Source organism: Abrus precatorius, unplaced genomic scaffold, assembly GCF_003935025.1.
Source record: "Abrus precatorius isolate BTA unplaced genomic scaffold, Abrus_2018 Scaffold4, whole genome shotgun sequence".
NCBI lineage: Eukaryota > Viridiplantae > Streptophyta > Magnoliopsida > Fabales > Fabaceae > Abrus > Abrus precatorius.
In genome coordinates this window covers 11,963,121-12,024,068 of record NW_020874384.1, presented here as the reverse complement: position 1 = coordinate 12,024,068, position 60,948 = coordinate 11,963,121, and the positions used below count along the sequence as shown (strand labels likewise).

Sequence of the window (60,948 nt, the reverse complement as noted above, 5' to 3'; positions counted from 1 at the left end):
ATTATTGTGCTAATAAAAATTAGTATACATAATATTAATAAATTGATTGTTGAAAAAAATCAATTAATAGATTAAATATTAGCTTCAACTAATTTTTACATATGATGTAATCAATGTTATCTTGCCTTATTTTTTTATTATTATTATATATAGGTTTTAATTTTAATTTATTATCTTTGTAACCTTTTTATACTAACATTTATACTAATTTTTTACACTAAATGAGACATTTGAAGTATTTAAAAATAAAAATATAAAATAATATTATATTAATTTAAAGTAAAAACTCAGACAATTGAAAATATTAAAAATATAGTATTATGTAGATTTTTAGAGATTTTTATTAATATTAAAAATTATTTAAACTAAAAATAAAAATTCAGCTTATAAATAATGTGGATAAATATTTTACAAATATTTACTTTTTACGAGGTATCAAAACTTTATAACAAAAAGTCACCACGTCAATCACCCAAAAATTATTCCTCAGCATCTTTCATTATGTTACGAGTCGTAAAAATATAAAAACAATTTTGTTACCTAAATGTTAAAAAAGGGGTCCCAGGATTTTAGCAAAAAGCGTAAACCTAATCCCAAACGGGGGGCACGGAAGAAAGCATGCACCAATGGCATTGGAAAATGTTTTATGTTACAATGCACCAACCAAATTAACATAATATATAGATAGCACTCTTCTCTGTGTCTCTCTGCTCCTGCAAGTAAAATGGCAAGAGCAGCTTACAATCACCTTCACTTGGTTCCCAGTTTAGTTCATCCTTTGAAGTCACCCCTCTTCAGAAATCACACTCTTTTCACCTCACACACTCGCCTCTATGGTATTCAACGAAGGTTCTCTTCTTCTTCATCCAAGATAAGCATGAGTCTCAAGGCTGGCATCGTTGGCCTCCCCAACGTTGGCAAGTCCACTCTCTTTAATGCCGTTGTAAGCCTCTCTCTCTCTCTCTCTCGATATATTTGGTCCAAAACGAGAAGAAACTAAAAAGCTCTTATTTTTTTTGCATCCGGGTATTCCTCGAAATGAAGGGTCTTTGTTCATTCCGTTCCCATTCATGCAGTTCATGGGTAACTCATTTGGGTATTTAATAAAATGATGGGTAGGTATTTGAGAATGCTTATAAGTGAAGTTACTTCGGGGAACAACTTTGTGAATTGAATGGCTCTTTTTGAGACACAACATTTTGCTTTTGATGGTTTCCCTAATGATACGAGCTTAGCTGTCCACACTTTATGTGAATTATAGATGGAATGCTTGTTGTTGATTCATGGTTTTTTAAATTCTTAGAATTGACCCTGATTTAGATTTAGTATTGATTTTGCACTTATTTGTTGTTTGGAGTGGTGATCTTCGTGTGTTCCTCTATGTAACACTTATATGAAAAAAATGGTGATGCCCTTCGTGTTTTGCTTAATGCTAATGCTAATGCTAGAGCTACCAAGGAGATATACATGTGTACTGTTGGTGTTTGTTGTATTCAGATGACGAAGGGTCACGCAACGTTGTTAACTTCGCTGCTTTATTTTGTACATGCAATATAAATGGGAGTGCACTTGCTGAGAAGATTGTTTAGATTGCTTGGAAAAAAGCTAAAGTAAGATATAAGTAATTGTTGTGAGATATTCTTGGGATTTGGGTTGATATATTTTTGTAATAATTCAGTATCAGAAATCAGATTATTATAAATTCTGATTTTGATTAGATCATAGGAGATTTTATATTTGTATTTATTTCTTACTTGATTTTATAGCAGATTGATTTCCTTTTTAAGGAACGAATTCTTCTAATAAATCATTGAGTTGTATCTCGAATAAAACATAAGAGAAATAATTATATCTTTTCCTTTTTGATATAAAAAATTATTCTTTTTCCTTTCTGGTATGGTAACAGAGCTTTGACTCTAAATCCTGCCTTCTCCAAATGGCGATGACTGGTGCCACCTCTATTGGTAAAACTACCCCTGATGTGAAACAACACCACCTTCACCACCGGCGGGTGAGAGTTGGAGACGGAGTGGAGTGATGTTAATACAAGCCCTCCTTCATAATTTAAATTTCCTACTCATCTGGGAAGATCTAATCAGAAGAGTTAGTTATAGTTTCTAGAATAATGTCACCTCATGGTCATGGAAATCAAAATCGAGCTTTAAGCAAGAAATGTGCAAAGATTTGTTGGAAATGTGTTTTACAATCTGCCACTTTAAGCAAGAAAGGTGTTCGTACTTCATATTTTGCTCATGAATGTTTGATTGCAAAGATTTTCTTTACTGTAGTTATTAAAGCGAATAGTAAATGTGCATAGCTTGTTTGAATTCCTTTCCAATCGTCCAAAGATTTGTAGAGTACCAAAGTATTCTATGTCAAGGAGTCCTGTTGACAATAAAAACAAAATAATATATGGTTTACTGTTCGTAGTGTGCTACAACATTTTGTATAAGTGCTTAGTAAATGCTCCTAAGCTTGTAAAGAGGACATTGAAATTAAATCTAAGTGCGAACTTTCCAATGGGTTCTTTTTATACTTCCAAATAGGCTTTCTTACTTGTGATGGGGTGACTTGTATTTGAATGGCTACTATTTAAAAATATATATGTCATTATCATATTAGCTTTAAGTTTGCAATATCTGCATATGCCTCTGTGTAATCAACTGACTAGCAAAATATTGTGAGGGATTTTTGGTTTAATTTCTTTTCTATGTTTTGTCTGATTGTTCTATTGATGTTTTGTGTGCGTGTAGCTCCAGTTCCCAAAGCTATAAATAATAATGTATCCTTTTAATATATAGTGATCTTGTATGTCTAGGTGGAAAATGGAAAGGCTCAAGCTGCTAATTTTCCATTTTGTACAATAGAGCCAAATGTAGGGATTGTTGCTGTTCCAGATTCCCGTCTCAATGTGCTCTCCGATCTTAGCAAATCTCAACGAGTAGTTCCAGCATCAATAGAATTTGTAGATATTGCTGGGCTTGTCAAGGGTGCAAGTCAAGGCGAGGTTTTTTATAAGTTCTCTTCTCCTTGTTTTTGGTCTCAACAATCACCTAATTTTTTATCTGTTTCAATGACTTGTAATATTTTTTTGTGTAGAAAGTTAACATGTGCATTGCTTTGATCTCTATTCTTATCTCGACTGTTGCAGGGACTGGGTAATAAGTTTTTATCACATATTCGTGAAGTGGATTCTATACTTCAGGTGTTCATCTATCATCATTTCCATGTCATCATTATCTTACATAGTTACTTCTATTTTTTTAATTCTATGTCTTCCCTTTTCTATGTACTAGTTTAGTAGCTATGTATATTCAATCAGAACTTGGGAGTTTAGAAAAATCTGCATGTGCTAAAACATATGGGGTAGTTTTCATTCCCTTTTCTGATTTATAATGGTTATGGATCTATTGACTATGACATTAGGTTGTAAGATGTTTTGAAGACAATGACATTGTTCATGTGAATGGGAAAGTTGACCCCAAGTCTGATATTGATGTCATCAACTTGGAGCTTGTTTTCTCAGACCTGGACCAGGTCAGTTTCCTAGCCATCTTTCAATGCAATTTTACTGCCTTTGTTTCCTTTTGTTGAGCGAGATGAGAGAAACGAGGCACAAGTGGAATCTGTGTATCTCAATACACAATAGAGCTAGTTATTTATACTGAGAACACAAAAAATACTTGATCAACTGTTATATAAAATCATGCTAATTATGTGATTAATATAATTACACAATTTCCCTATTTGTCAAATTTATGCTATTTATATTATTTACTACACTCTCCCTCAAATTAGAGCATATAAATTGTATGTGTAGAATTAAGAGGTAGAGAGCATAGAGAGAGACAGATTAGTGTGCTGGAATTGGATGTTCTACAATGTGTAGAGACCCTTATATTTATAAGGATACATATGTAATCCTACTGGGCCAAGCCTGTTATTATTAATCATGCTCAACTTGTTACAAATATAATTGCTACATGTTTCATTTAAAGCCTGTGTAAACAAACTGCTAGTTGGACGCTTGTCCTAACATGAGAGATGGATATAAGCTTCTGCTGAACTTTTTCTCGAACAAAGTGACAGTCTATCTTAATATGTTTTGTCCGTTCATGAAAAACTGGATTTGAGACGATGTGTATCATTGCCTAGTTATCATACCAAAGTTGCATACGCTTAGTGCTACCAAATCCCATCTCTTACAGCATATATTTCAACCACATTAACTCACAAGTAGTCTAAGCCATCGTCCTGTATTCTGAATCTGCACTTGATCTCAATACAACGTTCTGCTTCTTACTTTTCCACAAAATTAAATTACCTCCCAAGAACACACAGTATCCGGTAGTAGATTTTTTGTCTATAGGTCCTGCCCAATTAACATAAAAAAACGCCTCTATTTGTGCATGTCCATGATCTTTGCACACAATTCCTTTTTTTTGTGAGATGACATAAACTGGCTAACAACACTCACTGGAAAAGCAATATTTGGCCTTGTGACAGTCAAGTAATTTAGCTTACCTACTAATCTTTTGTATTTCTATGGATCTGCAAAAGGAACTCCATTTGCTGTTAGTTTCACTCTTAGCTCCATAAGTGTCTCAAATGATTTAGCTCTTTTTAGTCCAATCTCAGTCAGTAAGTTTAAGACATATTTTTTCTGTAAAAGAAAAATTCCTTACTTAGAGTACATGACTTCAATACCCAAGAAGTATTTCAGAATTCTTAAGTCTTTTGTCTAAAATTTGGTTTGAAGAAATTTTCTTAGATTGCTGATTCCTTCTTTGTCGCTACCTGTAATAACAATATCATCAACATAAACAACCAAGTAAAATACAACCACAGTTAGTCTATTTGTAAAACACTGAATGATCACTCTCACTCCTCACTAATCCAAATTCGAGAATCACATTACTGAATCTCCCAAACCATTCTCTAGGTGATTGTTTCAAGCCATATAATGATTTCTTTAAATGACACACTCTTCCACACTACTCTTGAGCAACAAAGCTAGGTGGTTGCTCGATGTACACCTCCTCCTGCAAGTCTTCATGTGAGAATGCATTCTTGACATCTAACTAGAATAATGGCCAATGATGCATAGCCGCAAGAGAGATGAAGATGCGAACAGATGAGAGTTTAGCAATTGGAGAAAATGTATTAGTGTAGTCAATGCCATAAGTTTGGGCATACCCTTTTGCAACAAGTCATGCCTTCAAACGAGCCACAAAACCATCTATATTAACTTTCATAGTGTAAACCCACTTGCAACCAATAGCTTGTTTTCCCTTGGGAAGAGAAACTAAATCCAAAGTATCATTAGTCTTGAGCCAACATTTCTTCCTCCATAGCATGTCTCTAACCATCATGACTGAAGGCATATGCAAGGGTCGTAGGAATAGAAAGAGAGTTTACACCAACCATGAAGGATTCAGATGTAGAGGATAAATGAGCAGACGTCATATAAGATGAAATAGGATAAGTGCAAAATCTCTTACCTTTACGGATAGCAATAGGAAGGTCAAGATCAAACATAAGATTTGTTGACATTTGAGGAGATAATGGTAGAGATTGAGTATCCTCTTGAATATCATTAGCCATGGGAGGCGCATCATTTGAAGGCTGTTTTGGCCAGCGAGAGTATGTCCGCTCAAAGAACTTGAAACCTGTATCAATAGGAGCCAGAGGTGCAACAGGATGTGTGGATTGAACAAGAGTATAAGTTAAGAAAGGTTCATCTACCTCATACATGGACTTAGAAGATGAGGACTTGAAGAATGAAAGACTTTCAAAGAAAGACACATAAGAGAAAATAAGATAATGACCAAGATCAGAAGAAAAACAACGATAACCTTTCTGTGACTAAGAATAACCCAAAAACACACATTTTAGGGACATTGGATCAAGTTTAGTTACTTGAGGATGAACATCAAACACAAAATAAGTGCAGCCAAAAACTTTAGGAGATAAAGATAAAAGAGATTATGATGGAAAAAGTATAAAGTGGGGAATCTCACTATGTAACACAGATGATGGCATGCAATTAATTAAATGTGCAATAGTAAGAACAAGATCAGCCCAAAAAAGTTTAGAAACTTTCATTTCAAACATTAAAGCACGGGTTACCTCCATAAGATAACGATTTTTACATTCAGCTACTCTATTTTGTTGTGGGGTAACAATACAAGAATACCAATGAAATATGCCATGTTTATTCATAAAATTAGTGAAGGATGCAGAAAAATATTCTTTAGCATTATCACTTCTAAGAAATATACAAATATTAAATTGAGTTTTAATTTCAGCACAGATATTACAAAATATAGAAAAGACTTCAAATCTGTATTTCATAAAAAACAGCCATGTTACATGAGAATAATCATCCACAAAGGTAATAAAATATTTAAAACCAGATTTAGAAGTAATTGGACAAGGGCCCCAAACATCAGAATAAATAATTTTAAAGGGGGCACAAGTCCTTTTATTTAAATGAGGTAAATAAACATTACGATGATATTTAGCAAATTGACATGACTCAATAAAAATTAGACTTTATAATAGAACATAATTTCCTAAGAACTCTTAAAGATGAATGACTCAGACAACAATGAAGTTGGAAAGAAGACACTTTTTTATTCCTAGAAGCAATAGAAGCTTGCGGAAGTCTTTATTCTTCCAATAGATACAGCCCATTAGATGCCTTACTTCTACCAATAATCCTCTGTGTTAGAAGATCTTGAAAAACACAAGAATAAAAAAAGAATGTTATTAAGCAATTTAATGATGAGGTGAGTGAAAAAACAATTGATTTTGTGGAGGATGAGTGCACTAATTCTGATAATGGTCAAATTTGCTACAGTTGTAGCACTGTACAATATCACGATCTCCACTACGCCCACGGCCACGACTACCTCTTCCACCACAGTGACTATCACGGTGACTGTATTGGGGTGCAAAGGCAAAGTGGTCAGGAGACTCATTTTCAGTAGTGCTCTTGAGTTCCTCAAAGGAAGACTGCATAACTTTGGAGAAGACATCGGTAAGTTATCAACCTGCTTACTTGACATAATCTGAGACTGAACTACCTCATATTCTTGATCAAGTCCGGAGAGTCAACTCAAAGCCATGAGTTTCTTTTGATGCCCCATCATCTCGTCAATGATTTTGCAGGTTAAAAGAGATTGTATCTCTTCAGTATGCTTCTTAAACTCCAAAAAATAGTCCATTAGCTTTCGTTTATTTTGTTTGGGTAGATAAATTTCCTGCAAGAAAGCATACAACTGATTTAAATTATCAGATTTTCCAAAAATAAATTGCAAATACCACAGAGTATACTAGTAATGCAAGGATCTTTTTGTCTCGTATTGTCCATGTGTCAACATCTTTAGGATTGACAATTGCCATTTCAGTCAAATGATTGTCCTTTCCCATTCCACCAGGCTAATCTCAACCAAATACTTCCACTCCATATAGTTCGTACCATCTCCATCCAGCTTAACATCAGTAAGTTTGGATAGAGATACAATCTCCGTAACAGCCCCTTGTGTTGCGCATTCTGCACATCCTGGCTATAACGTTCAGACATTGTATATCCACAAACAGTGATGGAATTGCCTGGGTTTCGTCTCAATGGCTAGAAAGAAACTTTCATCCCCATAGCAGCCATGGTTGACCTTTTTCGAAGTTGCTATTTTTTTTTTGTTTTTGGCGGCAGTGGTGACGATGGCGTTGGTGGCGGCGGCAGCTGCAGTGGCAACGAAGGAGGAATCCTAGAAGGCTCTTGATACCATGTAGAATTAAGAGAGAGAGCATAAAGAAAGAGAGAGACAAATTAGTGTATTGGAATTGAATGCTCTACAATGTATAGAGACCCTTATATTTATAAGGATACATATGTAACCCTATTAGGCCAAGGCCATTATTATAATACTAACAAAAACCTTAATCCTAACACGTCTATTATTGCTATTCATAACAGTATGCACCCAGTTTGACACATATAATTGATGCGAGGATACCTTTGTGACTTAATGAAGATATCTGCTAGTTGATCATTAGAATGGAGAAAGTTAGTGAAAGTATCTCCAAATAAGACCTTCTTTCAGATGAAATGACAATTTATCTCAATGTGTTTGGTTCTAACATAAAACACTAGGTTTGAGGTTATATATCTATATATTGGGTAGCTTAATTATCACAGATGATTTGATTAGCCTCTCCCAGTTCAGTATCTTAAGTAGCTATTTGTGCCAAATAACTTATTGGTAGAATGGTAGCTGAAGCCTTGGCTCACTCCTCAACTCCTACACTTGATCTTGCAACAACATTCTACTTCTTATTCTTCTACGGGATTATCACCAAAAAATACACAATACTCAGGTGAATCTCCTATTTGCAGGAGAGCTTGTCTAATCTACATTAGAATATCCCACAACTTGAATACGTCTTCATACAAAAGACCTATTCCTAGAACTCCCTTGACATATTTTATTAAGCAAACAATTGTATACCAATGTTCTTTAAAAGGACAATTGAGAAATTGACTTATGACACTTACAATAAAGGAGATTAGAGTGAACCAAAACAAAAGGGGATGAAGCTCGACTAGTTGCAACTATGAAAACAAGTGCGAACAAATTTATCTAGTTGACACGACTCACAAGATATAGATAAAAATTTAGAAAGACATAGTACTAATTGTTGTAACTTTGCAAGATTTGGATGTCTCAATTGAACATGAAACGTGGGTAGAGTCTACCACAAGAGCAACATGAAAGAAATTCTTGAGCAGTTGAGCTTGTTCAACATGGAACCATCGAGAATGGGCTGATTTGGACCTGGTGTGTCTGCTTGAGGGTTTGATGGCTGTGGGAAACGGAGTAGTCTTAGGAAAGAATAATTTTCGAACAGTATTTTTAGAAAGTAATAATTAGGAGATTTGTTCATATGTACAGATATGTAAAAATAAAGATCCCATAATTAAAGGGATCCTAGAATAGCATAGGAATTAATGGTGTTTCCTAAAATAGCATATGATTGCTGTATATATTCTGTACATTGTTTCAATGAAAGATATACCAATTCTTAACCTACTTTTGAGATGGTATCAGAGCTCCCGACTTAGGGGGCTCTGTCTATGCACTCTTAACCCTAAGACAGTAGCCTGCATTGCTGCCGCATTCTGCACTCTTAACCCTAAGACGGTAGCCTGCATTGCTGCCGCATTCCGCACCATTAACCCTAAGATGGCAGCCTACATTGCTGCTAAATTCCCTGTGCCTTGATCGCACAAATACCCTGTTTTCTACTCTCTCAACCTCTATTGATTTTGTGACTCTACCTGCATAATGTCAAGTGAAGAAGTCGTGAATCCTACCCCAGAAAAACGGGATATCCAAGCCCAACAGACTGGAGAGCTACAAGTGGGCCCAGCTTGTTTGCACCATACTCAAGGGAAAAGGGAAGTCAGGTCACCTGACTGAAACTGCACCTAACAAGGAAGAGCCCAAGTTTACTAAATGGGATGAGGAGGATTCAATGATTATAGCGTGGCTCTGGAATTCAATGATTTCAGAAATAAGTGATACTTGTATGTTTCTTAACTCTGCAAGAGAGGTTTGGGACGCTTTAGAGCAAACCTACTCTAAAGCCAAAGATGCTGCCCAAGTATATGACATAAAAGTAAAAACCTTGGCAGCAAAACACAAGGGAATAGGACTGTTACTGAGCTGAAGTCTCTGTGGATGGAATTGGACCATTATAGGGTCATAAAAACTAAATGTTTTGAGGATACAACAATTTTGAAGGAATATATTGAACAGGACAGGGTGTATGACTTCCTTGTTGGTTTGAATTCTGAATTTGATCAAGTAAGGATTCGAATCTTGGGGAAGCAGAAGGTACCATGCTTCAATGAAACAGTAGCAATTGTCAGAAGTGAAGAAAGTTGGAGGAGTCTCATGTTGGATATTCCTGCAGTAGAAAACTCTGCTGTGGTGGCTGAACAAATGAAAGGAGTATTCACACTCACGAGGAAGAAAAATGATCTTTGATGCACCTACTGTAATAAGCCACACCATATCTGAGAGAAATGTTTGAAACTGCATGGAAAACCTCCAAACAGAGACCGAGAAGGAGGACACAAAGGCAACCCTTCAAAGAAGGGAGGACAAGCTCATATTGTTGATGAAACAAGTTAGGAAAGGAAACTGGAAGTTACGGCCCAAACTGTTGCTAACCTCAATCAAGATGAGATAGAACGGGTGAGAATCTTTTTCAGCAAATTAGAAAAACCTACAGGTGCGTGTTCCTTGACATACTTAGGTGAGTTTCCTTTTTCTTTTGGACTAAATGTCTCATATACAAACTTTAACCAATACTGGATCCTAGACTCTAGAGCCACGGACCACATGACACCATTAGCCAAACTCTTCTCCATAGACTCTCCATGCCCTAGTAATAGGAAAGTTGCCACAGCCGATGGAACTCTTATAACTGCAGCTGGTTGTGGAAGTGTTCAAATCAACCCCTCAATTACTCTGAAAAATGTTCTCCATGTCTCAAAATTATCTACCAATTTAGTTTCCATTCAAAAACTCACCAAAGACTTGTCATGTAAGGTTGTATTTCACACCAATCATTGTGTTTTTCAGGACAAGGATTCGAGAAGGACGATTGAACATGCTAGAGAATGGAATGGCCTCTACTTCCTTGAAGATCCAAATCTGTCCAGCCAAGGCAGAATCTGTCACTCCTTCAACTCAGAATCTATGTTAACCAATAGAGAAAAAGTCATACTTTATCATCGTCGATTGGGACATCCCTCCTTTAGAATCCTCAGAGTTATGTTTCACTCTTTATTTCACAAAATAAATGTTGAGAGTTCTCATTGTGATGTGTGTGAATTTGCTAAACACAAGTGTGTACCTTTTCCAATTAGTAATAAAATTAGCACATTTTCCTTCTATCTTGTTCACACTGATGTTTGGGGGCCCTCCACTGTTCCAAACATGTCCAGTGCTCGGTGGTTTCTCACCTTTATAGATGACTGTACTCGGGTCATGTGGGTTTTCTTACTTAAACAAAAATCTGAGGTCAGCTCAGTCTTTCAAAAAATTTTCCTCATGGTAAAAAACCAGTTTGGTGTTTACATTAAGAAGCTTCGATCCGACAATGCTAAAGATTATTTCAATCATGTCCTTATTTCCTTTTGCCAAAAGAAAAGAATAATTCGTGAGTCTTCGTGTGTCAAAACACCACAGCAAAATGGGATTGCGGAAAGGAAAAATGGGCATATCCTTAATCAAACTAGGGCATTACTGTTTCAGAATAATGTTCCAAAAAAACTATGGGGAGAAGCTGTCCTTATTGTGACCCATCTCATCAATAGATTACCCTCAAAAGTCTTAGGATCAAAAAGTCCTATGGAAGTTTTGTCATCTTTCTATCCAAATCTGTCCACTACCAACAATCTCAAATTGCGAATTTTTGGTTGTCTCCTTTGTTCATATTTGTAGTACCGATAGGGGGAAACTTGATCCTAGATCCTTGAAGTGTGTCTTTGTGTGTTACTCTTCTACCCAAAAAGGTTATAAATGCTATTGTCCACCGTCCAAAATTTTTTTTGTGTCTCGGGATATCACTTTCAATGAACAAGAAGGCTATTTTAGTATACCTTATCTTCAGGGGGAGAATCTTGGTGAAGATAAGGAAACACAGGCTGGCCCAAATTCTGTCCTCCCTAACTTAACTTTTGAATCCTTACGTGATCATATTGAAGGTGAAGGTGATCATGAATCAGAACAAGGAGGTGTTGAAGCTGTACTTGAATCAGACCAAGGAAGTGTTGAAGTTGTACCCGATACAAGGTATGGAAAAAACTTGGTGTATTCGAGAAAGAAAAAGGCCATTCCAAGCTCGACCCATGTCCAAGACTCCAATCTGGCTCTGCAAACAGAGGTAATACCCTTTGATTCTTCAACTATGCAGGTTGAAACCGAAACACAGAATGATGACCTTGACCTTCCGATTGCTATTTGAAAAGGAACGAGGGAATGCACCAAACACCCACTGTATCCTCTCTCCAACTACTTGTCCTTTAAAAATTTCTCCCCTACCCATAAAACCTTCCTTGTAAACCTAAACACCTCAAACACACCTACTACCCTATCTGAGGCTTTGTCTGACAGAAAATGGAAGCAAGCCATGGATGCTGAGATGGATGCATTGTAAAAAAACAGCACCTGGGAGTTAGTTACTCTGCCAGATGGTAAGAGACCAGTTGGTTGTAAGTGGGTCTACACAATAAAATACAGGGCTGATGGAGCAATTGAGAGATATAAGGCAAGACTAGTTGCCAAAGGTTTCACTCAAACCTATGGGGTAGATTATTTGGAGACTTTTGCTCCCGTTGCTAAGATGAATACGGTTAGAGTAATATTGTCTCTTGCTGCCCATTGTAATTGGAATTTGCAACAATTCGACGTAAATAATCTTGGAAGAATTTAGGGCCATGGCACAAGGTGTATGTGAGTTACTATGGCTTAAAATAATCTTGGAAGACCTAGGGATAACATGGGAAGAACCTATGAGACTATATTGTGACAATAAATCAGCAATTAGTATAGCCCATAACCCAATCCAACATGACAGAACTAAGCACATTGAAGTAGACAGACATTTCATCAAGGAAAAACTCGATAGTGGCTTGATATGTACTATGTGTCCTCTCAACAAAAACTTGCTGACATCCTCGCTAAGGGACTGAGCAGCCATAGTTTTGAAAGGATTATATCCAAGCTGGGAATTGAAAATGACTATTCACCAGCTTGAGGGGGAGTGTGGGAAACAGAGTAGTTTTAGGAAAGAATAATTTCCGAACAGTATTTTTAGAAAGTAATAATTAGGAGATTTGTTTATATGTACAGATATGCAAAAATAAAGATCCCATAATTCAAGGGATCCAAGAATAGCATAGGAATTAATGGTGTTTCCTAAAATAGCATACGATTGCTGTATATATTCTGTACATTGTTTCAATGAAAGATATACCAATTCTTAGCCTACTTTTGAGAATGGCCAAAAAAAGATACAGGTAGTGGCAGTGGTGTCGAAATAGTTGCAATGAAAGAGAAAAATGAAGTAAACTAATAGTTTGGAAACTAGAGATGGAGCATGGTTTCCAAAAGAAAAGAAACTTGGCACTGGTGGTAAGTGGGTCCACTAGGTAGACACAATTGCCCCCCGTCAGGCTTTAGATACTATGTTGAGAGAGATGAGAGAAACAAGAGGAATAGGATGGATCCATGTCTCTTAATATACAGCAAAGCTAATTATTAATATTGAGAACACAATAAATACATGATTTTTAGTTACATAGAATCATGCGAATTAATGTTTACTATAATTACATAATTTTCCTTTTTACAAAATTACTGGATTTATATTTTTTACAACACCTTGGAATGCTATTATCATTTTAAACTGTGTTTGTGGCACAATTGGACACAATCATATTTTTTATGAACGTATTAAAATTTTTGGATGAAATTATTGTATTATTTTTCTTCCTCTTTGTTGTGATTAGTGCTTCTGGGTTCTTGGAGTCTATCTATGCATGCCCAAACACTTGCTATGGATTTATATGACAAAATTGACAGACTGAACTGAATATTCCTTTTTTCCAAGAAATGCAGATTGATAAAAGAATGGATAAACTAAAGAAAGGCAAGGCGAAGGATTCACAATCAAAACTCAAGGTTGTTTGTCTTCAAATGCTAGCATGAGTCATTGACGCTTGTGTTTATTAGTTGAAATACATCATTCAACTTGATTTTGAAATTCTTGATTTTAGGAAGAGGCAGAAAAGTCTGGATTGGAAAAGATTTGTCAGGCTCTGATGGATGGAAAACCTGCACGGTCGGTGACCTTAACAGATTTTGAAAGGGATGCTATAAAGCATCTCTGCTTGCTCACCATGAAACCTATTATATATGTAGCAAATGTTGCAGAATCTGATCTAGCTGATCCTACAAACAATAATTATCTAAAGGATGTCACAAATGTTGCATCTGCGTTGCAGTCAGGAATTGTAACAATTTCAGCACAGGTATGCATTTAGGAAAGGCTTTTGATTTCATTAAACTATTAGATAGATAGAGATGTTACCGTAGTTGTTACTCTTAGTTAATATAGTTATTCCAGTCTTTTTGTTTTTTAAATGGCTGTACAGTTGTTTAAGCTTGTTGTGCTGGCTTTCTTTCTCTGATAAAAATATACGTAGTATTGTTCACACTTTCACCGTTCAATGGTTTCTCCTTCCTCTTCTAGTCTTGCATGGTATCTAGAGTCAGGGAAGAAAACAATGGCATCTATCCACTTGCCCACTGCCATGCGAAGATCATTAAACTCATAGATTCCATTCTCATGAAGTGGTGGTGACCTGTTCATGCATGCGACCTTTCTAGTCCTTAAGTTCATCATTCCAGTGGGTTCAACATCAAGGAGTCTGTTAGAAAAATGATTTTAATAATGTGTTTATATTTGTGTAATGGTTACTGTAAATAGGGGATTTGATTGATTCTTTGAACTCATTTTTGTGATTATAAATACATGTGTGTAGTCATCTCTAAAGACTTTCTCTCTATAGTGTCTTTGAAGTTTAAGACTGGTTTGGATGCAGAAGTTTGCCACCAGATGCACTTCTACTTCCTGGGAAAAATCTACTGTTGGAAGCTATTGAATTTACATTGTTGAAATTGGTCCAGATGGTTAGGTTGATTGCATAGGAAGGGGAATGTTTGGTTGCTAAAGGATATAATCAGATTTTTGGCCTTGACCATAGTGATATATTCTCTCTTTTAGCCAAAATGTTCTCTGTTACTCCCTTTATCTGTCTGCTATTTGTTATTGGTCTCTTTACCAATTGGATATTAAAAATGCTTTTCTTCATGATGAATTGCAAGAAGTGTACATGGAGCAACAAGCCCTCCACTAATGATCATACTAATAATGACCATCTTCTTCGCTATAGGTGTTGTTAGTCAATTCTTAACTTTAATAAGTGAGGATGACTGAAATGTGATGGTCCATATACTAGAATATATTAAAGGAGCTCCAAAAGAAAGAAATTATCTCTGAAGATAAGGGTCATTGTTTGGACCACCAATAATATTAATAGGAAAGAGAAGAAGGATTTTATTGAATTAAATGGAAAGAACCTTTGAAAATTGTATTAGATGATTTGAAAGTGTTAGAATCTATTAGAATCTTGTAAATATAATAACTGTATATTTTGTAATTATATACTCTTCTCTATAAATTGGAATAACTCTGTTGTGCCCTAAACACACGGATTTAATATTTTCTCTCTCAACATGGTATCAGAGCTTAGATAGGCAACCCTAATCCGTTTTACTTCCCAGTGGACTCACTGTTCATTGGTGCCCTTTTTTTTTCCGGTGCCGCTGCCACTGTTCCGGCACTGCCGCCGCCGCTGTCTGACCTCCAATCACTACGAAAACCCCGCTGTTGTGGTCGCCCTTGTCAGATCGGCCGAACCCCGCTGATTGCGCCTTCATCGGAGCCCTCATGCGCTCCACGCATCGCCCTCTCCTCAGTCTGTTTTCTCACTCACCATTTTCTCTCTCCGCGCGTCGAGCATCCTTTCCTGACGCTGTCGATTGGGGTTTTCTCGCCCCTCTTGCCTCTACCTGTATCCGGTGTCAGTTAGCTGTTTGGACATTTATACACCTTTGTTTTGCCCTTTTTCGCTGCTGTTTGGGCATTTTCTCTCTCTTCTCGCTGACCAATGGCTGCCTCTAGCACTCCAAAAGCAAGCACTCCAAAAGCAAGCACTCAGATTTTTACCAACCATGTCATTGCACCTCTTTCTTCTAAGCAGTTGGATGGTAAGCACTACTCCTCCTGGGCTTCTCACATTGAACTTTGACTTGTTGGACAGGGTTATGAGACACATCTCAACCAAACAGCATATGATGTCCCGGAGGCCGACTTTCCTCTGTGGAAAAAGGTTGACGCTCAGCTGTGCTGTATCATCCGAGCCATCATTCACCCATCTCTTCGTGATGTCTTTCGCACTCACAAAACCTGCAAAGCTGTTTGGACACAAGCCCAACAACTCTTTACAAACAGTTGCTTCAAGAACTAAAGTTCGGAGAGGTCACACATATATAACTTATATGTGATAATCAAGCCGCTATGCATATTAGCTCAAATCCAGTATTCCATGAAAGGACAAAACACATTGAAATTGATTTTCACTTTATCAGAGAGAAAGTCATGTCCGGAGAAATATCTACTAGTTTTGTCAATTCCCATGACTAACTAGCAGACATATTTACTAAGTCACTAAGGGGTCATCGAATTAACTACATATATAACAAGCTTGGCGCATATGACCTATATGCTTTAGCTTGAGGGGGAGTGTTAAAATTTATTAGAATTTTGTAAATATAGTAACTGTATATTTTGTAATTATGTACTCTTCTCTATAAATTGGAATAACTCCGCTGTGCCCTAAACACATGGATTCAATATTTTCTCTCTCAACAGAAAGAAATGTATGAAGGTCCTATGAAGTTATTGTGTTAGCAGATGTAATTGACTAAGGGGGTGCCTACCAAATGATTTCAAGAGCTTATTTGCAAGCTGTGTTTGATTTCCACTCAGTACCTTGAAAGGGGTAGGGGGTTGTAAATACTATAAATATATGTTGTAATTGTAAATGCAGTAACTATTCCATTTTAGGAAGAGTAATCAACTGATTTTATTCTATATTTAATGTTATGAATCATATCAATTATTAGGATTGATTTTATTAGTTAATGAGACAGATTTTGTTCAGAATTAGACTTGGTGTATATATTAGTGATTGTAATCACTAATCAGTCTTTCTCAACTGAAATAATAATATTCAGAATTGCCTTTCCTTCAAGTTATGTCATTAATATTGGAATGGGTACAATTTAAGTATAAGAATATGCAGTTACCAGATAAATATAATTACATTACAATAATAAGAACTCTCCTATACTATATTTACATGTTTCCATCAGGGATGTTACCATAGTGTTTTCGAGTTACTCTAATTTGAAAAGATAGCCTAGTCATTCTTTTACTTTTAAAATGATTTTACTACTTTTAAGCTTGCTGAGAGCAAACTCTTTCTCTGACAAAATATCAATAGGGCTGCGTGGCCCTTTTCCTTTTCAATGGGGTTTCCTTTCTATTCTAGTTTCACATATAGCATTTGATTTTTTATTATTTGAACTTTACATGTGTTTTCACAGGGCATGTTGCCTCGTAGCAACATTTTCTAGAACTGTTGTGCTTGTCTTATCATCATCTCTGAAGATTAAGAAAACAATTATTGACATTTTTGTTATTGTCACCACATAGAATCAAGATGAGGTTATTTGTCCTTGCAGGTTGAGGCAGAGCTTACTGAACTACCAATTGAAGAAAGAGAAGAATATTTGAAATCTCTTGGTGTAAGTGAAAGTGGTCTTGGGAACCTAATTAGGGCAACCTATGACCTTTTGGGGCTGCGTACTTATTTTACTTCTGGTGAGAAGGTAATAGGAAGCTCAAAAAGTTTTAGAGAGAAATATAGTTTTAATATCCTGTTAAATGTATATATATATTGATAATAACATTCAAAGATTTGAATTGCTTGATTAATCCAGTAATTGATAAGTAATTTGTCCTAAGCTGTGAAAATGTTCATCAAGACATAAATTGTAACTCCAGAAGTTTTGATTGCATATCATATATTTAATGCTCAAAACTGATCATGTTTTCTAATGTGTACACAGGAGACAAAAGCATGGACAATACTTGCAGGTTAGTATTTTCTTGCTGGATGAGACTCTAAATTGCACAATACTACTTGGTACATTACTTTTGAATGGATTTTATCCTTTTCTGAACACCCTGTTCAAATAATTGCCCACATAGTAGTAATTTAAATAGGGTATTAAAATGGAATTTATTTTTATCTTTGGATGGGCAATTAAGTGACTATTTTTCCTTTTGTTGAAATATGCCTCTGTTTACATGATCTTGTGCACCTTTCTTTTGTAAGATTGATTGCATATCTTAGTATGGAATATCAAATCTGATTGATTAACCAAACATAATTAATAATGATATAAGGATTCTAGTTAGATTGGATTACTCTTCTAAAGTGTAAACCTTTGTTGCACTAGGAATGACTGCACCTCAAGCTGCTGGAGTTATTCACTCTGACTTTGAGAAGGGTTTCATTCGAGCAGAAACTGTAAGTAACAAGGATATAGTTTTGAACTCCTATTTATAATCAATTATAGCATATGACTTGGCACAACAAGTATTTTACAAATTAAAGACAAAAAGAAAAAGGTGGAGGTGAATTTTGATGTTTAATACTCTAGAAAATGTGGGGGAATAGGCTATACTTGACAAACTTCAATGGTAAGAATAGTTAGTTTTGCTCAAAGTTTATGCTAGAAAATATGAAAAATCTTAAATTTGGGCTTGCGCCTTAGTGTCATAAGGTGACTCTTGCATTTGTCTTTTTAAGTTTTGCTATGATTGTATCTACGTTTGATGCGGGATCTGAACACGCCCCCTCATGCTTAGAATCAGACATCTGAAATTTGGAAATTGTAGGACTAATTTTTTGATTGCACTAGAAAAGTCGTGGGACTAGGTAAATTGCCATGGGATATCCATGGATCCAGTTTAATTACACTAGGAAAATTCTTGTGGCTAGGTTGATTTTTTTTAATCAAAGAGGGCTTGATATTGGATTACAATAGGCTCTAATACTATCTTAAGTTTGGGCTTGAGCCTAACTCAACTCCAGAAGGTAGCTTGTATGGTGATGATTGATAAGATCAAATAAAAAGAAAGTAGAAAAAAGCAAAAGAATTAAAAACGCAATTACTTTAGATTAATGAATTCAAATTCTAATAAACTCCTAGGAATTAGTTTCCATACAGTGGCAATTACACACGCGAACTTGGGTTGCTAAAGCAATTCATTTCTGAGTTGCAGTTTTGTAAGGTAGGATCTATAAGGCTTATTTGTGATAACCAGACAACCTTGCACATTACCTCTAATTCTGTTTTTCATGAGCCAACCCAACATATAGAGATTGATTGCCACTTCATTAATGAGAAGGTTCTTTCCTGTGAGATTATCACATCATTTGTGAATTCCAATGACCAACTAGCTGAAAAACTTATTGAGTCACTTTAAGGTCCAAGGATAAATTATATTTGTGATTAGCTTGATGCATGTTATATATTCCGTTATTAATGTAGTTACCATTCTTTCCTTATATATATATATAGAGAGAGAGAGAGAGAGAAATCTGATTTGATATGTAATTAAGTTAACTAGGAACAGCTGTAATTACTCATTCAATCCCTATATCAGGGGATTCAGATTTGTACAGAATTACATTACAAATACCATGGCTGCTGAATGTAATTAAGCATTCAGTTTTAAACCTAATTAGTCTGTTTCTGTCTCAAGTAGAACCTATAAACTTATGCATGAATTGCACACATAAAAGGAGAGAAGATTGCTCAAATCTTAAAAGGAGTTTCTTTTTAGTCATATTCCTATCTAATGTGAGATATCTTAACACATTCCTCTTGCTTGAGACAAGACATCTATAGTGAATTTTTCATGAACTGGACATTTTATAGCTTTGATACCATGTTAAAAATTGAACGGGCCCAATTCAACCTTAGAAGCTAGCTCTCGAGGGGGAGGATTATCCAAGTCTCATAAGGAGTATTTTTTACATTCTTAATTGATGTTGGAACATCTTAAAAAAGAACAAGTTTTGATAAGTTAAAACTTTGTTTTAAATATCCAAGAATTAGCTTTCTGTATTTATTTTTGACTTATACTGCACTAGTATAGGCAAAAATTAAAGGTGGTTCTCACTGTATTTGGCAACTGAATCAAGTGAGACCCTACAAAAATATTATTTTTATTACTTACACTATTGTGCTTATTTGAAGCATGTCAAAGTTTGCATACTGCATTTATTAACCTTCATTAAAAATGTTATTTTAAATTAGGTGTCATATGATGATTTTGTTGCTGCTGGTTCACTAGCTGCAGCGCGAGAGAAAGGACTTGTAAGTTGCTTATATCATTTTCCTCCCTGTAAACTTAGTTTATATATATATATATATATATATATATATATTATTTTACTTTTAGTAGTGTTTGCTTATCATGTTTTTGACATTTGTTGAAACATGTGATTTAATTGGTCATTTGGATTTTTGTTCAACATGACCTGAATTCATTGGTTTAATCAAGGAAATTATGCTTTCATTTTTTCAACCATTCTTGTGTCTTTCAATTGATAATCTGAACTGTTACATTGCTGGCATATTAATTAGGCTGTTCAATACTCTTCATGCCATCCTAGTATCAAATGGATACCACTTTACTTGTCCATAACAAAATGATAGTAAACTTGGCAAGGAAGACAATGATTCCTTAGATAATATGTATATGTTGAAAGGGACTGTCTATTGCCACTCTGATGGACATCCTCCAATAACTAGAGTCTTTAGTAGGAGGATAATATTTTGGGTAATAGAGGTCTTAATATGTTGTAACAGAATAACATAATCTGTTATATAGTTAGTATGAATTGGCAGAGGGAAACAGTGACAAAAGAATAGAATCTGTTATATTAGTACTAATGGGGGAGGGAAACCATAGGGACTTGGGAGAGGTGTGGATCTGTCGAATATTTAGGAATCAACATTCTTTTTGTACATCCTTCCAATTCTTGGTGTTGCACCACATTGGGGCAAGATCAGGTTAGGGTTTTTCATTAATAATACACTCTTTTCATTCATATTTTGATCCATTTTCAATCAACTGGTATCAAAGCTCCAATCGTAGAGCTGGGGGTGCATCTTGAAGACAATCCAAGAGGTGTTTCTGGTTAGCAAGAATGAACAAACAGATTTTTGAAAAATTCAAGAAAGAATGCGTGAGATACCAACATTTGAAGGGGAAGCCTATTGGTGACTGATTAATGTGAAGCAGTGCTTTGAGGCCACGGGAATACTCAATGAAGAAAGGATATAAAATGTGGAAGGCTAGTTCAAGTGCGTAATGGTGGGATTAAACGAAGGCTTTAGCTTAATAGGTTCCAACTTTAATACAATAAATTGGACGAATATGTGTTTTAATTATACAATGGAGCATATATTTATTTGATAGTCATAAATAAAATGTAATTACATAATATACAATTACTTAATTACCATAATTACAAAGATAAATTTTCTTATTATTATAATTGCATAATTTAACACTCATCAAGTAGGTGGAAATTTTTTCAGTCCTCCTAGAATACCTACTCATTTCCTTTATATAGAAACACACACCCATGCATGACTAGTTTTCCCCTAATTTAAAATTTTAAAATTAAAAATAAAGAAGTTACCAAATAAGGAAATATCCGCAAAGGAGTAGATACCACAAGAGTATTGAAATAGACCATATGCACCAAGTTTGTCACATATAACCAATAAGAGAACCTCTCAAAGACTTGATGAAGACATCTGCCAATCGATTATTTGAATTAACAAAGCTAGTGGTGATATCTTAGGATAAAATTTCCCTAATGAAGTAGCAAACTATCTCAATATGTATCTTCCTCTTGTGAAACACATGATTTGAGGCAATATGGGGGGCACATTATCACGAATGAGTTTCATTTGCATAATCTCTTGAAATTGTAGTTTGTTGAGCAATTGTTTAAGCCATATAAGTTCGTGTGGCTAAAACCATGACTCAATATTTTACTTCTACCCTTGAACAAGCTTTCTTTCTTTTTCAAGAATTCAAATTATCTCCAATAAGAATGCAATCAATAGCTAGAAGTGGATTTCCTATCAACAAGAGAGCATGCCCAATCTATATCAAAGTAACCCACAAATTGAGTGTGACCTTGGTCTTCATACAAGAGTCTTTTTCTTGGAGGACTTTTGATATATTTTAAGATGTGAATTACTTATTTGTATCCCATTGATCTTCACATGGGGTTAAGGGGTATTAGCATAAGAAGTTTGATGAAGAGTTTCATGTGAAGACCAAAAAATGACATATTCTTTACCTTCGGTTCACTTGATTGAAGTTGTGGACTAGGTCAAGTTTTCTTCTCCTCTAGTAAACCAAGGTAGTTGTGCTTGGTTTTGTTGGCACTAAGTCACTTTTCTCTTTTTTTGAGTCAAAGGAAGGAGAAGCCAATTCCTGTAGATAACAAGGATTAAGAAGAAGGAATGACAATGACTCATGAGGTCATCAACAGACTCAACTTTTTGCAGATTCTCCCCTTGAAGTTGAGGATGGGAATAAAATCACTTTGTTTCATTAAAAGTGTCATCCATAAAGAGGTAAACACGATAACTTGAAGAGTGACGTTTATGGACCTTTTTATTTGGAGAATACTCTGAAAATACATTTAACAACTTGAGGATCCAATTTGCCACAATGTTCTTGTGAGCATGAACAAAGATAGTACAATTACAGACACAAACTTGAGGGCTATTCATAATAGGAACAGAAGAATGAAAGATAAACATTGACTGAACAGGACTAGAGCCATTCAAAATGTGACTAGGCCACCTATTGATTAAATAATCAGCCATTAAAACTACTTCTCCCCAATATGATTTCAGTACTGTCATCTAAAATAATAGAGCTTTAGTAACCTCCAAGAGATGTCGATTATTCCTTTCTGCAACTGCATTTTGTTAAGGGGCATCTAAGCATGTCAACTCATGAACAACTTATTTCTCTTCTAGAAATTAAGACTACTTTTGGTTCACATATTCTCATCTCCTCCATGATATGTCATTTTTCCGTTTTGCAATTCCATTTTGTTGAGGGGCATCCAATCACATCAATTCATTTCTCTTTTAGAAATTAAGACTATTTTTGGTTAAAAAATTCTTGTCTCCTCGAAGAGATGTCAATTTTCCCTTTCTACTACTCTATTTGGTTGAAGGGTATCTACACACGTCAACTTTTGAACAACTTATTTCTCTTGTTGAAACTACGACTATTTTTGGTTCACATATTCTGGTCCATTATCTGTCTTTAAGTGTTTAATTGCTTGTTCAAATTTTGTTTGAACTAGGTGATAAAAAATCACAAACAATTAAGTCATTTTAGTTTTATCTTTCTTCAAATAAATCTAAGTAACGTGTGTAGTTATCAATAAATGATACAAACCATTTAATACCAGAAATATTAACAATAGAAACCGGTATTAGAGTGGATAAGATCAAAAGGTGCATTACTTTTACAAAAAGTAGTGGGAAAAGTAACACAATGGTGTTAGTAAACTGACAGACATCATGTTGAAAAGACTTAACTAATTCTTTCAAAAACAAAGAAGGAAACATATTCCTAAATAAACTAAAAGATGGATGACCTACATGCCTATGTTCAAGCCAAATTTGAGAGGAGATATATAGTTAGAAGAAGACTGATTACAGGAATTACCCTCCCTTCTTCAAACATCGTTTGAACTTCATTTTGAACTAATTGAAAGTAATATATCCTTCCTCGTTCCTTAGCAACTCCAATCGTCTCCTCCAAGACAAAATCCTAAAATATACAATGAGATGAAAAGAAAGTTCCTACACAATTTAGATCACGTGTGAGTTCATGATGGAGGGAGATAAGGTTATTGGAGAGTTCAGGAACATGAATGTTTTTTAATGTAAGAGAGTTGGTGAGTTTGAATGTTGCCACACCCAAGAATGGGAATTTGTGAATCATTTGAAAATATAATGTGATTTGTACCAAATAAAATAGATGGAAAGTAAAAGAGAAAGATTGGAAGAGGAGGGATCATGTGATCTGAAGCACTAGAATCAATTATCCAAATATCCCCTGGTATAGAGTATGAAATATTAAAAGAAGAAAAGCTAGAATTCTTACCAATCATGACAAGAGAGCAAGTGTCCGAGGACTTACTCAAGGAAGTGCTGATAAGAGCTCTTAGGCTTTCTAATTTATTTTTAGCAAGAGAAATAAAGTCCTTTTGTTCAACTATGGTGAAAAAGAAAAAAAAAATGTTTTTATAGAGAACATGTAGGATTTGAAGGATCCCAATCAACAGAGGAGGTCTTGACGAACAAAATGACGTTTGCAACATGACTTCTACACACCGCGAGGTGTATGGTAGTGTGGCAGTGTGTGATGCCCCTGCTGGAGACAAAACTCTGCAGGGTTTGGCCAGTCTTAGCCTTGCACTCAAGATGGCGTTGTTGTTAGAGTTGATTGTTGACCGAGGTGGTGGTAGGGGTTTTCAGCAGTTGAGATAGATTGAAAAAATGAGGGCCTAAGAACAATGAAGGTGCAAATGTATGCCGCAATGAGACGAGTACTATGGTTTTAGTGTTGTTTTGAAGGCAGCTAGGGTTTGGCGTGCAGAAGCAGAGACCCCAAGATTTGAGTTGCTGATACCAACTTGTACATTCTGAAATTCTATCTTGTGTGAATACATAACAGTTTTCATGTATATACAAGAGTCTAATCCTGATATTTACACAAGATAATATTCTAGAGTATCTCTGAATAATCATAAAGATAATGGAAAATAATTACGGAGATAATGACAATAAGTATTTACAATAAATAGTAGTAATTATAATATATTCTCAACAAATGCCATTAATTTCTCATGATTTGTGTCCGACTTGGTTTGCATTTGAGCCATGACAATTTTGATGCTAGCCATTTCTTTTCCTAGAGCTGCTACTTTCACCTCCATCAAACCTCTGTTTTCTCTCTTTCTGGGTGGCATGTATGTCTACCTGCGGGTCTCATGCAAAACTGGTATCAATTATGTACAAACAAGTGGATGCAGCTGAACAATAACAAAATAGAAACTGATATGTATATTGAAAATAAAATAAAAGGAATTATAGCGGAAAAAAGCCACAGAGCAAAGCTCCTACAGAGAGCTATGACTCTCCATCCTCCCACATTCTCCTATTTGACACCCAAAAATGTGCAAGCATGTAACAACACATCAACCTCCACCTTCTCGCTGTGCCCAACTCACTCTAACATTCCTTTTTAACCCCTTTCTGTTCTATTCTTCCTAGTATAGACCTTCAACACTTTTGGCCCATGTGACATTTGGTGAATCAGCTATCCCTTTGGGCCTGCATCCTCATTCTGGGCTCTATCACAGGCCATGGTCGCTTTTGGATTCTTGTTCTTGCTGTATATGAACCATGGTTGTGGTTGGGGCCAAGTAGAGGCAATTATTGCTTCTGGACCATCATTTACTTAACCAAATTACTAGCTTTAAGGCCTAATTGGGTTTGAAGACTCTTCTAGTCCTTGCTTTTTTCCTTGTTTGGTCTTTGTTAAAAGGTTTTTCTTATATCTTGGAATTTCACTACCTTCAAGATAACACACAAAAAGCATTAAATGTTCGTAACAAACAAAATGCATGCTAAAATGAGTACTAAATGCATGAATATAGGAAATATTAAGTGCTCATACATGTATGAATAATATGCAAATTATGCATGCATCAATTCATAGGTAGGAGTGACGACTCATGTTGGTATTTTGGGTGATATGATTATTAGTATTTTGGGCCACTCTAACGAGAGTCTATAGTAGGAGGAATAGGATTATGGTAACAGAGTTATCTTAATATGCTATAATAGAATAACAGAATCTGTTGTATAGTTAGTGTGAATTGGGAGAGGGAAGCCAGTAACTGAATAATAAAATCTGTTATTAGTTAGTATAAATAGGGGAGGGAAAGCCAGTGGAAGGGTGAGATTTCATAAGTGTTATAGGGACTTGGGAGAAGCCTAGATCTCTAGAATATTCAAGGTATCAACATTTTTTTGTACATCCTTTCTATTCCTGGCATTGCACCATATTGGTGCTAAGATCAGGTTAGGTTTCTTCATACAGTCTTTTCATTCCATATTCTGATCCAGTTTGTATCACACACTAATGTAATTCAGCATCTATCATTTACCTGTCCCCTGTTCAAATCTGTGCAAATCTATAAACAGGAAATTAGTTTCTTTTCTCCTGGCATGTTATTTTATGTTCACCTAAATGTGTTCTTTGTAGTTGAGATCTGAAGGTAAAGACTACATTGTACAAGAAGGAGATGTCATGCTGTTCCGATTCAATGTGTAGCAGAATTTACTGCTCCCAGCTGCAAGTCAGTGGAGAAGTTGAGATATGTTTATGAGACTAAGGTCAGAAAATTTTTTCAGCCAATTGCTGATTATAGTTTGGATAATCAATGTTTGTTTCTAGTGATAAATACTCTCAGCTAGGTGTCAGTGGTGAAGTTGAGACAATTTTTTATTTTAGACAAGTTAGAAATTTTTGACATAATTAATGACTACAGTTCAGAATTTTTTCAGCCAATTGCTGGTTATAATCTAAAGAGACATTGTTTTGTAATTCTGTTTTAGTGAAAGCAAATTTCATAGTGCAATACAATGAATATGCTTCAATACTTTTTAGTATAATAATAAGGATGAAAAGTCTCCCCCCGGTATATAGCGAACAATTAAAAATATAAATTATGTGCAAGTATACATTTCATGTTATACTCCAAATGTAAACACCAGCAGCTCCCTTTATATGCAGCTTTTTTTTATTTATTTTAATCATTTGGCTACATCAAGTAATGCTTAAATTATACTAGAGTTGGCTTTAGTGAATTATGCAGAAGTAAAACTTCAGATTGGTCCCGAAAAAATATGAAGGCCTTCAACAAATAAGTCTGCGATTGAGAAAATGTGCATGCCACACGTGGTCCCTGAACCTAACATCTTTCCGTGAAATAAGTCATTCGATAAGCCTTTGTTAAATAAGTCATTTGGTAATATTGATAGCACTATTCTTCTTTTTGAAGGAAACTTGCATATTGTAGCATTATCTTCATTATCACGGACTCTTACTGATGAGTAGATAGGACCCGTCCACCTGCTAATCCTGCTTAAGCATGTAATATATAATTAAACTTCATTTCAGCTTAGCTTCCAAGTCACTAGTGATTTTTAGTTCAGCAAAGAAGGAAAAATAAAAGAAATAAAATATAAGTGTGAAGCATGATGAAAAGTGGAGAAGCACAGCAAAGATTTTTATTTGCTTAGAAGCAAAATCGCTGTGCATGACAAACCACTGGCCAACTTGCAAACTACAATCACAGCTCCCTACTTGTAATACAAAAAATGATATCCTCTACTGCCATTTGATTCAAAATAGAAACAAAAATTTCTATATGGTATAATGAAGAAAAAAAAAATCATTCTCAATCATTAATCGGTAGTCTTAGTCTAATACACATGTATAAGTTGAATACTATATTTGAGGAATGAAAGCAACATACTCTAAAGTACTTTTTTTCAACCCACGTTTAATTACATACTAAAATTTATTAAAAATTATAAAAGTATGAGAGAAAAACATTAATTTAGGAGTTAAAAAAAGTGAGACCAATATAAAATTGTAATTCTTAACAAATTTTACCCTTGATTAAGATTGTGTAAAAAAAAAGTGTGTTAGAAAATTTTTTAGCATTTTTTTACAATATTTATTTGAACTATAATTGAATGGACTGTAATTTACTTGACATGTGATAACTTCTATTATGTTGAGCAAAAGCAATATGTGACACACCAAAAGTTTAAATGTAATACCTAATGTGTAACGTCTCCTATTTTTATTGCACAACTTTTAAATATTATAGAAATTATCCTATTTTAGTAACTACTTTTTGAATAAAACTATTTTGATAATTAGTTTCTAAAATTGCATTATTTTGGTTTAAAAGTCAAAATTTCAAAGATAAAAAAAAAATCTCTTGCATACATGCAAGTAATTTCTTGTTCAATAAATACTTTAAAGAGTTGCATGAGATAAGACTTTTCAAGAGTAAGAGAGGAGAGAGTAGTGTTTTAAATTTTTTAAATGGATAAAATTATGTATTTCTTATGATAAAAAAATATATTCAATATATATTAATTTATTATTTATATCTTTGCTTTTTTAAAAATAAATTAAACTATGTTCATTTAACATAAAAAGCTGTCATTTTTCAAAATCCTTTTCAAGCAACCCTAAAAAAGTCATCCATTATTTCAAGCTTATCTCTCTAAAATTTGCTGCCTGCAATGGAACAACTAAAATGCCTCGAGCAGTGTGTTTTGTCAACTCTAAATACAAGCATGTGAGACTTACCCATTTTATGCCTAGGCTATAGCTGTAGGAACATACTGCCACAGTTATCCCAGAACAACTCAACAGTGTGAGATCAACTACAACAACACTTGCAAATATAAGAATATATATTTTCATACACGAGTTTAATTTTGATGCATTGTTAATATAAAAAAATTTACACTGCCAATTATTTAGTATATATAGTGGGATAACTCTTAATTTAATTATTACTTAAATTAATAATTCTTGCTCATGTTTACATCATCAATGCATTCTAATTAAATTCAATATATGCAGTGATACATAATGCAAAACAATCAATTCATGTAAATTTCTCCCTCGAAATTTATTCTCAAGTAAAGGAAATCATTATACTGAAGAACTCAACATATCTCTTAGTAAGTTCAAAGTGATCAAGTAAAAGAGAAATACAACCCAAGTTGTAACTTATAATCAATTCTCAACATCGATCGTTTATATATATGACAGTAGCATGCCATCAATTGGTTTGGTGCGTAAACAAAGGGCAAGGTATACGTAAAATATTGAATGGTATTATTCTCTGTCTTCATGCTTAAACTTGAGATTATGCTTCCATATTTAATGCAACATGCATTGATAAGGATGATTACTTACGATTATTATGCCCCCTTACATATATATAGTGTGGTAAACAAAATTTTCCCAATAATAATGGCTTGCTAATAAGGTTAGCAACCCTTTTTAAGGGTAACATAATTTAGGTGTCTGGTTTTCATGGTGTCTAGCATGGTTTTACTATAACTCTTGAGAGTATTGGTTTGCATAATTACCTTTGTACAATTTCTACCTACTTAATTTCTAAGCTTGCTGTAGAAAATTAAACTTGTTCAGTTATTCGCCATTTTTAAATGACATATTTGATTTCACTATCAAAACCATAGTTGTCTCTATAATTTATAGAAAAAAAATCAATGTTAAAAGAAGAAACATATCAACACATAATTAATTTTGAGATAATACAGTGAGTGTGATCAAGTTACTTCAACTTAATTATTTTTTAATATATTGACTATGTTAACAGAATTTAAATAAATTAGACATTTGTAAATATATATTTTTAATAAATGTTACTTATACTTTAAAATATTAACTTGTAAAATAAAGTATTAATTAATTTTAAATTTATATATTTTTTTGTAAAATTAATATGTTTAGTAAGAACTTGTGATTTAATAGTTAAATTAAGTATTTAATGTTTATACAAAATTATTAAGTATAATAATTTTAACAAAATTTATTTATAGAATAACTTGATTCTACTTTAAAATACTAATAATTATTAAATTTTATTGAGCTACTAGACAAGTCAATAATCCTCCTATAATATATATATATATATATATATATATATATATATATATTTATATTTAACTATGACACGTACATTTTATTGGGTTCTTATATGTTTGCATCAAGCAATTAATAATTGTAAACAAATCTAGATAAATAGATAATATTTGTTGATATACTTCCACCTATTTTTTAGAAGTATTTTAATTTTAAAAAAATTAAAATGTTAACAACGGTTCTAATATATATTTTCACATAGTTTTATAATTTTTTAAGTTGAAGCATGTTAATAAACTACAATTTTGGTGTATTTAAAAAAAAACATAGTTATAACTTGCCAAAATATACTTTCTAAAAATTTTGTGGGTTTATATTGGCAAATTAAATATATATAATTTCTTAAATATTTGACAGTGGACTTTTCTAATTTTTTTTATATACAATAAATTTTAATATATTTTTATTAGTTGTCATTTATAGTAAATTTGTTATTGTTATTTTTAACATTATGTAACCATCAATGTAAAAATTTTAAATATTATCAATTTTAATAAAATAATTTTAAATATAAAATAATAGGTATCAATCCATTATAATTTTAATTTTTAAGATATACAAAATATTATAACTAATTTTATTCACTAATAATATAAGTGACTATATATTTTGAATTTTAATAATAATAAATTTTATTATAAATACATAAAATAATGAATAAGTACACCATATAAAAATAATTTTAAATATTAATAATAATAAATTTTATTGTAAATACATAAAGTAATATCTCTCTCAAGTGACTGCTCAAATAATATTCGTTTAGTGAACTTGCTTAATTAATTGAAATATTAAAAATATTAAATATGAGCAGTTAAAATTAGATTGACTAAAATTACATGTTAAAATAGAGAAATAAAAAAGGTAAGTAAACCATTATTTTATTATATTAAATAAAACTAAATCAAATAAATAAATATTTTTATAATCAATTAATAAATTAAAATTCAAAATAAAAAATAATAACTCATATATATATATATATGTGTGTACTTAGTTTTTAAGATATAAAGATATATCACTTAAATGATTTTAGTTATTTAAACTAAATTTAATCTAATAAACTCATTATTAATGGAAATTATTTTCTTTAGTTTTTGATTTTTTTAATGAATTAATAGGTACGACAAAGAATAATTATACATCTACGAGATGGGCATCACTTTTCAATTTTCATCCATAGGATAGAAGGTGAGTTAGATGAGTCAATTAGGCGCGTTGGTATCAAATTGCCATTCCTAAGTTAATGAAACTGTGTATCGAAATGCATTTTAAAAAATAAAACTTACAACTTTTTATTTAAAAGTAAAAATGTTAACATCATAAATATTTTAGTTATAATTTTTAATAAAAAATAGATTTATTAATTCCATAACCATTACCTTGTACATGGCTTACATGTTCGTTGTTAACAAGTAATTGGCCCTACTTGGTTGTGTCGTTTCATATAGAAGCTCATCATGAATTTTGGTTCAAAAATTAATTTAATCTCTTTTAACAAAAAGTGTAGTTAAAAGAAATTTGGTCATATATTTAAATAATGTTAAATGATCTAAAATTAATTCTATTTAGCATTTTAAGAAATTGACTCTGCATTTATATGTCACTTCATCTTTGCAATATGTTGTCATTTGTGTAAGCTTCTATTGATGCCATATTTGAAATGGCATTACGTGTGGGGCTCTCATACTCACTAGATTGTATTGTAGATTTTACTTTTGGGCATTATTTTAGTTATTACAAAATAAAAAAGTATACAACATATTTGTGTTTGGTCATTCAAGCAAAGAACGAATTAATTGGTTAGACTAAGTTGTTTGATAGGAAATTTATCTTCATGTCGCCATTTGGCTGGTTATGTGATAGATTTTGTCCATCAAACTTAAGATGAGATATCATTTTCAATAATATAATGCAACCACAGGACATCTCAATAAAGAGGTTTCAATACTTTAATAAGATTTCGCTTTTTGACCAGACAATGGCAGAGCTAACCATCAAAGAGCATCATTATTTGAGGCATGTTTCAAAAATAAAAATGAAAAATTCAATTGTTAATTGCACTTTTAATTCTCTTTCTTTAATTTATGTATAGTTTTAGCTACCCTAATTTTAATTACTCACATTTGGCTTTTATAATTCTTAATTGTTTAAGGATGATTATAAATAAAAACTATATAAAATTGAGAATTAAAATTAAGAAGATAAAAATTGCATGAAAATTAAAAGAATTTGATTTTCAAAGCAAACTTTTCGAGTTCGAACTGCGTTAACGAGTGCTTTTAGAGCATTTATCAACCAGTCCCGTTTCGAAATATCAGTTAAATATTATATTAAGCAGCATAAGAGCATCAAGTATTAACAGAAAACGACAGATAAATTTTTTCATTATTGAACTTAAGTTTCCTAAATACGTTTTCTATTGTTGAAGATAATTAATTCACAATTTTATCATTCTTGATATATTACTATTGGGTCAAACCTTAGCTAGCTTAATATCTACTAAATAGCAGATATGAAAAATCATGGGTTTACTTTAGGTGCCCCACTTGGTGACAAATGAAATCTCATTATTTGATTGACTCTGTTCTGTAGTGTTTGTAATTGCCCCTTCACCATAAATTCTCTTGATTGTGTCATCCAAAAACTTGTTCTGTTATATGAGACTTACCTGGCAACTATATCTTTGTCCACCTAATTTATCATCCAATTTGCACATATTTTTTCAATTCTAAATTAAATATTATTTATACGTCCCTAATTAACTTCTAGAGTGTGAAAATTTGTGCATTAATTTTTCCCTAGTTGACCTTGCCCCTTCACTTCGTATGTTAGAACTGTATATATGCTAATACAATAGATACTAATGTCAGATGAAATCAGTTTTGAGATGTTACACTCTTTAAAGGACCAAAAAGGGTGTGATACCTATTTGGTTGTCATTGAAAATTTGTAGTGGATGCTGATATTTTCTTGTTTAGGGAAGTGAACCATCTTTTGTTGATAGGAAGAAAATGTAAATATCTAAGTTTTGGTTCATAGTTGAGGTTACAAGCTGAGTTTTTCATGCTACTGTACTAGATTTCTTATTGAGTGAACATTAAATCCAATCTGTATAATCAATCGTATGAACAAAGTTGTACTTGAATAGTCAACTAATTACTGGTTAAAGTTTAAATTTTGTACTTACATTGGAATTTAGCATAAGATTGAGATGGATATATGTTACCTCAAATAATTGTATGAAGAGACAAACTTTCGAAGAGTTAAGCTTTCATTGATTAAAGTGATACTTCACAGCATAATGCAAACATTTAATCTGATTTATTGTTCGCTAGAATCAACCCTTTTCCTGTACCTCAAATATTAAAAGATATAAGGAACGTTGAAAACAAACAACCATTCTCAAATCAGAAATGTTGTGATACAGATTTCAGAACAGGTCAAAATTTAGTGTTAGCGTGTTACCTATGGGTGAGTTATGAATGCAAGTTGAGCAATGATATAAAATGCAATGATACAGCAACTAGTGCAACCTAGTGCTTATGTCAAAAAAGAATAAATTGAGATGTTTTGGGGACAAATAGTTGCATCCACAGCCTTAAGCATTAGGCACATAAGACGGAGCACACAGTCAAGGTTCCATTCCTGTGGGCAGTGTGGGGCATCAACCTCATGGTCCCCCATTTTTTTTTTTTTTTCTATTTTTGATGAAATCATCTAGATATTTAGAACAAAGAAACAAAATGTCTTTGTGCATTAGCACATTTCAGATACATGTCAGAATAATGGTTCTCCTTATCTTTGAATGTGCCATGTCATGCAAGGGTCTAATTAGTTTTGTAGATAGCAGAAATGAAGTCAATCATGTAAGTGATAAGAGCTTATAAGTGACTATGTTCCGTGTACCCAAAAAAAGAGACTAGATTTTAACAGTGTAACCAACTTGTTTGGTAAATGTTCGTGTTCGTAAAAACATGGTCATGTGCAATAAAAATAAAAAAAGACAGTAGCACAAAGGACTGCACTTACACTGATGTTTGCTTCTTTTTTCTTTTTTTGTAATAAGAAAGAAAAACACAATTCTGAGATCTAAAATGAATTCCAACACCAGTTAATAAAACACTGAAAAAAATTACTAAAATGAAGCACTCAAGGAAGAAAATTAATTGCTATCGTGTAATATATATCAAATGATTAAGTGAGTCTTAGACTTTATATATATAAATGCAATAAGATTATTGGGGAATTTAATGACTAAATTTGGTTTTAGAAATTTCTCATTTCTCAATGCTTTTCCTTCACTAACTCAATTTAATATTAGTTCTCTATCTTTCGCACTATTTCACCTGAAAATTGAAATTCAGATTCTCTCAAGGCCATCCAGTCCTTCTTAAGATATGGTGCACTAGTAAGTTTGGTACTCAGTTTTATTAAGAAAACTGATACTAATTTTCAAGCAGCACCTAAGCATCTTTCACAATTTCTACCTTGACAAATACTTAAATATACTAAATTTTCTCAACAGTGTGTGATGTAACAAGGTAATCTATTTATAAAAACAAAAGTTTACACCTTTTTCTGAACTAACAAAAATTTCCAAAGCCTATATATGCCAAAAAAATCATATTCAATATATAATTTTTCTGAATAAAATCATTAACAATTGAATGACATTTTATCTTTTTATCCTAGACTTGTTTTATATATCATTTTTCGGTTTAATTAAACTGTTCCTTTTTTTGGGTGGCATGGGCATTAGTAGTGGGGTTCAAGTCCTTGCTCAGAACCAGATGATGGGTTTAGAGAAACAATGGGCTCTGTACTCGGGTGCCGTGATCAGTGTTGAGTGAGAAGAGCTTCAGTTGTGTCTGTTTGTCTTTTGTGCTTGTAAGTTAAAACTACTACCCTCAAATTTTATTAACTAAAAGATGACTTGTTTGTGTCACTAAAAATGTTTGGTTGCAAATTGACCCCACAATTCAGCACCGGAAAACAATGACTTTGCACCCACTTCTCTCATTAAAAGTACCATACACACTTTTCGTGAGTGTATTTTAAGTCTCTTTGTCTTTCTTTCTTTCTCTTCATTCATTGGTTCTTCTTAATCAACCCCCTCTCTACCTCTCCCTCCTCAAAATATGAATTAATTAAACCACACAAAAAGAGACTAGAAGCATGAAGAAGATCAATCTAATACTGAGAAAGTGCAAGAGTTTGTCAAGGCAACTAGGAAGATCTTCATCGTATAGCAGCCTGAGGTCTAAATCAACTAAGGAAGACATTTGGGGTGGACATGGCATGCAAGAAGATGAACATTGTGAAACTATATTTGTTGGAAGCACAAGGAAACGGTATGTGATCAGCTCCAAGTATCTGAACCATCCTCTTCTTAATGCTCTAATCAACAAGTCAAAGCAAAAGGGTTGCGATGAAAATGTGGTGGTCGTCAACTGTGAGGTGGTTCTCTTTGATCATCTATTGTGGATGCTAGAAAATGCAGATCCAAAGTTTAGTTCTGACTCTTTGGAGGAATTGGCTGAACTCTATGTGTTTTAAGAGTTTTCAAAGTGGCAGATTGCTAAATCCTGATGTAATTAAGTATGTTGGGTTGTGTCTGCTTCTTGCAAATGTAATGGCTGAGAGTCCTTTTTGTTTTCTTTGTTGTTATAACTTGTGGTGCATTAAATGGTTCACCAATTGCATATATTATTTCTATTCTAACTTTTCAAAAGGCATATATATACTGTCTTAACTTACATTTATGTTGAGAAGCTGTTCTTGTTATCCCAAAATCTTAGATCCAATAATCGTAAACTAAAAATATATTTTAGATATTTAGAAATGTCATTCTAAATATGGATTCTAAAATTAATTGATATCCACAACAATGTTTCTTGCATATATATATATATATATATACCTTTCCAATTTTGTTCAATTAGAAACTATTCAACTTTTAGCATTTATATTAATAAGATAAGATAACATGATATAAATATTTTTAAATATATTATATTTTTAATATTTATTTAACTAAGTTTAACATGACATGATAAGTCTATTCATTAGTCATATTATATTTTTCTCTCTTGCATAAATTTTATTTAAAGACCAAGTTTAAAATTAAAAGGAATAATATATATATATATATATATATATATATATATATATATATATATATTGTTATTATACTTTGTATTAAAGATAAAATAAGATAAAAATATATCTTACTTTATATTATTATAATTTGAACAATAATTATACCTTAACATTTACTTTCTTCAATTTTTCTTGCTAAAATATTTGGTATAAATAAGGAAATAGTTCTCTCATTTGTGTATATAAGATTCTTAAAAGTGAATAACATCTTTCATCTCCTCAAAGTGAACTAATAGTAGTATCCTATAACAAAGGTAACTAAAAATTATCCTATTTTTCCTTATGTATATTTTATCTCCTTACCTTTAGTTGATTTGAATTTCCATCTCTCTTCTCTAAATTAAAAACTTAAAAAATAAGCATGAAAGGATTTGGAGTTTAAAAAAAAAACGTGAAATCAGATTATTTCCACTTTTGAATTTGATATTTTAAAACCGTTGTTTGTGTTAGTATAAGAATGATAACATTGTCTTCCATTAATTAGTTTACTTACAAAGTGAGTAACTAATAATTTAAAAAACATTAGTGATAATGTTACGAAGTTGATAACTTAGTAGGTCTTAACATATCATTTTGATTTATATTATTTTATTTATTTATTTATTTAGAATATAATAGATGTTTCTTTTTTTTTAATTCTATATATGCATGGAAATACAATTTTGTTTAATATTTAAACTAATTTTTTTTGTAAAGGGATTTGTTTGTTACGAACGAAAAGAGTGAGACTTTGAATAGTTTTAGCATGATAGTTTGGTTTAGCCACGTGTTATAACATTTTTTAATTTTAAATCTTTATTATTTATATAAATATACAAACAAAAAAGTAATTATGTAATAATCGATCATAAAAATCATTTAGTTAAAAAAATTTTATCTGAAATATCAAAATTTTATAACTAAATTATTTGTTTGTATTTTAATATGTCACGCTTATATAGATATGATTGATAAGAAAATTCTTTACTCTTTCTTTTGACTTTGAAAAGTAATAAGATCTTTAAAACAAGTCAAGAATAAAAATGTAAAATTGTAACTTTCAGACAAATCCTTTGCGCCCTTAAAGCATTGCAACATACTTGTCGCCCCCATCTCACATCTAAAAAGAACCACCCTATGAAATACCCAGTCTGACATGGACACGACTAATGTCTAAAATATAGGATACTGGGACACCACTTATATATAAATATAAAATAAAATAAAATATGATTGACATGACAAAAATTTAAATTAAAAATTAAGATTTGTTTATTTATCTTCTTAAGATAAAATTGTTAGACTTTACATTTTTTATATAATATTTTAATAGGGTGTTTGGTACTTAGAATCTTTTAACTTTCCTGAAAAATGTTATTTAAAAAATTTCCTTACCCATGTTTGGTATAAGATACAAAAAAATATTTTCAAGAATATGAGATTCCTGAGAAATTTGGATTGTGAAGAAATTACTTTCATTTTTTTCACCTCAATAAGTGGGTATCTTCAACTTACCCAGGAATCTAAAATTTTTGGACAAAAATGTCTCCCTTTGCCCTATTTTACTTTACTAATTCCAAATCATTTTTGCACTGTCTTTTCTCTCTACTTTATTGGTTTCTCTCACTCTCTCTTCTCCATAGTTGTTCTGCTCATACTCTTTGATAAGCATGTACTTTTATTTTTGGTAAGTTAAGAGTATTTTTTAAAAGTAATAACATTCATAGGTAAGTTTTTTTAATACCAAACATGAGAATAGGAAAAAATAAAAAGATTCTTAAGAAAGTTACTCAGTAAACAAATATGGGTAACAAATTATCCAGGAAATACATTCCTGAAAATTTCATTTAATAAGATTCTAGATATCAAACACTCCTTAACAAAAAATACTAAGTAACATCATTTCACAATGCAAAAATTGTCTCTTTACAAAAAGAAAGTCTTAAAATAAGAAGATAAATAAAATCTCTTAAGGGTTGTGACCTTCTTGATCATCATCATTGAAAAACATAGCCTCTAGCTCTAGCTCATCAAGTGACAAATTAGCAACTTCAAGCATTCTAGTGATTCAAATGCATCTCCTGCTATGTCCCACATTTTTGTTTCCTCTTGGTCATATTGTGAAGAATTTCTTGAAAGAAGATGGAGGTTGCTATAAACAAATGCTAGATCTTTTATCCTATGTGGTCTCATCTTGTTTCTCTTCATAGAATAAATAAAAGAGTTAGGCCACCAATTTCTTTTCCAACATGAAGAAGAACACGGTTGTCTGAGTAAAATCGAGATATATTTTAAAAGTTTGCAAACTCTACATTCACTTGTTTTCTTACATCCATATCAACAAAGTATCTTTTGAAGCATTTTATCCTTTCACAAGTAAGTTTCATATCTTGACGTGGAGGAACTCTATTAGAATCTCCACTTAGCCATTCATGGCTATAATATCTACGATATAAAAAATTAGTTATAATAACCTATAGAAATGTAACAAAAAATTTTAAGCATTGAAAATATTATTTAGGAATATAATTTATTATCTTGGATTTAAAGAATGAGCTAAATAATGGAGAGGTGTCCTACTCTTTATCCAACGTTCAATTAATATGGAGTGCATAATGTTATAAAAGCTTAATTCTTCACTTTCTTTCTTTCTTTCATATTGATATATGACTTTCCTTACCTTTTCAATCATTAAGTCTCACATTTCATACACTAAATGGAGAGATGAAGCTTCTGTATCCATTTTTCTAAGAACATCATAGATCAAACTAGTGAAAGATAATATATAATCAACTTTGTCTCACCAAACATCATCCAATAATGTATCTTTCACAAATTTAGCTTTTCCAACATCATCTTCCTTATAAGAAGACCATTCATCACTAATAATCATCTCTTGGAGTCCTTTCTTTAATTGTTTAAATTTCTTAAGCATTACTATAATATAGGCAAATTTTGTGGAGCAACAAAAAGCAATTCCAATGAGTTGAAAATGAACAACCTTATGGTATGACCCATGATAAAGTTTTTTATGAACACAACATCTTTCGCTATTGCAGTGATCAAAGAACATTTTTGATAAGAAACATTATTTTTTCTATAATCTTAGCTGCACATATATTTTTCAAAACAAGATTTAGAGTATGTACAACACAAGAAGTCCAATAAATAGAAGAAAAATCAGTCTCAATCATTAAACCTACTGCCTTACATTTAGGTATATTATCAGTCACAATTTGCATAACCTTTGAGAGCCCAACCTCCATAATTACATCTCTTATTTGTTTGACTATAAAATCTTTGTCTTTAATCTCATTCGAGCATTCTATAGCCTTTAGAAATATAGATCCACTCTTTGTTATAGTCATAAAATAAATGAGAGGCATTCTTTGGAGATCATTCCATTCATCACTAACAATGCTAACACCTTTTTGACTCCATATATTTTTTATTGGCTCCAATAGTCTCTCTACATGTCTTCTTTCATTTTTGAAGTAAATTTGTTCTTAACTTATTATAGCCCAAAAGTTGAATCCATTTATATAATTGTTGGCAACAAAAGAAAAAACTCTCCTATAATATGAATTTATTGCTAAATGAAAAGGCAATCCAGATTAGTAGAACATCCTAGCAATTTCGTAATATAATGTCTCTCTAACTTGCATATTGAAAGATTTTTCTAGTGGTGCAGATGTTTTCCTCTTTTTAAGATCAACACCATCATTGGCTTCTATGGGTGATTCATTAGAAACAAGAGGTAAATGGACAAATTTTACTTTTAACTTTTCTATCCTCAATGTGCTTTATTCTCTATCTTTTTTAAATCAACAAGTTTTGAGGGTGTTACCTTTTAACAACCTTTAACTCATTTCATGTAATCTTCAGCAAATGTGGCCTCACTTTAGTATAAGATCCATTGAAAGTTCGGTCACAAAAATTGCATTTGACTTCATAGTTTTCACCACCTCCATACACACTTCATTTATCTTTGTAACATAATTTCATAGGGATTTGGTGTCATCATCTTATAAAGTTTGACTAGAAGTACTTATTTCTAAAAGAATTAGAGATAACTAATCTAGTTCCTATTTATTTTTAAATGAAATAGAGCACATTAATACAAAAATAAAAAAGAGTGATTAACAGAATAAGATATGCATTTTTTATAGTTGAATCGATGATCTTTCAATTCAATTTGTCTTTTTTACTAATTCTTGAACACAGGATCTAATCAAATTAATGACATCCTTATTATTATAAATTAAAAATTTTAATAAATTGAGTTGAAGAAACACTATCTAATTTTCTAAAAAAAAAATTATTCTAAACGTGGTTCATATGGATAAAGCACTCTTAAATTGATGTGTAGTTGGTGAGAAATTTTAAATTCTAACCTTGATCAACACTATGGCAATTTTGGATAAGAATGGGTTGGTCTTCAAAGTTCAACTTAATAACTCTACCCAATGTTAAATTAAAATATATCAAACATAATTTTAAGTAAAGTATTAAGCAATTAATCAGAAGAATTTTTTTTAGAAAGTTTGGCCATGTACATCACGGACTCTTCCTCAAAAAAAAGAAGAGAAAAATAATATTTTAAGCCGTTAGAATGATTTAATAAGGAGAATAAAATTTATGTTTAGTACTTTGCTTCAAGAATAATTTATTTTGGAAGATTGCTGAAAATTTGAAAGAAAATGGAGGAGAAAAAAGAGTGAAGCTCTTGGTCAAGGAGAAAGGAAATAGAAGATGAGTTAATTTAATATTATCCATCTATTTATATGTTTTAAAATAATATTTAATTAATATTAAATTAAATTTACTTTATGTAATTTCATAAATTAATATGTAGAGAGCTCAATAATTCAAATAAATTATACGGATATGCAAATAGGAATTTAATTTTTCACATTAATAATTTCTATTTTTGTGTTCACGAAAATTGAACAAATTTTTTTGGTTTATATTTAAAATTAAAATAATAAATTAACCATAAAATTAAAAAAAAAAATCAAACATTTACTTCAAAAAATTTGTGCTTCAAAAATTCACTTTTCTATATTAAATTTTTTTTCTTGTAAGCACTTTTAACTACTATAAAAAAGTAATTTTTAAAATTGTTTTTTTGAATTACCAAAAATTTATTTTATATATATATATATATATATAATAACTTTGCAAAATATTTGGTCATTAATTTTGATTCTATCTTTTAGAAAAATCGTATAATTACATGTTACGTTTATGAGTAACCACAGTAGGAAATTGGGGATGTTTCACTCCTCGAATGTTTTACAAAGGTGACCTAATGTCTCTCTACTTTTTTGTACTACATATAGAATTTTCTCCTTTACATTCACAAGTTAGCGAACCATGATAGATAGTTTTCAATGCATATTTTATAAAGATTCCAACTTCGTAACTAAGATTGTATTAACAAGTTGGACAAATTTAGAATATTGATCGAGATATTCATTAATTTTGCAATGCGATGAAGTGTGATATAATATATAAATGTATGATAGATTCAAGTAGTATGCTACAAAATTTTTTATTATATATTGAGTTTTACAATTCCTGGATGGATCACTGCTCTAGCTTCAGAGATCAGCAACAAAATTCCAGCACCCAGCAGCAACAAATCGCAGCAACACTGCATAATGATCAAAATCATATTAGAGTATGTCTAAGCACACATTTTAATCAAATGAATATTCAATAAATTCTTTTTACATGAAATGAATTTGTTTTAATAAATTATATGAAAACAATACTTAATAAAATAAGTTGAAAAAGAGTTTATGAAAATAAATTGGAACAAGAAACGAGATCTACCATCCCTTCCAAAAGCCTTCACCCTTGGTTTTGGTGTGTGCGCGCGTTGAATGAGTAGAAACTTCCATAACAGGGTACCCAACAGGTGGTGGTGGCGCAAGGTGAAGGGTTCCTTCAGTTGGAGCCTCGTAAGAATAAGCATGCCCTGATGCTGGATACGCTTTCACACCTTCAGAACCTTCTTCTATACATTCAACATATTTATTAGTATGGTAGCGATAAATGAAATAAAGCAAAGCTATAGTTTATTCACTTTTGTTTTTGTTTCACAAACGAAAGCACGTTCCAACCCTTGATATCACGTTTACGTAAGAAACTAAGCGAAATGAAAGAAAATAATTTGAGTTCATTTTTGAATATAACCTGAAGCTTGATGCTGAATGTGCTGATCCCTCATCATGATTAGTGGATTTGCTAATGCTTCAAGAAAGTAATAATTGTAATCGTAATATGCAATGTATATAAATATATGCAGAAATGGAGCATGGGTATATTTATACACAACACTATAATGGACACGATGAAGATGAAGAATGAAGCATAAGTCAAGAGATCGTGACCACCGAGATTGTTTGAATTTTTCATAAAAAAAAACAAATTATTTTAAAAGCTCTTTGATGAAGAAATCGAGGCATGAATTGAAAAATCTGCAGAGTGAACAAGAAATTCCAAGCTCGGTCAGGACATGTAAGTTTCTGTTTGGCTTAGCCGTAAAATGATAGATTATTTGATAATTAATTGTTTTAATAATTGATCATATACATAAATTTTAATTTAAATATGTTAAGTGAAAAGTGATTTTAAAATTATATATTCTATCGTTTATTACTTGAAAACTTAGTTTTAGATATAAAATTTAGAAAGAAAATGAAATTTGCATTTAGTGAGAAAATTTAAACAATTACTTTTTCTATAATTTTTCTCTCAAAATCTCTGTCTAGTATGTAGTCAATTTTTAGAAATAGGAATTGAGACGAAAATATTCCTCTCCAAAACGATGTGTTATTAATTATTTTGTAAAATTTACAGATAATATTAGAGACAGATTTTGATAAGAAATATGGTATTGCTAAAAACAACTTTAATTTGGAGAGAGAATTTCGCGAAAGAATTGTTGCATTTGATGTCAAATTAGATCTGTCACAAAATTATTAAAAATTGTCTCTCTAATATTTTAATAAATAACTAATTTGTATAAATATATTGACGAATTTTTAGATACTATGATTTTATTAAAAGTTTTACTTTTTATATAAATATTTATTAAATTTAATATATTTTTACTTTGCCTCAAATTTAATTTTAATAATATTTTAGATAATAATTAAAAAATATTTAAAATTAACTTACATAACATTATTTTATCCAAATGGTGTCATAATCAATTGGATTTTTATAACATTATTTCCTCTAATTCCTAGCTCATTAATTCTCTTTTGTGCCTAATTGGTTGACTTGGATCATTTTATGATGTTTGAATTTTATTTGGGTTTTATTTAATTTTTTCAGTATTTGGCAAATTCTGATACTGTTTTGGTTTATGCATCATATCTTGAGTTGTAGAACTCCTTTCATTGTGATTTTTTATTTGTAGGAAAGCTAAGAGAAAGGTGCACGATTCCTATGAAGAGGTCAGAAACCAATGTTGATGATAAGAAACTGAAACTGGGCCTAGACAAAGTCGAAATGCTGCAGTCATGGATCCTGAGTAAAGTGCAGTATTTGGGCCATATCTCGGTCCACAGACATCCGATTAAGCTCATTCCAGTGGGGTTTTGAAGCTGACATCCAAGGCTACAATTGTCTTTCAGGTCACCAACCAAAAAGAGGCCGTTTTCATAGCCGAAAAAATGGAACAAAATGACGAACGGAATTTTGAATTTTGAGTTTAATTTTTTGGCTCTTCTCTTCTCTCTCTCTCTCCTTTACGAATTATTTCCCTCCATCCATGGAGGCTTAGATTTTTATCTAATTCAAGGATTAAAAGGTATGTGACACTCTTGAGGATTGGTTTTGCAATTTATTCAACAACAAATTCAGTTTCATCTCTTCCTTCTTTCTCCTCTTTCTAATTATGATTTCGAACTGAAGTTCTTTATTTGGATTGATAATTGTGTAGTTATTTGATTACATATTATTCGGTTGATGTATGTAATTAATTCTTGAAAGAGTGTGAATTAGATTTTCAGGTTTGAGATCTAAGATTAATAGCATTGGTGAATTAAATTAACACAAATCAATTAGGTTCTAGAGGTTTCTGAACTTTGAGCGAATTGTGTGTTAATCGAATGCATGAGGGTTCTCATGTGAATGCTTAATTTGATTCGAGGTTTCATTCGAATTTAATATTAATCACTAATTTGTTGGTTTGATGCATCTCCTTGAAATCCGGTGATAGAGTGGTCGTAATTCTTCTAAATTCTTGGATTAGAGTTTTAATTCTTGTTAACTTTTGATTCTAATTAGTGTTATTCTATAAATCAAACCCCCTTTAATTTTATAATCGTATGACGTTATCATCGTTGGGAGACGACTCGGATTACACCACTTACTACATAATTTTTATGCAATTCGATTTTTATTAATTTATCCAAGAGCGACACTCGCAATCATGTCACTATAGTCTGTAAATTCTTGGATTAGAGTTTTAATTCTTGTTAACTTTTGATTCTAATTAGTGTTATTCTATAAATCAAACCCCCTTTAATTTTATAATCGTATGACGTTATCATCGTTGGGAGACGACTCGGATTACACCACTTACTACATAATTTTTATGCAATTCAATTTTTATTAATTTATCCAAGAGTGACACTCGCAATCATGTCACTATAGTCTGTTAACACCATTTTTTTTATTATTGTTTTTGTTTATTTGACAAAACACAAGAATTTGTGACATTAATATTTAAATGAAATAACTTTAATAAGTAATTTTCTGTAAGAATATTTTTAAGTGTTAATTTTATTCTTTTTTGTAACTTATGAATTTCTTTGCATTAAACATTTTTTATTTAAACTAAATTTAAATTTTATATAATTTTTTTATAATTTATTTTGTAATTTGGAAAGTTTTATATCTTTAATTTAGAATTATTTTATAAATTTTATTTCATATATAATTTTTGTGTTCTAATTCCTCTTTAATTAAAAAAAAATTTATTATAAATATATATAATTTAAATAAAAATTATTATATTTTATTATATTTTGTTAATTATTTAATATAATATTAGTGTAGATGACTTAATTTGAATAATTAAGAAACTAAAAAAATAATCATGAATAATTAAATTTAAAGAAAATAAAATTTAAATAATTTAAGATATAAAAACTACAAATAATAATAATAATAATAATAATAATATTATTATTATTATTATTTACTGTTAAGAAAACTTTGCAAGTGTGTGTTGCAATAGCTAATATTTTTTCACATTTCAACTAAGAAAAAAAGTTACTTTAGAAAGAAAAAGAAAACACTTATCTAAGAGTATATTTATTTTTTTTCTTAAAAATAGTTTATTTTTAAAACTATAATATAATACAATTTTTTTTCTTTCTTTTTTTTCTCCTTCTTCAATTTCAAACTCGTTAACACTCCAAAGATGTCGCTACTATATGAGAAAGATATCAACAATCTCTATAATTATTTTCACCTTCTAAAAATTATCATTTCATGTTCTTTTATTTACTCTCTATCTCTTGAATAAAAAATTATTGTATGGTGCTAGGACCATGTAGTCACGACTACTCAAATTTGGACATGTGTTAAAAATGCAAATATATATCGCTTGTTTATTGGTTGAGGTCACCATGTTCTTGGATCATACAAAATTTTCTCCTCTTGAATACTGTAAAGTGGCATCCTTCTAGCATAAAGCATCCTTCTTGAGTAGATCAGTCAAAGATGTTGCAATTAAAACATATCTTTTGAAAAAAATTTCTATAATAGTCAGTTAATCCAAGAAAGCCTCTCAGTTGCTTCAAAGTCTTCGAAGTTGGCCAATTCACAATGGTTGCTACTTTGTTAAGGTCCATTGAAACACCATTACCAAAAATTATGTGGCCAACATATTAAATTTGTCTCATGTCGAAAGAACATTTACTCAACTTGGCAAAGAGTTTATGAGACTGCAATATCTTGAGTACTTCTTCCAAATGCTATAAATGGAATAATAGCAAGGGGCTATAAACCAAAATATCATATAAAAAAATACCGACACAAACCTTCTTAAATGTTGCTGAAATATTCTATTCATCAAACACTAAAAGGTTGTAGATGCATTTGTTAATCCAAATGGCATACAAACCACTCATATTGACCTTGATGGTTCTTAATGTTGTTTTCACTCTATCTTCAGGAATCACTAAAATTTGATGATATCCAAATCTAAGATCAAGCTTTGAAAAGAAATGAGTTCTATGTAATTCATCTAAAAGTTCATCAACAATAGGCATAGACAAACAATCCTTTATGGTGATGGCATTTAATACCATATAGTAAGTTCAAAACCTCTAATCACCATCCTTCTTCTTAACCAAAATAATTGGTAAAGAAAATAGACTTGTACTTGGCTATACAATGCCTTCTTGTAGCATCTCACTTACCATTTTTTCTATCTGTGTTTTCTAACTTTGAAGGTACCTATATGGCCTAATCTTCACTGGATTAGACCCTTTGATCAAATTAATAGCATGATTTTGTTTTCTAACTGGTGGCAATCCTATAGGTATATCAAACACTCTCTTGTATGTGTGTAACAACAATGCTAACTCAGGTTCCAAATCTGATGGAAGACTAACCAATTTATCTTGAGGAGTATCAAGACCTTGAATTTGTAACATATACATCTTAGCTATAGAATGAGTACTTTGAAGTCTTTTTAACTGGTGAAATTGTACTGAAGTAGGTTTCACACCTTGTTAACCAACTAATTTGATAAATTGACTATCAACATAAAACTTCAAAATTAAAGAACTATAGTCAGTCACATGTGGACCAAGAGTGGCTAACCATGATGCCCCTAATACCAAATTAGCACCAGTAATAGGTAGCAAAAAGATAGATAGCTTCAGCATATAGCCTTGAACATTTACTTGTAAATCCTTGACACAACCTATAGTCGTAAGTGTATTTTCATTACCAACCAAGACTTGAAACTTTAAGGTTGGCTCAATAGGCAGTTTTAGAAAATGATCAAGCCTGGGTTACATAAAATAGTCACTGCTACCACTATACAAAAGAATATGCAAATCAACTTCATTTATTTGTCCTTGAAATCTAATAGTACCAACATCATTGGATCCTCTCAATGCATTAAAAGTCAAGTGATGTTCAGAATCAATATTAATAATCATATCCTCAGGTCAGGTTCCATTTCGCAGCTTTTAGAATTCTCCACTTGCATTAAGAGCATCTGCTTATTAGGACATTTATGGCTACGAGTGAACTTAACATTACAAGTAAAGCACAATCCTTTTTCTCTTCTAGTTTGCATCTCAGCATTTGTCATTTTCTTAATATTATTAGAACTGGTAGGTATTGGTCTAGAAGGTGGGTTAGGTAATAAACCTAGAAGACTAGTATTTTTTGAAATATGATTTGTGTTTATGTGTTGGCTTATGTTTAGGTTTTGGATAAATTATTTACAATTTGTTTAAGTATTCCATTATCACATATTTCTCCTCAAACAATCTTGCCAAGGAAACTACTTTTAGTATGGACACGGGACTGTGGGAAATTACATCTCTCCTTAGATCAGGTTTTAATCCACTCAAGAAACAAGTATCAGACGTAATTCCAGAAACACGATTAGCTAAAGCAGTAAACTCTGTATAGTATTCACTTACAGATCCTTGTTGTGTTAGTTTGAACAAAGTTGATCTAGGGCATTCATATGGTGAGGGACGAAGTTCCATTTCCAGTGCTGCAGTGAATGCTCTTCAAGACTGAAAAGGAGTTGTTCTATGCATCATTTGGAACCAATGAACCATATCACGATCGAGGTGAACAACAGTCATAATAAGGTATTGATCTTCTGGAGTTCTATAGAAATTGAAGAACTGTTCTGCCTTGAATATCTAATTCAACACATCAGTTCCATCGAACCTTGGAAAATCAAGCTTAACATTTCAAACTTTAAATGGTTGAGTCACTGATGGATCCAAGGTTGAACCAGGTTCATGAAGCATGATTCAGAGATTGAGACTTCATCAACATTGACTCTAATCTTTTGAACTTGCTTCAATATTCTTCATCTCTACCCTTCAACTCTCGAATCTCCATATCCAAAACCACCAAGATCTTCTTGATATCACTCTACAAATCTTTCAATCACATGTTATCTGCCATATTCGAGAATGAAAACACCAAATGTAAGGTGACACTTACAAGGACAAGAATTTACAACGAAATTGACCAACTCAAAGAGAAATGTTGACCAAATTTTCATTTGAATTCAAACAAAGAATCCATAAGGAAGAAGAAACAGAAGAAGAAATTTCTTCAAAAAGAGAATCTAAGATTTAAAAGAAAATGATAGTTCACACAAATCCTCCCTAACCACCATTGCCTTCAATCTATTAATACTTCAAGTCCTTAACACATGGAATCCTTTCAACCGCACATTCTCTAGCTTCTTCCTTTCACTTTTGCATACTGTTTGATTTTCCATCTCAGCATCCATATATAGCTTTGGCTCAACTAACTCGTTCACGTCAAAATCAGTTATTAATTATTTCTCTTAGCCTTTAATCATAACTTGATTTGAATCTATTACAAATACAAGTTTCTCTCAACCCTAACCTTTTTCTCTTTTCTTTCTCCACCTTGTCTAATAATTTTGCTTCTCTTTTTTTAAAATTCTAATATGTGTTTACTTTTACTAGTAAGTTAATCAAGATTTTGGTTTAGGTTTTGTGTGTAAGAGGGAATAACTCAATCCTATTAAAATAAGGGAAATAAGAAGAATTACCTTAGCTGAAAGTGTAAGGTTGTTGATTTTTAAGTTTTAAAAGTTTTCTCACTAGTTTTTTTTGTCACTAAAATTTATTATTTAATTTTTTTAATGAAATTTTTATTTATTATCACTTTCACATTAATTTTATATACATCTTGAATTTGATGATAATTTTAAAGATTTTTTGTGACTTTTAGTGGTAAGGAACTCATAGTCTATACTATTCAAAACTAGTTTTTCAAGAAAGAAGTGATTAAGGAAAACAAGTATAATAAAAATCTAAATTTAGTTGTATCTAAAATTATACAAATATTAAAATTAGAGTTATGGTATGATGGGTTGAGTAAAAAAGTTTCTAATCAATTTAATTGATAAAAAAAAGTTGCATTACAATACTATTTTTGTATACATTATTATATATTAAAAAAGACTTTTTTAATTAATCAAATTTTTCAAAAATTAATTTTTGATCAAATTTAATGATATAGTGTAATTTATGTAGTTAACTCCTCTTAATGAAATAAGACTTAAGGGTTATTGTAGAATTACTTTTACTAATATAGTCTTTATTAATAAAAAGTAAAATATTAGTATAGACTTTAAAACTTTATACTAATAAAAAAATGTATTGTACTATCATTTTGGAAGATATTTAATGAGAAAAATAAAAATAAGACTTAAAAAAGTTGTTCGACTCTAGTGATAATGTAGGCGAGTACCTAACATGGCTACATGACATCCTAGCGCTAAAGTTAATTACAATCAATATCTTTATAGTTTCATTATAAACATTATTTTACAGTCAATAGTAACTTTAGCCAATTCTCGTTCATGTTAATTTCCTTTTAACTCTAAATCGTGTGATTTGAGTAACAGCTCTCAGAATTCAGATCCATGAGCTATAAAGACTTGTCAAAACACACACCATTCTACAAGGAGAAGAAATGCGTGCAGTGCTAAAAGCCCAATATCTACAACATTTATCAAATTAAGCTCTCATCCCTTAAAGTTTAAATTATACTTTTTCTATCTTTTTTAAACAAAAGCATTTTAAAGATTAATTTTAAAAGAGATTTTTTAATATTATATTTTTATTTTTTAATTCAAATTTTGAATTATTTTTAGATTTAATTTTATAATATAATAGTTATTATTGATAATGATAATATTTACTCTTTTAAATTTATAAAATTAATTAAATTTAAAAATAATCATACATTACATTTTAAATAATTTATTTGTAAAAATAAATTTAATGATACTTATGCGTTATAGAAAGAAATTACTAGTTTTCATTTGCTTTTCATTTTGGTTTTGAAGAAAAGAAACAGAGTAGCTGAAATGTTAGCATCTTCTGCTGTCGATTACCAAATTGTGGCTGGTGGGGTGATCCACCATCTTGGATCATGCTCCATAAGACTATTATTCATTTGGTTAATATTTTGAATTTGGTATTCTGTGTTTCTTTTCAAATTATCATTTATAAACTATATTCATGGGTCAATGTATAAAATGTTTTTAAGCAATTTATCTTTTTTGTCATCAAGTCTACATTCTCAACAAAGTTACTTGACTTTTTAGTCTACTTTCTCTTAAAAATAATATATGTAATTCTAAAATTTTATCTTTACAAATTTTAAATATTAAACTTTCAATAAATTGTTTTCATTTTTTATTAATTTTAATATTTTCATTTTGCATTTTGCATTAGCCGAATTAGTTATTTTTTTAATACGAATTTAACTCCTTTGAAATAAAAAAAATAGATGTGAATCATTAATTTGAAATTAACTATTATTATACATAATTAGTTTTAAAATTTAAAAAAGAAAACTCATTTTCTCAGTTTATAGTTTATACATCTCCGAAGCCCAATCCTTGAATAAGAGTAGTTGGAAAATACAAATTACATGTTTCCAAACAGGAAAGATCAACAGACGTTGAAAAATCGAACGGCTGAGATTACTCTGTCAACGACGTAGTTTGCAGGTGGACCAGCGAGCACATGTTAGGTGCTCCAACGAGAAGGCGCCACGTGGCATAAGAAAAGTCCAATACACGAAGCAACGTTTCCCACGCCACCGGCATGACTGAACCGGTTCCCTAAATCATAAAAGCAAAACAAAACTGCCAAAAAAGAGGTCCTCACCTCGCACGTGCCTACCCTAGCGTCACTCTTTGTACTGTTCCCCCACATCATAGACACGCACGTGTTCCCTTCGTGGGCCTCACTAACTTCACGTTATTCTGCTTTTCGTAATGAAAAATAATAATTATAATATTTTTAATTAAATTAAAGGTTCATTCTGATAATATGTAAATAATAATATTAAATATTATTTTTAAAATAAAATTACATTTAAATTTTAACTAATTTACATAAATAATACCTAAAATACAACATATAAATTTTATACTACAGTAATGTTTCAAATAATATTCTTACATATTAACTAAAAAGTAAATTTTTTAATGTAATAAATACATTTTTTATTATTAATTAATTTAAAAATATTAAAAAATCTTCATATACAAGGATAAGATTAAGACATAATATATATTAAAGTAAAAAAAAACACCTTTAAAACGTTTCTATAACAAATCAATTGAATTAATCAAAATATTAAATTACATGTATTATTATTTAAAATATATGTTATTAAATTTAATATAAATATATTCATCATCGGAATATACATAAGTTTAGATTAAGTAGCATTTAATGTTAAATTTAATAAAATAAAATTTTTAATAATTTTAATTAAAAAAGAAATTTAAGAAATTTAAAACTAATTCTTATGATTTTTAAAAGTATATATTTATTTTTATTTTTAAAATATCATTTATTAATTAATATTTAAATAATCATAAATTTTATAGACTTGATAACAATATATCTTTAGTTTAATTGATAATTTTTTTAATAAAATTATTAAATTTATCATTTAATGGCACTAAATCCTAATATTTATATATTGAGAAATTTTTGACATATGCCAAGTTAAATATGATAAAAAAAACCAATAAATAATACTTTTTTATTAAAAATATAATATATAGAATATAAATACATTAAATATTATAATTTTTAATAAAAATTATTATGTGTGGTGTGTGCGTTCAGGTCTGTGTTTAAAATTTTTTTAGACTTTAGGAAAAATCATTCAAAAGCGTTAATGTGATATAACTTAATAATTGTTATATATTTTTTAATTTTTGCAACTATAAAATGGTTGAAAATGTTTATGCAATTAATGAATTATAAAATTTTATTTTCAATAGACAACATTTATGAGAATTGTTATTCTTAAAGAAAATAATATTTTTTTAAAAATTCTTAAATAATTAATATTTAAATACATATTCTTAAATGATCTGTTTAATGCTTCCAAAAGTAAATATAATATTTTAATAAAAATATTATTTATTAATATTTTTATCATATATCTTTGAATCTATGTTAAAATATTAGTTTTAAATTATATAATTTTATTAGTAAATGAATGAAAAGAATAGAATAAATTTATCATATAATAACTTAAATTTATAATATTTTTAAAATAAAAAGAATTATTTTAAAACGATTCAAGTTGGATATTTAATTTAGTTAACACGAGGCAGCCACGGCGAGTTAAAGAATTAAATAGAAAAAACTGTTCAGTATGACAGTGGAGAAACGGGAAAGTGGATCAGTTTTTGGACTCTAGCATGCCAACGTTACTCCACAGGCCATAGTCGGCAGCACTTACGTGGCAGTTACCCTATCTGTCAGTAATTTACAAATCTTAAATCCTCTTTTTAGCACTCCTTTTTTATCTTTTCTAATAATGCATTACTATAAGAAATTATGGTTTCCAACTTCTGCATTTGTACTATTTAATATTTTTTATAAAATAAAATATTAACTAATCTAACTATTTATTTAAGAGCTTTTATCAAACAAGTTAATTTGAACAAATTTTACATAAAAATAAAAATAAATATTTCACTGTATTACTGTTTCAAAATCTTCCAATGACCAAATTAAAGATTAAGATTTACCATTAAAAACAGGGTGCTTGGAATTAAAATATAGCTGAAAATATGGTGCAAATATAGCAGGATCAAATCTGGGTAGGTTAGGAACTTGGCAATCCATAAATGGACAAAATCTTACAATAAAACACACGCAGACACACACTCTCTCTCTCTCTCTCTCTCTGTTTTACATATTAATTTAAAAAATTGAAAGTATTTAAAGAAAATAATAAAGTGGGGAGGGAAGCATACCCTGAATAAACCCCACCATCCAGCTATTGCATGCTTTGTTCATTTTTCTCTGACACCCATTCATATCTCTCCTCTCCGTTCCCAAGCAAAAGCACGCGAATATAACCCCTATTTCATACACGCAAAGCAACCAACCTATCAACCACAACAAAGAAGAGAGAAATATTATCAGGGATGGCTGTTGAGGCTCGTCGTATTAACCTTTTCCCTCCGCAACTCATACCCAACCGGTGAGTGCATCTCTCTCTTCTCCTTCTCTGTTTCTCACTCCTTATTATTCATTTATAATCATTACAATTGCCCTTTTCTGATATAACTGCTGTTTTTTTATGAATCTGCAGAGAAATATTGACCAACCCAATAGACGCAAGCATCATCCACATGTACAATACCCAAACAATCAATCACTCCATGCTGCCTCTCTCCGCCGTCACCATCACCGCCTCGGATACTCTCTTCTCGGCGGCGCCACCGTTTCCGTACAATCCCCTCCCTAACAAAACCGCCACCTTGAAATCCGACAACAGTACTCTCTCCTACAACAACAACGACAACGTCGTTTCGGTTCCCAGGAAGCGATCCCGAGACTCAATCAGCAGCTGCCATTTCCCTTGGTATCACAAGAACAACACCGACACTTTCTCCTTCCTCGGCGAAGACATTTCTCTCCACATCCACCGCCAACAACTCGATCTCGACAACCTCATTTCTCACCACGTAACTCCCTTGCCCTAATCTCGATTAATTCAAATTTTGATTTTTTTCCCCTTTTAATATCCACAATTAATAATATTAAAATCTTACGTTACTCAAATATTTATTCCATCAACTTTTCTCAATAAGAATTGATTCATTATATTAAAAGTATAAAAGTATGATTAATACTTTTAAATAAAAATTTATGGCTAAATGTTAATTTTTTTTATGTTTGTTTAGATGGAGAAGGTGAGGGTGGAATTGGAGGAGAAGAGGAAGAGGCAAGCGAGAAGGTTAATGGAAGCAATTGAGGTGGGGATGATGAAGAGGCTAAAGGCAAAGGAGGAAGAGATTTTGAAGATAGAGAAACTGAACTATGCATTGGAAGAGAAAGTCAAGTCTTTGTGCATTGAAAACCAGATATGGCGAGACCTGGCACAAACAAACGAGGCCACAGCCAATGCCCTCCGAACCAACCTAGAGCATGTGCTCTCGCAGGTCGGTGCAGACGGCGGAGAGGGTGCCGGGGTTCCGCCGGCAGAGGAGGAGGACGCGGAGTCGTGCTGCGGAAGCAACGAGGAAGGATGGCGCACGGTAGCGACGGGGGCGCAGGACAAGGAAGGGGAAGGAACAGGCGGAGTAATGAATAATAGTAACGGTGGTGACGAGAGAAGATTGTGTAGGAAGTGTGGGAAAGAGGAATCGTGCGTGCTAATCTTGCCCTGCCGGCACCTCTGCCTCTGCACTGTTTGTGGGTCTACACTGCACATTTGTCCTGTGTGTAAATCCTTCAAAAATGCCAGTGTCCATGTTAACATGACTTAAGATAAATTATTTTTTTTATCATATAAATATTTTTAACAAAATAAAATGTGAAAAACAAAACAAAAGAGAGTTGCACCCTAACATTTTTTTTCTTGATCTGGTGTTATTTTTGGGTTATTTTAATTAAATTAAATTGGTGTTTGAAAATTGAGTCAATGCTGATAAAGGTGATTGGATTCTTCTACCCTGAGTCAGTGTGTCAAATGGTTTTTCATAGAGTAAATTTGATTAAATAGCTTTTGAAGACCGAATTAACTATTTCCTTTCCATCCCCCGTACTCTATGAAAGTGAATCGTTTATCAATTAATTCATCCTCAAATTGGTGAATGAAAACATTAACTAAAACAAACAAATATATTATTTATTTTAAGGACTCAGTAAAGTTGAAATTTTTTTGAAAGATTAAATTTGATGTTTATTTCAAATTATTAATAAATAAGATTGGGTGTTTTATATGTATTTTTTCAAATTAGTTTATATTTTCATGTTTTTTGTTTTTCACAGAAAATAATATTATTTTTCCGTCAATTAAAAAATGCAAAGTGAACCGATGCATTAGAAAATACAAAGTGAGTAAATGATTGAAATGATTTTTATACAATAAAAAAGAAAGATGAATACAAAGGTAAATTATCTCTCATAATTTGAGTACTCTTTTTTTTACTTTTCTTGTCAAGGGAATATTTTAACGAGTCGTATGGACTTGATTTTTTTTCTTTTAATTTTATTTTACTGCATCATTCAAGTGTTCAACTAAAAAAAGTAATTTTCTTTAAATTTTTCCCTTGCAAAAATATTTTTGGGTCGGGGTGTCGCATTCAGGCGAGGTTGCACGGAAACGTGGAAAAGGGTAAAAAGGTAAAAAGGAAAGGGCGCGTGTGGGGCCCGATGCGCACCTACCCGACAGCTAGGTATAGTACTTCCAATACAGAAACTAGGTACGAACAGGGAGCGTGGAGGATGCGCGTGAAAAAACGCGCGTGAAGTCAACGTGTACCTGAAAGCGAAGGGTGTGCGGCAAAATCTGACACGTAGGACGCGCGCAAATGTCGCTGTTTCGATGAAGAGTGCCTGCAACGGCCTTTTCTCTCTCCTCTTTTATGCGCCACAGTGTTTCAGACCCTGCTGGGGCCAAAAGCCTATGCACTAAACGACACCGGAACTGGTTGTTGAGTACACTTCCAAAAATATGCTAACATTTATTTTACTATATTGTTAATCTTTTAAGAATCGCGTTTAAACGTTTAAAGGTAATACTTTTTTATTAAAAATATAAAATATGCTTTATATATATATAAGTTTACTTTCTAAAACTTAATCTCAAATAAATTATTTATTATCAAATTATCATTATATTGCTGAAGAATAAATATATCTTTAATTATTTTCAAAAAAATTCATCTTTATAAATTTTATAAAATTAATTTTATAATTTTTTTAAATTTTATAACTTAATTTAATTTTTTTCATCAATGACTAAGAAAAAGTGACATGATATAAACTATAGTGTGAAAATATTTTTATCGTTTTATTTAACGTTAAAAATATAATAAAAAATTATGTACAGTACTTTTACCAAAAATTACATAATGTTACAGATTAAATATATTATCCTTGCTTAAAAATTAAAATTAATTAAATATAAAAAGTATATAAATTAAAATAAAATTTTTAATAATATTCTACATCTTTAAAAAGTAGTTAAGCTTTTTTATTTTAAATAAAAATGAAAAAAAATCCCACACTGAGAGAGCTGCAGAAGTGTCTAGGAATCTGCAAAGCTTAATTATTGTTACAGCAATGTATTGCTGATTGTTGGCAGAAAACGACAGCGTTTTCTTGGTGTCGCAGTGGTAGATATACTATCGTTGCTGTGTCAAATTGGCTGGTACGACACCACGATTCACGGCAATATGCCAGCGTGTGTTTAATGACAATTTATTATATCGTAGAGATTATAAATTTTTTACTTATTAGGTGAAAATTATAAAAATAATATAGTATTTATAATTTTCAAATGAATAAATAGTCATCGTCTTTTCAAATTTCAACAGTTAAAGTATTTATAATTTTTTCAAGAATTAATTTAGATATTCAATCTTGTAATTTTGTTAACTTAATAATTTTCTTTCTATATTTCTTTTTATAAGAATAATATTTTTCCTAAAAACAATAAAAGGGATGCATCTAAATGTAGTAAAAGTTAAAATGGTGGTCCAGGAAATAATAAAGAACAAAAATAGTAAATTAGTGCGAACGAGGTTGGGTTGTACGGTACGGAATAAGAGGATGGTCTTTTGACTAATTATTATTTTGTGGGTACAAATAAGATCCGGTTGTTGAGATTTCACGGCACCCGGTTAAAATATGCCCAGGCTGCCAACGTGCCAGACTCAGTCCTCTATGCTATTATTCCCCTTTTTATTTTTAATAAAATACCTATTTGTGTTTTTTACACAAATTAAAATATAAAAAATTTTATTTATATTAATAAAAATTATTTATTATTATAAAATTCATATTTTTTTATAAGATTACCTATAATCTTATTAATAAGAAATAATTTATATTAGTTTTTTTGGTAACAAAGATTTTTCAATCCTAATTATAAAAAAGAGGTAAGATTTCTTATTAATTTATGAGATTTTAAAAATTAAAGATTAAAATATTTATTAATAATATTTTTAAAGTTTAAAATATTTTAATAAACAAATCAATAACTAAAATAAAATAAAAATTTACATTATTTTTGCTATATGTTTTTTTACCGTCCATTTACAATATATGAGTTTATGGATTAAAATATTCTAAAATATAAAAGATAAAAATTTATATGATATTTTTAAAATTTAAAATATTTAACGCTCTTATCTTATGAATTAAAATAAAAATTAATCTCAATCTTTAAATTTAAGTTAAAGTAATTAATAATAATAAATTTTTATTAAAATAATATTTATCACACTTTTAAAACTTTAATGCAATAAATATATTTTTAAATAAAATTTTATTATTTTAATTACTTAAATTCAACCTCAATTGTTGAAGTTTAAAAAAAAAAAACCAACGCATTCTAAGTTTAATAAAAGGATCTTACCAACAAGTGCCACAAGAGTGCTGGTTACAAAATCAATAACTATTTTTTTATTAATATATATATATATATATATATATATATAATATGTGAGCGAATACACTTTTACATTTTCTAATAAAATATTTTTATTCTTAATCAATGTGTTAAAGGCACTTATTAGCATATTATAATAAAATACTTTTTTTTTCTTTTTTACTTGTCACTCTTTCAAAATTTTGAATTTTTTTTTATCTGTGACTTTATAGGTTAATACAATAATGTATATATGTATCATTGATTTATTTAATATAAGGTATTATATTGAAATTTAACAGTGTTTAAAATTTTCTGAAACTAACAGGTGAAGAAAAAAAAGTAAATAAAGAAACAATTTCCGAAGTAGCAAAATCACGTGGGAATCAGTTCCAATTATATTGGGGCAGATTCATGGTAAATCCAACAAATATGGTAAAAATATATTGCCACCTTTCATCCACCTCGCATTAATATCATTGCGGTCCTCACACACAACTCCACTGAACTGTGGTATTATTAAATGTGTCTTTTATTCGTATTATTTTTTATTAATCAATTAAAATATACCACAATTTTTCAATAATTATAAAATTTACCTTCAAATTGTAGTCTAGTTATATTAAATTTATTTAATGATGAGTTATTCAATAATAATGAATTTAATAAAGTTGCAAAATGAGTTCTACTTAAGTGGGGCAAAGGAAATTTAGGCATTGATTTCATAGGCATAGGGGAAAAGGCAGCAGAGAAAAACATAACTTTGTTTGTTGATTTGATTCACTTGGAAAGGGTCCCACACAAATAAGAGAGAAGGGATCTTTAGCATTCTTGTGGGCCCCATAGGATCAGGACCATATGTCCCTTTATCACCGGCATGCCCTCCACAACACGTGAATCTGATTCCACCCTTATCATTTCTTTCCACGGTAAAAAAGTTAATTAATATTTCTAAAATTAAAATAAAGTTATTTGATAAAATATTAATTAACTTTTTATCAATGGTTTTCTTTTATGTTTTGCTGCAAAAGTAGACACAATCTGCGATAGAAGTTATTATTATTATTTTCTTAATCCTTTGGCCTGCGTTTGGCTGTGATTACGGCCATTAAATAAATTGCTACGCAGTTCAATGACATTGGATTTTCTAGCCTTTATTATGATAGAAGCTTTTCCTTTTCATTGAACAACTTGTATTATTGTCAAGAAGAACCACATTTTTTTTTCTTCTCTGAATTTCTCTGTGCCACCCACCTCTATAGGGATCAAACTCTGTTCCATGAAATTGACTAATTATTCTCTTTTCTTTTTAAATTATAGGTTGATGACACAGAAGCATTTAATTGTTATTGTTATTTTTTAATTTCACCTAACTTTTATTTTTAATTGAATCAACTGTCAACCTTATGCTGAAAATAGTGACTAATTTATTTATTTAGCACTTGATATGATTCACCCCAAATGTACAATCTATAAATTTTCAGCGTAGCTTTAAACTATATTTGAGAAACGTCAAACCCTAATGAATAATAGTTATTGAATGGAAGGAATGAATGTGTAATTTGTTCTATAATGCATCCAAATTGATGAGTGGGACCCTCTGCATAGAGTGGTCACATTGAATGGATGGAGATGTGTGACATATAATTACTTTAAGAAACAAACATTATTGACATTATTTTTTCTGATTAAAGAAAAGGCGGCAACTTCGTTTGAAAACAATGTTTGATGATAATTGGGATTGTCAAAGAGCGATTTCAAGTAATTTGAGTTTGTCAAATGGCACATCTAATGAACATGTTTTTGGTTGAGTGGTGCATTGCAACATTGGAATCCCATAAATATTTTAAACATTGAAAAGACCTTACACGAATCATAGACACCACCCAATCACAGGCGACAAAACCCACACAAATTAATATTAAATATGATTAATATATTATCATTACCAAAGTGAAAGACAAACCAACACTAACCCACTCTGCCCCATGTCTCCTTTATAAGACAGAGACGTGTGAATAAGCTAACCCACTTTCACTCCTTCGGTCTCCTTTTTTGCATAGAATCACACATCCATTTCATGTGGGGTCACACAACCTTTCCTCTCCCAACTTCTCCATCTTCTTCTACTACTCCCGATGATATTCATTTGCATAAGTAAATTGTTCATTAAACATCATTATCAGTGTACACATAGGCGAAGTTAATTATAGCATTGAAAATATCAAGGGAACTTCAAATCCACATAGTCACGTATGCATTACGCACCTATGGTCTTACCTATTGAGAGAATGACACTTAACCTAATGACATTTATTTTTCTGTTCTCAAGGAGCCAAAGGAAAAGGACAGCCTTAGAGTATCTAGGCCATGCTTGTTGGTTGCTTTCTCTATCTTTATGGCTCAAAAATGTGTAAATGTGTGAAACTTATTGCAAAAGGGTTAGAGATGTGTGTCACGCAAGTTGTCTATATCGGTGATTACATATTCCAAATTTTCAGTTGAAGGTTGGGGTGGACCAGTTCCTAGTATTTGGATAGAACAAAGCATATAATATGAGTCTAGTTAAAGAAGGCATGGGGACCCATGATGGGACCCCAACTTTCTTACCTTGTGAAAGGGGGCACTCATGTTAGTCCATCATCTTAGAGTTGATTTTGTTGCTTCCTTTTGTTCTATCCTCATACATGTTTCCTTCTTTATAAAGGAGGACCCCACTGCTATTCTCCCACATCACAAGTCTCTTGAGGAGAAAAACAAATGATGAGACCTGCGGCTAGATACAATTTCAAATGCAGCTGGCACCCAAAGTAGCATCTCTAACCCCTTTCTTCAAAATAAATGTGAATCACAAAGTCTAAAGGTGCCACAGTGAAAAGGCATTCAGAAATCCAAACATTGGAATTATTGCTTTCAATCGCCAATAAAACATTGCTAATTCTGGTTCGCCTAATCTTCATTTTGAGGCCCTCGTTGGCCTAATCTTAAAGCACATTTCTTTGTGAAATTAATGCAAATGGCCATATTTAATAGCCATATCATTGATTTATAGAAGGGTTTATTTTACATTTAGATTTAGATGTCTAAAAATTTACATTTTTTTAATGTTTCTAATCGTCCCTTATGCGTTTAAGTTTACATTGATAAATTTTCTAACCCTTTTAAACACACAATTTTTTATTAAGCTAGTAAATTTTTGCCTATGTGTAATCAAAGCTTAATTTACGTGTGTAAAATCACGTATGTTATATTAGAAATATATACCGTGTACATGTCATTGTCAATTTAATTTGGATATCTATAGTAAGTGGTATTTACCCACAAAATTTTCACGAGAGGGGGCTATTCTGTTTCTTCTTTCAATTTTTCCAATAAAGTTGTCAAAAGAAAAGCTAAGCTTGACGTTGCTGTACATTGTCGAAATCCTTCTTCTTTTACGTA

At 31.3% G+C, this 60,948-nt stretch overlaps 3 protein-coding genes across 6 annotated transcripts; all 3 read left to right on the top strand.

The window, feature by feature from the left end:
• Window positions 1-613: 613 nt before the first annotated feature.
• On the top strand, window positions 614-26,561 carry LOC113864741 (ribosome-binding ATPase YchF). Of its 4 annotated transcripts, none has more exons than XR_003504913.1 (11): window positions 614-943; window positions 2,819-3,007; window positions 3,152-3,205; window positions 3,427-3,537; window positions 13,698-13,760; window positions 13,856-14,110; window positions 17,451-17,589; window positions 17,838-17,865; window positions 18,231-18,301; window positions 20,100-20,159; window positions 26,170-26,471. XR_003504913.1 is itself a non-coding variant. In XM_027498801.1 (11 exons), the coding sequence occupies exons 1-11, from the start codon at window positions 725-727 to the stop codon at window positions 26,236-26,238; spliced, it is 1,266 nt and encodes a 421-aa protein (XP_027354602.1). In that variant the 5' UTR covers window positions 614-724; the 3' UTR covers window positions 26,239-26,561. The 4 variants fall into 4 exon arrangements, 3 of the variants coding, with proteins under 3 accessions (XP_027354602.1, XP_027354604.1, XP_027354605.1); XM_027498801.1 differs by having other exon boundaries at window positions 17,451-17,597; window positions 26,170-26,561; XM_027498803.1 differs by having other exon boundaries at window positions 3,152-3,187; window positions 17,451-17,597; window positions 26,170-26,542.
• Window positions 26,562-34,845: 8,284 nt separating this feature from the next.
• LOC113866024 (auxin-responsive protein SAUR78-like) lies at window positions 34,846-35,226 on the top strand. The gene has a single exon (XM_027500910.1). It carries the CDS (start codon window positions 34,846-34,848, stop codon window positions 35,224-35,226), a length of 381 nt encoding a protein of 126 aa, XP_027356711.1.
• Window positions 35,227-53,050: 17,824 nt separating this feature from the next.
• On the top strand, window positions 53,051-54,397 carry LOC113865750 (probable BOI-related E3 ubiquitin-protein ligase 3). The gene is made up of 3 exons (XM_027500487.1): window positions 53,051-53,106; window positions 53,218-53,593; window positions 53,813-54,397. Exons 1-3 carry the CDS (start codon window positions 53,051-53,053, stop codon window positions 54,395-54,397), a joined length of 1,017 nt encoding a protein of 338 aa, XP_027356288.1.
• Window positions 54,398-60,948: the final 6,551 nt, after the last annotated feature.

What these genes read in the sequence shown, in the direction of transcription:
- LOC113865750 (XM_027500487.1), top strand. Translation starts at nt 53,051, where the DNA reads ATGGCTGTTGAGGCTCGTCGTATTAACCTTTTCCCTCCGCAACTCATA. An exon ending in CCGCAACTCATACCCAACCG is followed by an intron (nt 53,107 to 53,217) that starts GTGAGTGCATCT and finishes ATGAATCTGCAG; the next exon opens with AGAAATATTGACCAACCCAA. An exon ending in ACAACCTCATTTCTCACCAC is followed by an intron (nt 53,594 to 53,812) that starts GTAACTCCCTTG and finishes ATGTTTGTTTAG; the next exon opens with ATGGAGAAGGTGAGGGTGGA.
- LOC113866024 (XM_027500910.1), top strand. Translation starts at nt 34,846, where the DNA reads ATGAAGAAGATCAATCTAATACTGAGAAAGTGCAAGAGTTTGTCAAGG.
- LOC113864741 (XM_027498801.1), top strand. Translation starts at nt 725, where the DNA reads ATGGCAAGAGCAGCTTACAATCACCTTCACTTGGTTCCCAGTTTAGTT. An exon ending in ATTCACAATCAAAACTCAAG is followed by an intron (nt 13,761 to 13,855) that starts GTTGTTTGTCTT and finishes TCTTGATTTTAG; the next exon opens with GAAGAGGCAGAAAAGTCTGG. An exon ending in ATTTTACTTCTGGTGAGAAG is followed by an intron (nt 17,598 to 17,837) that starts GTAATAGGAAGC and finishes ATGTGTACACAG; the next exon opens with GAGACAAAAGCATGGACAAT.